Below are 72,089 nucleotides of genomic sequence, written 5' to 3' on the forward strand. Positions count from 1 at the left end.
AGACACGTACCGGTTTGTTTCACTCTAGATCTAATCTGGGCCGTTGAAGTGATCGGGCGGTCCATAGTTGCTGATACCCCTTGAACCTAGATCTTTTGCATAATAGACCCCGAGTGATATATAATTCAACCCGCAGTCCACTTGGTGGCTAACTGAGTCTGGGCGAGTTTTATAATGTAGCCCCAGCGCTTTCCTGTAATAGTGCGCATGATCCAGAAGATAGAGAAAATGAATAAATGATTATGGAAATAGATTTTTAGTATAAGAATAATTGCAGAAACTTGTTTAATCTCTAGAAAATACATATTCAGTTCAAATGAGTCCATTCCAATTTCTATAATTATATAATATTATTGTTTATCATATAGTACTTCTGTTTTGACATGAAAGTCACATTAAAATTTATATCCTATTTAATCTTGTACAAAACACATAGAATCTTTAGAAATTCATAACTTAAAATCTATAACTCCGATTTGATCCGTTCTAGTTGCGTTAGTCCCGTAGCGAAGCGTATATCATTATTATTTAGTTTGTACTTATGTGTGGTGTGATGATAATTTTATCTGTACCATGTTTGTTTGTATTGCTACGGCTAGCGCGAGGACACGTGTCATCTGAAAAGCAAGTTGGTACCTGGAATCTCAAGTGCCAGGCAAGTTGTGCCCTTGATTCACTTTTGTTACCCAATAATGTTCTTTATAATCATCTACCATGCATAGGTTAATTTTGATGGGACCCGATAGGTCACCCTAGATTGTTTATCTCATTACCTTGTTTACCCCTGAATCACTTGGGTAGTTTTGCTATTGCTTTACATGGTTTTGGGATAATCATTTATTATATCTATGTTCCAATTCTTTTGTTATTCTATTTATGTTCATGTCAAGATCATTAATGTTAATTGGAACATAGAGCTTAACTTGAGAACCACGTGCCACCACAAGGGTTTATGGACGCCCTTGGCTGATTAATTAGGAAAGCTAGTGGAAGACTACCTTACCCGAAAGGGGCAAGGGCAGTAGGGGAGTTGCATGCAAGGAGGTTCTCGGGTTGATTTAGCTGCGATGGCGGTCGGACGGGGGATTCTTGCAAGTGCTCTTCCCATAAACTCTAGCGGGTTTTCGGAAGCTAGTGGAACTTTGTAAAGGCCTCGTAGTGGATCCCTAGCCATTCACCTCGGTAGTGTCTAAGGGCCTAGCTAACCCTGGCGACATGGGATACACGACTTGTGGGTAAAGGGTACAACCTCTGCAGAGTGTAAAACTGGTATACTAGCCGAGCTCACGGTCATGAGCAGCTCAGGACTCTCTGATGATTAAATTATGGAACCTAAACTCAATTTGTCATTTGCATTTGCATGGGTTTATTATTAATTTTGTTCTCTATTATTTTATTATGGTTTGGTATTTACTTACACTTAGTAATTGCTAATAAAATTTTGACCAACTACTTAAAAGCAATGCTCAGCTTTAACCATTCTCTTTGATAAGCCTTACACTCCATGAGCTCCCACCTTTGGTGAGTTCATGTCACATTATTCCCCACAACTTGTTGAGCGATGATCATGTGTGAGCTCACCCTTGCTGTCTCACACACCCCCCCACAGGAGAAGAGCAGGTGGTTCAGGAGGAGCCACAAGGCGAGGAGTATGATCTGATCTAGGTGGCGTTTCTCAGTTGACATTGGCGCCGACGAACCTTAGTTCGTTTTATCTTTATTATTTTATTTTGTAATAAGTCTTCCGCTATGTAATAAATACTCTGATGTTTTATGACATTTATCTCTATACACTCTGTTATTATATATGTTGTCTTCTTGGCGCATGTATGAGATGCACCCGGCTTTGTTCCTTAAAACCGGGTGTTACAGAAGTGGTATCAGAGGAAATGTTGACTGTAGGACGAAACCTAGATAGAAATGGACAAACCCTCTTCTACTTACCTTACTCTGACTCATTCTATACTTATCTCATCTTGATCTTGTCTCACCTTTTGCTATTCTACTCTGATTAATCTTATCTTTTCTACTCTAAAACAAGATGGATTTCACACATTGGAATCCTACCATTATGATCTTCTTAAGAAATAGGGAACCTAAGACGAAACTTAAAACTATTTTCTTTATTTAAAAATGATTGGTTGATTGTGCTGATGATCAATGTCTGATTTGCTTCTTTGATTGATTGAAATAGTATAGACGGGCATCTTAGCATGTACCACCATAAGGTAATGTATTAGCTTTAGTGGATAACACACTAATCTACTTAGCTAATAAATCCCCCGCAGTAACATTTCTCGTAATTACTCGCCTTGTCTACAATTCTTCCTTTCTTACCCTATACTCCTAACCCAAATGTGCTACCCCTATACTGTTAGAAGAGAGCAGTATAGATTTGATCCTTGGTATGTCATGGTTAAGAAAGGCAAAGGTAGTATATACACTGTGCTAAGGGACCCGTAGAACTCACCAGTTCCAAAGGAGAAAGATTCGAAGTTGAGGTTGTAGTAACTACCACCATCAGACTAGCGACATTCTTAGTAGATGGGAAGTTTGTTGGTGTCGACATCCGTGTGGTTAGAGATTTTCTGATGTCTGTAGAAGAGTTAAAGGAACTTAAGAAGCAGTTAACGGAGTTACAAGAAGCTAGATACATTCGTTCGAATTCTTCACCTTGGGGAGCGCCAATTCTATTTGTGCAGAAGAACGATGGATCGCAAGGGATGTGCGTGGATTATAGGTCCCTTAACGATGTCACTGTGAAGAACAAGTGTCCATTACCCTGCATTGAGGATTTATTTAATCAGATGAGAGGTGCAAGGGTATTCTCGAAGATTGACCTCAGATCGGGTTACCATCAAATGAAGATTAGGCCATCGGATATTCCCAAAAAGGATTTCTCGACTCGATATGGATTATATGAGTTCATCGTTATGTCATTTGGACTAACTAATGCACCAACTACTTTATGGATCTGAAGAATAAGGTGTTTATGGAGTATTTGGACAGATTCGTCGTAGTATTCATCGACAATATTCTTATTTATTCCAAGAGTGATAGCGATCATGAAGAACATTTAAGGTTAGTGCTACAGAAGCTATGAGATAATCAACTCTACGCCAAGTTTAGCAAGTGCGAGTTTTGGATTGGCGAGGTGCCATTTCTTGGTCATATTATTTCTAACGGAGGAACATCAGTGGATCCTGCTAAAGTCAAGGGGATAGTGGCGTGAAGCATACCCACTACAGTTATTGAGATTCGGAGTTTCTTGGGATTAGCAGGATATTATCGGAGATTTATTGAAGGATTTTCTAAGATTGCTAAGCCTATGACTTCACTTTTGGAGAAAGGAAGAGAATTTAAGTGGGACGAGAAGTGTCAAGACAGCTTTGATCAATTGAAGAAAAGATTGATGTCGCCACCAGTATTGGTTATGCCCGACCTACAGAAAGGATTTGATATCTATTGTGATGCATGTGGCCAAGGCTTAGGATGTGTGCTTATGCAAGAAGGACATGTGATTGCCTATGCGTCTCGTCAGTTGCGGAAACATGAACTGAACTACCCCACTCATGATTTGGAGCTGGCTGCCGTGGTGCATGCACTTAAGATTTGGAGACACTACGTTATGGGAACTAAGTGCCAAGTATACACGGATCATAAGAGCTTGAAGTACATATTCACTCAGAAGGATCTCAACCTTAGGCAACGCCGTTGGTTGGAGCTCACGAAGGATTATGACTTGGAGATTCACTATCACCCACGCAAGGCAAATTTGGTTGCAAATGCCTTGAGTCAAAAGGAGCATGTCCATTCAGCTGTTGTTGCCCAGCTACCCGATGAGATTGTTGAGGATTTTAGAAGACTTAATCTGGGGATAGTTGCTCGCACTGAAGGAGTTACTATTGATGTAGAACCTACTTTGGAACAAGAAATCCACAAAGGACAAATTGGTGATGCTAAGATACAAGAGATCAAGGATCTTATTACTAAAGGTCGAGGTCTAGAATTCACGGAAGATGAACAAGGCACTGTATGGTTCAAGGACAGGATATGTGTTCCTGATATTGAAAGCCTTTGTGGGACTATTTTAAAGGAAGCCCATGACTTGGATTATTCTATTCATCCTGGTAGTACCAAGATGTATCAGGATTTGAAGCAGAAGTGCTGGTGGTATGGACTGAAGAGAGATGTGGCTATACATGTGGCTATGTGCGACGTGATGTCAAAGAGTTAAGGCTGAACACCAAAGGCCAGCTAGACTATTGCACCCACTTAAGATACCCGAGTGGAAGTGAGAAGAGATTGGTATGTATTTACTTACTAGTTTGCCTCGCACCCCGAAAGGATATGAGTCTATATGAGTGATTGTGGATAGATTGACCAAAGTGGCTCATTTCATTCCGGTCAAGACTACTTATAAGTGATCTCAACTAGCAGAGTTATATATGGCTCAGATTGTGTCTCTACACGGTGTACCGAAGAAGGTCGTTTCGGATAGAGGATCACAGTTTACCTCCAGATTTTGGAAAAGTTTTCATGAGAATATGGATACGAAGTTGAATTTTAGTTCGGCCTACCTCAGACTGATGAACAGACTGAAAGGACTAATCAAGTATTGGAATACATGTTGAGAGCTTGTACCCTTCAGCATGGTAGTAGTTGGGACAAGAGTCTACCTTATGCTGAGTTCTCATATGCTAGTTAACAAGCCAGTCTGAAAATGTCACTGTTCGAGACTCTGTATGGCGGGAAGTGCAGGACTCCTCTATATTGGGATCAGACTGGAGGAAGACAATTTTTTTGGATCTGGACTTATTCAAGAGACAGAAGAACAAGTCTAATAATCAAGGAGAACTTGAGGGTAGCTCAAACCAGGCAAAAGAGCTACGCTGATAACAGAAGAAGACCACTGGAGTTTGAGGGAGGTAATCATGTGTACCTCAAGGTGTCACCACTTCGTGGAATGAGGAGATTCAAAGTTATGGGCAAATTGTCCCCTCGCTTTATTGGACCATTCTAAGTTTTTAGGTGAGTTGGAGAGATGGCCTATCAACTCGAGCTACTGATAATCTGTCTGATGTGCATAATGTATTTCATGTGTCTCAATTTAAGAAGTGTCTCTGTGCCCCTAGGGAACAGTTACCAATGGAAGAGCTCAGTGTTCAGGGTGATTTGACTTACACGGAGTAGCCTATCAAGATTCTTGACACTTTCACTCGAGTTACAAGAAATAAGGTGATAAAGATGTGTAAAGTGCAATGGAGTCACCATGGAGAAGGTGAAGCAACATGGGAAAGAGAAGAAGAGCTTCGCATAGATTTTTCCCATCTTTTCCCTCGTTCTTCTTAAATCTCGAGGACGAGATTCTTTTTAAGGGGGGTAGGATTTGTAACACCCAACTTGTAACTTGTGCAGGATAACCTAAAAGGAGAAATGATATTCCTATGTATATACGTGTGTTACCCATATTTATCATTCCATGAGAACATCACATGAAGACAAATAAATAAATAACAAAAGTTACCCAAAAACAAATTATGCATCATGCTGGGATTTTCTTTTGTGTGCACATTGTGACAAGATAAAATAACAATGTGACAAGAAATATAGTGGAATTTAAAATCCAAAAGGAATTGTAAAATTTAGAAAAGAGAAGAAAATAAGAATTTTGTGGATAAAAATAAGTAAATAAAAATATATTATTCCTCCACTAGAAGCTTGAATTTGTATACTTGACTCAAATCTAAATTGGAAGTTCTAAACATAGTGTGAAACTCAGAAAAATAAATAATAATGAAAGGAGAATTTATCTTTACATTTAAATTATATTTGAGATCCTAAAAATTTAAACAGGGTTTTGAATTTGAAGTGGATATTTGAGACTTGAAATAGGAAACTTAAATTTAAATTGAATTTGGAGCACAAACTTGAAAGGAAATAGGAAAAGAAAATAGAAAAGCCTTGAAATGACTTTGGGCAGGCTTCACGCCATTTCGGCCCACCAAAAATCAAACACCCGCTGCGCACTACCTCACAGGCGGGCGAGACCGATGCGTCAAGCACATAAACACCGTTGGGCGCGCACGTTACTGTTGGCTGGGACCCGCGGGTCAGTCGCAGCCACGAGTTACCTTCCCTGTTTTCGCTGAGACCTACAGGTGGGTCCTAGTGGGCGCTCCTGTAGATCTTCTCCTCCGTGCCGCTTTTGTCGCGTTGACTGGCGCAACGAGCTGGCGATGGCGGAGGATCCACCCGTACGAGCTCTGCTGCTACCCCACAACGGCCTCACCGAAACGCGCGGAGTAGCGAGTCGGCCGATTCGTCAATCGCCCCTGGGATCTCGCCGGTCATTCCGCCACCGCCTTGGCTGTTGGATCGACCGAGTCCCTCGCCGCCAGACTATGCGAAATCTGCGGCTCAGTCTACAACAACCTGACCGATTCCCTCGCGACCTCGTCTATGCTTGCTTCGCCGAATCGCGTGCCGCCGCCTTGGATTGGGCGCTTGCCTCTCCCTACACATACATCCTCTCGGCCGTTGGTCAGTCGTCCGCGCTGGCCATGTTTCTTCTGCTCTTCTTCCCCCAAATCCGCACCGAGCTCAACAAACCGTGCGCTTCCTATGGAACCACTCCAATCCTCCTTGCCTACTTCTACCGAGCCTATCTATTGACCTCCCCAAGCGCTTCCCCTTTCCAAGTCATCGTATCTCCAGCCAAACACCGCGCGGGTACAGAGAGAGAGAGTGAGGCGGGAGCAGAAATTGTCCGCCAGAGCCGCTGTCGACTTCGCCTATCGGCCGGGCACTCGAGTTGAGTCCAGGGACTTCGCGGGGTGTCTGTGAGGATCGTGTGGCCGTCCGGGGAGGGGACGACCGCGGTAGTGTCCGGAATTTGACGTCGGATTTCGATCTCCGTCGCTCTTGGTGGACAGTGGGTGACACCACGTTAATTAAGGTAATGGAGCTTTCCCTATCTCCGTTGCGTTCGTCATAGCGGGTGGTTCTGTTGAATCGAGGGATGGGTCGCTGGGGGCTCCGACGGGCCGCATATGGCAATGGCGGCCACCGCGGTGGCGCACCCCGCCGCCGGTGGTTCATCGGGGGGGAGAGAGAATAGGCAGGATGTGCCGTGGGCCGTCCATCCGGTTATGGACGCTGGGGATTAGATTTGCGGATACCGCTTCAGAGTCGTGATCTAGGGCGTTCATCCAGTATTCAATGGACGGGATCATATCGACGATAACCTTCTGGCTATTAAAAATCTACTCCACAGGATCTGGATCATAGGGCCATGATTGAAACCCGCCTTCATTAAACCCTGACCACAGATCTCGGATCCAACGGCTGTAGACACGTACCGGTTTGTTTCACTCTAGATCTAATCTGGGCCATTGAAGTGATCGGGCGGTCCATAGTTGCTGATACCCCTTCAACCTAGATCTTTTGCATAATAGACCCCGAGTGATATATAATTCAACCCGCAGTCCACTTGGTGGCTAACTGAGTCTGGGCGAGTTTTATAATGTAGCCCCAGCGCTTTCTTGTAATAGTGCGCATGATCCAGAAGATAGAGAAAATGAATAAATGATTATGGAAATAGATTTTTAGTATAAGAATAATTGCAGAAACTTGTTTAATCTCTAGAAAATACATATTCAGTTCAAATGAGTCCATTCCAATTTCTATAATTATATAATATTATTGTTTATCATATAGTACTTCTGTTTTGACATGAAAGTCACATTAAAATTTATATCCTATTTAATCTTGTACAAAACACATAGAATCTTTAGAAATTCATAACTTAAAATCTATAACTCCGATTTGATCCGTTCTAGTTGCGTTAGTCCCGTAGCGAAGCGTATATCATTATTATTTAGTTTGTACTTATGTGTGGTGTGATGATAATTTTATCTGTACCATGTTTGTTTGTATTGCTACGGCTAGCGCGAGGACACGTGTCATCTGAAAAGCAAGTTGGTACCTGGAATCTCAAGTGCCAGGCAAGTTGTGCCCTTGATTCACTTTTGTTACCCAATAATGTTCTTTATAATCATCTACCATGCATAGGTTAATTTTGATGGGACCCGATAGGTCACCCTAGATTGTTTATCTCATTACCTTGTTTACCCCTGAATCACTTGGGTAGTTTTGCTATTGCTTTACATGGTTTTGGGATAATCATTTATTATATCTATGTTCCAATTCTTTTGTTATTCTATTTATGTTCATGTCAAGATCATTAATGTTAATTGGAACATAGAGCTTAACTTGAGAACCACGTGCCACCACAAGGGTTTATGGACGCCCTTGGCTGATTAATTAGGAAAGCTAGTGGAAGACTACCTTACCCGAAAGGGGCAAGGGCAGTAGGGGAGTTGCATGCAAGGAGGTTCTCGGGTTGATTTAGCTGCGATGGCGGTCGGACGGGGGATTCTTGCAAGTGCTCTTCCCATAAACTCTAGCGGGTTTTCAGAAGCTAGTGGAACTTTGTAAAGGCCTCGTAGTGGATCCCTAGCCATTCACCTCGGTAGTGTCTAAGGGCCTAGCTAACCCTGGCGACATGGGATACACGACTTGTGGGTAAAGGGTACAACCTCTGCAGAGTGTAAAACTGGTATACTAGCCGAGCTCACGGTCATGAGCAGCTCAGGACTCTCTGATGATTAAATTATGGAACCTAAACTCAATTTGTCATTTGCATTTGCATGGGTTTATTATTAATTTTGTTCTCTATTATTTTATTATGGTTTGGTATTTACTTACACTTAGTAATTGCTAATAAAATTTTGACCAACTACTTAAAAGCAATGCTCAGCTTTAACCATTCTCTTTGATAAGCCTTACACTCCATGAGCTCCCACCTTTGGTGAGTTCATGTCACATTATTCCCCACAACTTGTTGAGCGATGATCATGTGTGAGCTCACCCTTGCTGTCTCACACACCCCCCCACAGGAGAAGAGCAGGTGGTTCAGGAGGAGCCACAAGGCGAGGAGTATGATCTGATCTTGGTGGCGTTTCTCAGTTGACATTGGCGCCGACGATCCTTAGTTCGTTTTATCTTTATTATTTTATTTTGTAATAAGTCTTCCGCTATGTAATAAATACTCTGATGTTTTATGACATTTATCTCTATACACTCTGTTATTATATATGTTGTCTTCTTGGCGCATGTATGAGATGCACCCGGCTTTGTTCCTTAAAACCGGGTGTTACAGAGCCAATCCAATTTTTGCTACAAAAACAATGAAAATGAGTACTTTACTTCAATTGAGATGAAGTAAGCGCTCAAACCAAAAGAACATCAGCAAATGTAATACCCAGTTTCGGAATATAAAAGAGAGGAATAAATTTTGAGGTGTATGGTCCTTTTTCATGTGAATAATTTCCCAATAAAACATGCATCATATTGGACTTGTTGTTTGTGCATTTAATAATAGAAATATGACCATCTTAAAAAAACTTTTGGGTTTAAACCCTAAATTAGAACTTAGGGTTTGAAGATGGAAAAGAAAAGAGGAGAAAGAAAGGAAAACCCTATGTACAATGTGAAGAAAAATATACAAATAAATGTGCCTTTCCTTACCGACATCCTGGATTGGTACATTTAACTTAAGTCAAAAAAAAATTCACAACCAAATTGGGATTCAAATTTAAGATTTTAAAAAATGAAAAGAAAAGAAAACAAAAATATAAAAGAAAAATAAAATATAGAAAGGGAAAGAGAACAATACTACACAATACAAAATGGATATATATATATATATATATATATATATATCCTAACCATACTGGTATGTTTAATGCCTACCTTTCACTTGAGTGCAAAATTCACCACCATATTTGAATTCAAGTTGGAGATTTAAAAATAAAAGAGAAGGAAGCAGAAAAGAAAAAGAAAAAGAAAGAAAAAAGAAGAATAGCGCTTGGGTCGAAATAACCCCAGCTGGCCCAACTTCTTTCCTATTCCGCGCGGCCCAGGTGCCCACTGTGTCGACCGGCCTTCAGCCTCTGCACGCTGGTGTTCCACTGCCGTGTGGGGCCCACTTGTCAGGGCCTTCTTCCAACCGAAACCATGGTGGCTACCGCATCTCCCGGGTAGGCGCAACAGCACCTCCGCAATCCGGGCTCACCAACTGAATCCGCGGATTGGCGGGCACGACCTGACCGCGGGAATAAAATCAAGTGCCGCACCCTCTTGCCCTCGTACCTCGCCCCATCTCCATTGCTGTCGTGGGGAGGACTCGCGCTGAACGTCGCCACTACACTCTCTCCCCACTGCTAACGCTAGGAGTCACAGAAGGTTCACTAGGTGGTGTAGATCGCGTGTGTGGAAGATTTGGTGCTGGGAAGCCTCGGCGGCGCAGTAATTTCTCGCCGGAGCCAACCTCTCGCTGACTCGCGTGCTATCGTGGTCATGCTGCTCCAACGCCTACACCGCCGGTATGCGACCCCCCGATAACTCGACTAGCTGCTCCTCTACGTGTTGCGCCAATTGATTTTAGGTTTTGGGCTCCTAGGACCGAATGTGCGAGCTGCCGGCGATGGCGCCACCGCGCTTGCTACCAGCGCCGTCGCGCCTCGACTCGGGGAATGCTAGGGCTGCCGTGATCGTTGGATCGATTGCGGATGACCAGGATTAGATCGTCACCCTACTGTAGGTCTAAACGCCGTGGATCATTGATTCGTGAATCTAGGGCTCGGATTAGACTAGGGACACCCCCCTTCGGTGGGATCATCTCGGATCGTCCGATCGGGATCTCGTGGCATAGATTCAATCTCGACTGCTTTAAATCTGATCCGTTGTTTCCTGATCGTGTGGCTCCTGTTGATTGATACCATTTCGCCGAGCCTGCTTTGCAAATGGGCCCTCGGATTTTAATGGAATCAACCTGCAGTCCGGCGTTGGATGATTCTGAGTCTTAGGAACATTTGCGGGTTAGCCCCTGCATTTTTCAGATTTCATGCGCGCAGACGAGAGGTAGGGAAATTCATTTCAGAATTGATTTTTAATGTAAAAAGTAATTATTAAAACTTGTATAATCCCTAGAAAATTCATATGAAGTCCAAAACAATCCATTCAAATTTCTAGAATGTTATAACATTATTGTTTATCAATTATTGCCACTGTTTTGACATGAAAGTCACATTAAAATTTATATCCTATTTAATCTTGTACAAAACATATAGAATCTTTAGAAATTCATAACTTAAAATCTATAACTTCGATTTGATCCATTCAAGTTGAGTTAGTCTCGTATAATTATTCATCATGCAATAACAACATTTATTGTACCATGTCTCATTCTTTTATGATTAAATCCTTGTTTAACTTGTGTTGGTTAGTTTGGTTAAACTGCTTATCATTCTAATATACTAGAATGTGATCTATGGTCAATTTATAACTTAGATTAAAGTTGAGATAAGTATTTATAGAATAACCTCTCATATGATTTATATTAACCAATTTATAATATAGTTTAATATTTTAATCACACAGATCTTCTATAACTCATAACTCCTTAATCATAACCCCAATTTTAGTAGTTCTCGAACCCACAATCTCGCCACGACACGTAGAATATTATTATGCAGTTTGTACTTATGTTTGGTGTGATGTTAATTTTGTCTATACCATGTCTGCTTGTATTGCTAAGACTAGCAGTGCGGTCACGAGGATCTGAAGAATCACCCTGGTAACTGGAATCTCAAGTGCCAGGCAAGTTGTGCCCTTGATCACTTTTGTTTACCCAATAATGATTCTTTATTATCACTATTCAATGCATAGGTTTAATTTTGATGGGACCCAATAGGTCACCCTAGTCTGTTTATCCATTTTACCCTTGTTTACCCCTAATTCACTTGGGTAGTTCTGCTATTGCTTTATATGGTTTTGGGTTAGTATTTCCTTATATCCATGTTCCAATTATGTTGTTATTTCATTTATGTTCATGTCAAGATCATTATCTTTAATTGAAATATGGAGCTTAACTTGAGAAACACGTGCCACCACAAGAGTGGAATGGGACGCCCTTGGCTAACTAATTAGGAAAACTAGTGGAAGACTACCTTACCCGAAAGGGGCAAGGGCAGTAGAGGAGTTGCATGCAAGGAGGTTCTCGGGTTGATTTTGCTGCGATGGCGGTCAGACGAGGGATTCTTGCAAGTGCTCTTTCCATAAACTGTAGTGGGTTTTCGAAAGCTAGTGGAACTTTGTAAAGACCTCGTAGTGGATCCCTAGCCATTCACCTCGGTAGTGTCTAAGGACCTTGCAAACCCTGGCGACATGGGATACACGACTTTTGGGTACAGGGTACAACCTCTGCAGAGTGTAAAACTGGTATACTAGCCGAGCTCACGGTCATGAGCAGCTCAGGACTCTCACATTATTAATTTATGAAACTAAATTCAAATTGTCATATGCATTGTATGGGATTATTTATTAATTTTGTTCTATTATTTATTATGGTTTGGTATTTACTTACATTTAGTAATTGCTAATAAAATTTGACCAACTTATTAAAAGCAATGCTCAGCTTTAACCCCTATTGTCGATCAGCCTTACACATCACATGAACTCCCACCTTTGGTGAGTTCATGCCACATTATTCCTCACAACTTGTTGAGAGATGAACATGTGTGAGCTCACCCTTGCTGTCTCACACACCCCCCACAGGAGAAGAACAGGTGGTTCAAGAGGAGCCGCTTATCGTGGAGTTCGATTCAATCTAGGTGGCGTCTCCCAGTTGACTTTCTGGCGCCAAGGATGGATTTTAGATCCTTTTATATTTATCTTCTATACACTCTATTATTATATATGTTGTCTTCTTTGGCGCATGTATGAGATGCACCCGACTTTGTTCCTTAAAGCCTAGGTGTTACAACAAATTAGTGATCTCATGATTACAAAATGTTCCAAAGACTCACATCAGACTAGCAAAACGAACGGATCGCAAATTGGACACCAAAAAGTTCGAAACGGTCTTCAGTTCCCTAATGCAAAACTGAAGCAAACGAACTCTGATTGAGATGAAATTTACAAACACCTTGACAAATGTGTTTCCAAGGTATCCACAAATTTTGAGCTCAATCGGATTTGTAAATCAATCATAGATTTGAAAATATGGTCATAATTGGGGTTTTGTTGGGGTTTTTCTCAACCGAACTCAAAACGGGATCAACTCGAATCATGACCATGAACTGCACCGACTGGGAATAAGCAGTGATCCAAAGAGTTTATCTCTCCCACAAATCAATCCCCAATAGCACCCAAACAACAAGACCTCAAAGTTTTTTTCACAAATCCACAAGAGAGGAGATGGAAGAACACAAGAGCAAAGAGACTCAAAATTTCAGCAAGAATGAAAGCTGAGATTGAGAGCCAACCAAAGCCATGGGTAGAACCGGCCACCCATCCTCAGATTAATCGATGAAGATTACAAAACATAGATGCGAAGGTTCAAAGCATTGCGAATCTCTGGCTACAAAACTAGAGTACTCTAGGGAATATAAAACAACTAGTGCTAAAACCCTTAGTAAATGAGATGGCTGAAACAACGAGCCCTACCCTTCTATATATAGAGGGTTATTACTATTTCCTAAACTACCCCTATATACATGGAGCCTATCCACTTAGTTGTGCGGTGAAATGGACCAACTCCTGGGATTTTGATCTGACCGCCACACGCTCTACACGAAGTTGCTTTGCCTTGACATGCCCTTCGCGATGACGCCACGTGTCGCCTCTGGTTCCCGCCGGAACCGCCACCGCCGAGTTTTGAGGCCAAACCCGGTCAAAACCCACCCATTCATTGCGATAGATGGTTTTGAGTCTCAACCACCAAAAACCTCCGTGAGTAGCACCACATGCGCTTCCCCCACATCCTAGGCACGTGTCCCGCTAGTCCTCAACCACGCCGGTAACATGGCCTGCTCTACCATGTCCTCGTACAAGTGTGTGTCCTAGGTGTCAGCCACCACAGCAAGTCATCCAATGACCCTGGTCCCTCGGTCAAGTCCCAGTGCTCATCTGTCACCTCTCCCGGTCCATCGACACGAACCCACATGACCTTTACCTTCGTCCGTTGTCGACCACTATCCCTGTGCTCCACACCTGCACTATAATACCCAAATAATTGGATTTATAAAATGTATAAGAATTGGGAATTATAAAAGATTTATTTGATTACTTGTGTTGTCTTTTGAAAGGGAATTAGGCTTACACCCATTTCCTAATTGATTTTGGTGGTTGAATTGCCCAACACAAATATTTGGACTAACTAGTTTGCTCTAGTCCATAAGTTCTACAGGTGCCAAAGGTTCACAAAAGGCCAATAAAAAGACCAAGAAAAGGGTTCAACAAAGAGAGCAAGGGACAATCGAAGTGTGCCGTGGTCTGGCGCACCGGACAGTGTCCGGTGCACCACCGGACTGTGTCCGGTGCACCAGGGGACTTCAAGCTGAACTCAACACCTTCGGGAATTCTCAGAGGCGCTCCTCTATAATTCACCGGACTGACCGGTACCCCAAGGAAGAGCGGCTCTGAACTCGCCAGCTTCGGGAATCCGCTTCGCTATAATTCACCGGACATGTCCGGTGAGCCAGCAGAGCAATGGCTACTTCACGTGCAATGGTCGACTGCAACGCATTAAATGCGCGCCTGCGCGCGCAGAGGACAGAGCACGCGCGGGTGGCACACCGGACTGTCTACAGGACGTGTCTGGTGCGCCACCGGACAACCAGGCGGGCCCACAAGTCAGAGCTCCAACGGTCGGAACCCAACGGCCAGGTGACGTGGCTAGCGCACCGGACAGTGTCTGGTGGCGCACCGGACTATCCGGTGCACCATACGACAGCAGCCTCCACCAAACGGCTAGTTTGGTGGTTGGGGCTATAAATACCCCAACCACCCCCACATTCAAGTCATCCAAGTTTTCCACCTTCCAACTACTTACAAGAGCTAAGCATTCAATACAAGACACACCCAAGTGATCAAATCCTCTCCCAATTCCACACAAGGCTTTAGTGATTAGTGAGAGAGATTTGTTGTGTTCTTTTGAGCTCTTGCGCTTGGATTGCTTCTTTTTCTCATTCTTTCTTGCGATCATCTCATTTGTAATCAAGGCAAGAGACACCAATTGTGTGGTGGTCCTTGCGGGAAGATTGGTTCCCAATTGATTTGAGAAGAGAAGCTCACTAGGTCCGATGGACCGTTTGAGAGAGGGAAAGGGTTGAAAGAGACCCGGTCTTTGTGACCACCTCAATGGGGAGTAGGTTTGTGAGAACCGAACCTCGGTAAAACAAATCCGCGTGTCACACTCTTTATTCTCTTGCGATTTGTTTTGCACCCTTTCTCGGACTCGTTTATATTTCTAACGCTAACCCGGCTTGTAGTTGTGTTTAAGTTTATAAATTTCAGTTTCGCCCTATTCACCCCCCTCTAGGCGACTTTCAATTGGTATCAAAGCCCGGTGCTTCATTAGAGCCTAACCGCTAGAAGTAATGTTGGGAGATCACACCAAGAAAGAGATGGGGACCGGCGAGAAGCCCGTTACAAGCCACGGGAAGGCTTCATCGGAAGAGTCCCACAACAAAGGGAAGGGGAAGGCAAAGGAATCCCCTTCACACAAGTCGCATCGGAGTGGCGATAAGAAAAAGAAGATGAGGAAGGTAGTCTACTACGAGACCGACACTTCATCACCATCAACCTCCGGCTCCGATGCGCCGTCCGTCACTTCTAAGCGCCATGAGCGCAAGAAGTTTAGTAAGATCCCCCTACGCTACCCTCGCATTCCTAAACAAACACCTTTACTTTCCGTCCCATTAGGCAAACCACCAACGTTTGATGGTGAAGATTATGCTAGGTGGAATGATTTGATGCGATTTCATCTAACCTCACTCCACAAAAGTATATGGGATGTTGTTGAGTTTGGTGTATAGGTACCATCCGTAGGGGATGAAGATTATGATGAGGACGAAGTGGCCCAAATCGAGCACTTCAACTCCCAAGCCACAACTATACTCCTCGCCTCTCTAAGTAGAGAGGAGTACAACAAGGTGCAAGGATTAAAGAGCGCCAAGGAAGTTTGGGACGTGCTCAAAACCGTGCACGAGGGAGATGAGCTAACCAAGATCACCAAGCGAGAGACGATCGAGGGGGAGCTCGGTCGCTTCCGTCTTCGCCAAGGGGAGGAGCCACAAGACATGTACAACCGGCTAAAAACCTTGGTGAATCAAGTGCACAACCTCAGGAGCAAAAAATGGGATGACCACGAAATGGTTAAGGTTATTCTAAGATCACTTATTTTCCTTAACCCTACTCAAGTTCAATTAATTTGTGGCAATCCTAGATACACACTAATGACTCCCGAGGAAGTAATCGGGAATTTTGTGAGCTTTGAGTTCATGATCAAAGGCTCAAAGAAGATCAACGAGCTTGACGGCCCCTCCACGTCCGAAGCACAACCGGTCGCATTCAAGGCGACGGAAGAAAAGAAGGAGGAAAAGAAGGAGGAATCTACTTCAAGTCGAACACCCATCGACGCCTCCAAGCTCGACAACGAGGAGATGGCGCTCATCATCAAGAGCTTATGCCAAATCCTCAAGCAACAGAGGGGGAAAGATTACAAGCCCCGCTCCAAGAAAGTTTGCTACAAATGTGGTAAGCCCGGTCATTTTATTGCAAAATGTCCACTATCTAGTGACAGTGACAGGGGCGACGACAAGAAGGGGAGAAGAAAGGAGAAGAAGAGGTACTACAAGAAGAAGGGCGGAGATGCCCATGTTTGCCGGGAGTGGGACTCCGACGAGAGCTCCACCGACTCCTCCTTCGACGAGGACGCCACAAACATCGCCGTCACCAAGGGTCTTCTCTTCCCCAACGTCGGCCACAAGTGCCTCATGGCAAAGGACGGCAAAAGGAAGAAGGTAAAATCAAGATCCTCCACTAAATATGAGACCTCTAGTGATGAGGATAATGCTAACAATGAGGAGGATAACTTACGCATTCTTTTTGCCAACCTAAACATGCAACAAAAAGAAAAATTAAATGAATTGATTAGTGCTATTCATGAGAAGGATGATCTCTTGGACACCCAAGAGGACTTCCTTATTAAAGAAAATAAGAAGCATGTTAATGTTAAAAATGCTTACGCTCTAGAAGTAGAAAAATGTGAAAAACTATCTAGTGAGCTAAGCACTTGCCATGAAACTATTGACAACCTTAGAAATGAGAATGCAAATTTAATTGCTAAGGTTGATTTAAATGCTTGTGATGTTTCAATTCCCAATCTTAGAAATGATAATGATGATTTGCTTGCTAAGATTGAAGAATTAAACATTTCTCTTGCTAGCCTTAGGATTGAGAATGAAAAATTGCTTGCTAAGGCTAAAGAACTAGATATTTGCAATGTTACAATTTCCGATCTTAGAGATAAAAATGATATATTGCGTGCTAAGATTGTTGAACTTAATTCTTGCAAACCCTCTACATCTACCACTGAACATGTCACTATTTGCACTAGATGTAGAGATATTGTTGTTAATGCTATACATGATCACCTTTCCATGATTAAACAACAAAATGATCATATAGCTAAATTAGATGCTAAAATTGCCGAGCATGAACTAGAAAATGAAAAATTTAAGTTTGCTCGCAGTATGCTTTATAATGGGAGACGCCCTGGCATTAAGGATGGCATTGGCTTCCAACAGGGAGGCAATGTCAAAATTAATGCCCCTCCTAAGAAATTGTCCAACTTTGTTAACGGCAAGGCTCCCATGCCTCAGGATAACGAAGGTTACATTTTATACCATGCCGGTTATCCCGAGAGCAAAATTAGGAGAATTCATTCTAGGAAGTCTCACTCTGGCCCTAATCATGCTTTTATGTATAAGGGTGAGACATCTAGTTCTAGGCAATCAACCCGTGCTAAATTGCCTAAGAAGAAAACTCCTATTGCATCAAATGATCATGACATTTCATTTAAAACTTTTGATGCATCCTATGTTTTGACTAACAAATCCGGCAAGGTAGTTGCCAAATATGTTGGGGGCAAACACAAGGGATCAAAGACTTGTGTTTGGGTACCCAAAGTTCTTGTGTCTAATGCCAAAGGACCCAAAACCATTTGGGTACCTAAAGTCAAGAACTAAACTTGTTTTGTAGGTTTATGCATCAGGGGCTCAAGTTGGATCATCGATAGCGGGTGCACAAACCACATGACAGGGGAGAAGAAGATGTTCTCCTCCTACGAGAAAAACCAAGATCCCCAACGAGCTATTACATTCGGGGATAGAAATCAATGTTTGGTCAAAGGATTGGGTAAAATTTCTATATCTCCTGACCATTCTATTTCAAATGTTTTTCTTGTAGATTCTTTAGATTACAATTTGCTTTCCGTTTCTCAATTATGTCAAATGGGCTACAACTGTCTTTTTACTGATGTAGGTGTCACTGTCTTTAGAAGAAGTGATGATTCAATAGCATTTAAGGGAGTGTTAGAGGGTCAGCTATACTTGGTAGATTTTGATAGAGCTGAACTCGACACTTGCTTAATTACTAAGACTAACATGGGTTGGCTCTAGCATCGCCGACTAGCCCATGTTCGGATGAAGAATCTTCACAAGCTTCTAAAGGGAGAGCACATTTTAGGATTAACAAATGTTCATTTTGAGAAAGACATGATTTGTAGCGCATGCCAAGCAGGGAAGCAAGTTGGCACTCATCATCCACACAAGAACATCATGACGACTGACAGGCCACTGGAGCTCCTACACATGGACCTATTCGGCCTGATAGCTTATATAAGCATCGGCGGGAGTAAATACTGTCTAGTTATAGTGGATGATTATTCTCGCTTCACTTGGGTATTCTTTTTGCAGGAAAAATCTCATACCCAAGATACCTTAAAGGGATTCTTGAGACGGGCTCAAAACGAGTTCGACTTAAGGATCAAGAAAATTAGAAGCGACAACGGGACAGAGTTCAAGAACTCTCAAATTGAAGGCTTCCTTGAGGAGGAGGGCATCAAGCATGAGTTCTCTTCTCCCTACACCCCACAACAAAATGGTGTAGTGGAGAGGAAGAATAGAACTCTATTGGACATGGCAAGAACCATGCTTGATGAGTACAAGACTTCGGATCGGTTTTGGGCCGAGGCAGTCAACACCGCCTGCTACGCCATCAACCGGTTGTATCTACACCGAATCCTCAAGAAGACATCATACGAACTCCAAACCGGTAAAAAGCCCAATATTTCATATTTTAGAGTCTTTGGGAGCAAATGCTTTATTCTTGTTAAAAGAGGTAGAAAATCTAAATTTGCTCCTAAGACTGTAGAAGGCTTTTTACTAGGATATGATTCAAACACAAGGGCATATAGAGTCTTTAACAAGTCCTCTGGACAAGTTGAAGTTTCTTGTGACGTTGTGTTTGATGAGACTAACGGCTCTCAAGTAGAGCAAGTTGATCTTGATGAGATAGGTAATGAGGAGGCTTCGTGCATGCACTAAGGAACATGTCCATCGGGGATGTGTGTCCTAAGGAATCCGAAGATCCACCAAATGCACAAGATCAACCATCCTCCTCCATGCAAGCATCTCCACCAACTCAAAATGAGGATGAGGCTCAAGTTGATGAAGTAGAAGATCAAAGAGATGAGCCACCTCAAAATGACGGCAATGATCAAGGGGGAGATGCAAATGATCAAGACAAGGAGGATGAAGAACCAAGACCGCCACACCCAAGAGTCCACCAAGCAATCCAACGAGATCACCCCGTCGACACCATCCTCGGCGACATTCAAAAGGGGGTAACCACTAGATCTCATGTTGCACATTTTTGTGAGCATTACTCTTTTGTTTCCTCTATTGAGCCACATAGGGTAGAGGAAGCACTACAAGATTCAGATTGGGTGGTGGCGATGCAAGAGGAGCTCAACAATTTCACTAGGAATGAGGTATGGCATTTGGTTCCACGTCCTAATCAAAATGTTGTAGGAACCAAGTGGGTTTTCCGCAACAAGCAAGACGAGCATGGTGTGGTGACAAGGAACAAAGCCCGACTTGTGGCCAAGGGGTATTCACAAGTCGAAGGTTTGGACTTCGGTGAAACCTATGCACCCGTAGCTAGGCTTGAGTCAATTCGTATATTATTGGCCTATGCTACTTACCATGGCTTCAAGCTTTATCAAATGGACGTGAAGAGTGCCTTCCTCAACGGACCAATCAAGGAAGAGGTCTATGTTGAGCAACCTCCCGGCTTTGAAGAGAGTGAGTATCCTAACCATGTTTATAGGCTCTCTAAGGCGCTTTATGGGCTCAAGCAAGCCCCAAGAGCATGGTATGAATGCCTAATAGATTTCTTTATAGATAATGGCTTCAAAGTCGGAAAGGCCGATCCTACTTTATTTACTAAAACTCTTGAAAATGATTTGTTTGTATGCCAAATTTATGTCGATGATATCATATTTGGGTCTACTAACGAATCTACATGTGAAGAATTTAGTAGGATCATGACACAAAAATTCGAGATGTCTATGATGGGGGAGTTGAAGTATTTCTTAGGATTTCAAGTGAAGCAACTCCAAGAGGGCACCTTCATTAGCCAAACGAAGTATACTCAAGACATTTTAAACAAGTTTGGGATGAAGGATGCCAAGCCCATCAAGACACCCATGGGAACCAATGGGCATCTCGACCTTGACACGGAAGGTAAATCCGTAGATCAAAAGGTATACCGATCGATGATAGGCTCTTTACTCTATTTATGTGCATCTCGACCGGACATTATGCTTTCCGTATGCATGTGTGCAAGATTCCAAGCCGACCTTAAGGAAGCTCACCTTACGGCCGTAAAGCGAATCTTGAGATATTTAGCTTATACTCCTAAGTTTGGGCTTTGTTACCCTCGGGGATCCACATTTGATTTAATTGGTTATTCGGATGCCGATTGGGCGGGGTGTAAAATTAACAGAAAGAGCACATCGGGGACTTGCCAGTTCTTGGGAAGATCCTTGGTGTCTTGGGCTTCAAAGAAGCAAAATTCCGTAGCTCTTTCTACCACCAAAGCCGAGTATATTGCCGCAGGCCATTGTTGCGCGCAATTACTTTGGATGAGGCAAACCCTTAGGGACTATGGTTACAAATTAACCAAATTTCCTCTTCTATGTGATAATGAGAGTGCAATCCGCTTGGCGGATAATCCCGTTGAGCATAGACGCACTAAACACATAGCCATTCGGTATCATTTCTTAAGGGATCACCAACAAAAGGGAGATATCGAGATTGCATATATTAACACTAAAGATCAATTAGCCGATATCTTTACCAAGCCACTAGATGAACAAACTTTTAACAAACTTAGGCATGAGCTAAATATTCTTGATTCGAGGAACTTCTTTTGATGTCTTGCATACATAGCTCAATCTTATACCTTTGATCATGTCTCTTTTATATGCTATGACTAATGTGTTTTCAAGTGAATTTCAAACCAAGTCATAGGTGTATTGAAAGGGAATTGGAGTCTTCGGCGAAGACAAAGGCTTCCACTCCACTCCATAACTCATCCTTCGCCGTCGCTCCGAGCAACTCTCCGTTTTTGGTATAATCTTCACTCATATGTTATTTGCCAAAGGGGAGAAAGTAGTTTTTTAAAGGGCTCTAATGATTCCATTTTTGGCGATTTATGCCAAAGGGGGAGAGAGCATGAGCCCAAAGCAAAAGGACCGCACCACCACCAATTTCAAATTTTTAGTCTTTCAATTTGGTTTTAAAGAAGTATTTTCAAATTGGTATCTTATTTATGATATAATTTCAAATTGGTATACCCTCTTCAAAATTAACATCAAAACCTTCTTGAACACTAAGAGGAGGATTTCATTAAGGGGGAGTTTTGTCTAGTCAAAGGAAAAGCATTTGAAACAGGGGGAGAAAATCTCAAAATCTTGTAAATGCTTCTCAAAAAATCTTACTCATTTACCTTTGACTATTTGCAAAAGACTTTGAACCCTATCGTACTAAACCAAGGCTATAAACCACATGTACCCAATAGTGAACCCTATCGTACTAAACCACATGTACCCAGCTATAAATACACCCAGCTACCCTCTCCCTCTTCACACACTCAACATCCTTTGCCAAGGCAAACCCCACCCACTCAGTTACCCCGCTCTACCGGCTACACGCCTAGTGTCGCATAGCCTCCAATCCACCTTCCTGGTAAGTACCTCCACTCCACCACCAGTAATATCACAACACCACATGACACAGATTCTGCTCAAGACTCTACCCATCCATATATCACCATTCTGACCACTATACTAAATATTTGTCGATATACTTGCTGGTTTGTATGTTTGCTTGCTCATGCTGCATAGTTATCGGAGCGTTCATGCCGTATCGTGAAGGCAATTTTTGCAAGTCTACGCCAAATGATGGAGCCAGAAGCCAGTTCCACGAGCTCTCACCCTTTCACCGGTTAAAGCACGACAAGCTCACTGGATCCCTGTGATGCATAAATTACCTATATTTTTCAAACACAACCCTCATCCTGTTATTTTATACATTATATGATTTTGCTGCTAAGATACATGTTAATATGGCCACCCAGCCTTAGAACTTTGCCGCAATTCATATTTATACTCCTTGACATCTTGATAAGGTGTGAGTTTTTCAAAAGAAAATGTTTTTCAAAATGGGTATGATGAAGGGTTATCACCCTTATCACCTTTGAGCGGGATGATCAAGGACTCCCTGGTTTGGGAGGGCCTTAAGGTGATAGCTCACCCGGATTTGGAAGGCAAACCGAATGCGAACCATGTACGTGCCAGGATCAGAAACTCACATACACTGTGATTACATAATTGGACATCATCACACATTGCTCAAATTAAATAGTGGAAAAGTACTTTATTACAACAAGATGTCTAAGACATCCACTAAGTCTATACCATAGTCATTAACATCAAAGTGCGGAAATACGAAACCTAGAAGATAAGGCCTTCACAGGCAGCTGATTGGGGGTTTGCCACTAAGATAAACTAGAACTCATCATAGTCCTAAAACTTCTCAAAATCCTCCATGTTGCTAGCATTTCGTCCTGAGCACTGAGTAAAGTGGGGACAACTTGGGGTGGGATGGTTTGTAAAGCAAGAGTGAGTACACATCAACGTACTCAGCAAATGTCCCGTTTGGCTAAAGTGGACTAGCTGTATGTGGATATAAGGTTAAGCAGTTGCTTTTAGTTGGTCAAGTATTTATTACTATAAGTAGAGCCAAGCTTTAGTAATAAACCCAGTTATTACCCAAAAGCACTCCCTCCAAGAGGAAATACTAGAGATAATAATTATACCATCATCATTAATCATCATCATAAAAGTAACCAAAGTTCTTCTAATCAAAGAGGATCCCAAGGCCGCTCTTAACCATGAGCATGGCTAATATACCGGTTTCTAACACTCTGCAGAGGTCACACACTTTACCCACAAGCCGTGATTCCCATTCTGCCTGGAAAGAGACAGTATCACTATGTAACCTTTACAAAGATTTCCCAGAGGTCATAGCTGCCCGTTAGGTTTCTCCGGTTTGATAAACACAACACGTCTCCCCAAAGGAAGAGAGACTAACAAAACCAAATCAAGAACCTCTGCAACTAGCCTCAGTAACTGTGCCCGAACCCCATTGACGGCCCTACGGTGATGCCAACTACTCCTCTAGTTCCTCTAATTAATCAGCTAAGGGCGTCCCATTCCACCCTCGTGGTTACACTATTATCCCGGGTTGTCACTCCCCAAACAGGTCCTTACGGAGAGGTACTCAGGAAAATAGCCTGAGTCCCCTAAAGTATCACAAGATCATCATCGGGATAACATCATCATATCATAAATATTCACATCATGTTCATTGATTAAAGTAAAGCAATAGCATGAAGCGAACCATAATAACCCAAAAGGTAAACAAGGATAAGATAAATACAGACTAGCCAATCCTTAGGTTTCAATAATGTAATGCGGGACGGTGAATTATAAGTAAATAGGACATAATGGGTCAGAGGACACTTGCCTTCACCAGGTTGTTGCTCAGGAAGATCTTCGGCAACACCCTCAGGAACCATGGGTTGCTTGTTGTCTAAATAAAGCGATCATACATTCAATACATTTGTGTTGGGGACTTGTTCTCAAATGCTATGAGTTAAGAACAAGGCAACACAGAAAATGTTAAACATTAAGATCCTTCGTCCTTCGAAGCATTATTTCCCGTAGGATATAACGATCTCCGGACGAAGGTCATGAAGGATTAACCTTCATCACTACAATATACATTAGTAAAAGACGAAGCATATGAAACATAAGAGATAGCGTGAATAATCATATAACATTATTCATTTAACTTTATTAACTCATCATAAAGGTATAGAAACAATATCGAATTATAAATGTACCTTCGGCTTGGAAGGAGATGAAAATACAAGTGTGACGCAAAAGCGAATGCCAAGTCAGCGTGAACAGTACGGGAGTACTGTTCATCTATTTATAGACGCGGGACGCAGCCCACGTAAAATTACATCCATGTCCATTACATTTCTTAACGGTTTATGGAAATCTATTGAGGACCCCGAAGTCTTTTCATCTTTAAGTCGGTTCCCCCTTGTGCCATCACGCCGAAGCTTCCCTGCGTGCAGCTTCGGCTGCCCTCGACCTTCGTCTGGCTCAGCCTTCGTCCTGGTCGTGCTCCATATCCATAATTCTGAATCCGAAAATACCTGTTCATATAATTCACTTGGAAAACATTATCAAATCATGTTTTTGAGGACCTTCGGAGGACGAAGGCCCCCAACAATTTGGAAAAGTACAAATGAACAACACACCAAACATGTACAATCAAGTGAACACAAGTTTGATAAGACACTATGAACATAAAGGGTAGACTTAAATGTTAGGGATTAATTCATTTAGAGATCAGTCATTCCCTAGATATTATGGACTATATAGTTTAGTGCCACTAATTTTAGGGAGACACAAAATTATACGAGGGATCAATTCATACACAACATTTTATTAATCTCACAAAATTAAACATCTAAGTACCATTAGCATTTCCTTTTTATTTATTTTATTAAACAAATGTATTATTATTTAAACTTAACCTTTAGTCTAGGCATAAAATTAAAGTGCACAAACTGTGGGTGATCATAATTTATTTGGGCAGAGAATATTTCTATGAATATTTTGCAATTTGAACCACAAAATGTGGAGTTCATATGAAAAAGATATGAAATAAACAAGTTCTGAAGTTTGAAATATGAAACTAAGCCCAATTCTGTGATTTCTTAAAAAGCCAGGGGTCTGATTATAAGCGTTCAGGGGTCTGCGCGCTAAAACACAAGACGACGGGTTGATTCTCGGAAACCTGAGGGTCTCTTAAGCAAAACCGCCACACGAAGGGGTATCAGGTAATCTTGACTGCACGATCACAAGCGAACGTCTGAGATCAAAACCATGGGCGAGCGTGCGGGCGCGACTGATAGGTGGGGTAGGGTAGGGCTAAGGCACTGGCGCACGGGCCCACGGGTCAACGGGGTGTTGAGAGCACGGGGCCCGCTGGCCGCTAGATCGTCGATCAACGGTTCTGGCTCGACGGCCCATACAAAACGTTTTCCATACATCCGGGCCATCTGATGAGGGCTAGACGGTTAGGATCGGCGCTAGGGACTTTGTCCTCTCCGGCCGGCTAGGGGCGACGCCATACGCACCCACGACGGTGAGGCTGCCAGCGACGAAGTGGACTGGGCTTCTAGGGGCGCTAGGGGTGGTCTGGGTAACCAGGGAGGTTAGGGAGGACCCGGCAAACACTATGGCGGGGTCGGGGTAGCAGGAACGGGGGTGAGGCAACCGGACGGTGGAGGGGGAGTCCTCGGCGGACCGGGGGCACTCCGGCGAGCAATCACGGGCGAGAAAGTGCAAGGCAGGGGAAAATAAGGGTAGGGTTAGGACGGTTACCTTGAGTGAAGACTCAGGGGCTCACAAACGGTGTCTGGGGCACGGCGAGGACGCGGGTTGTTGACGACGGCTCTCCGGCTGCGCAAGAAATGCTCCGGTGAGCGCGAACCAGGCGAATCAAAGGGGGAGAGGGCGAACCAAGGGGCGTTCCAAGTGGCGGGTGATAAGGCGGAGCTTACCGGGGCAACGAACATGGCAGGGGGGCTCGACAGCGACCGTAGAACGACGGCGGAACCACGGTGAGCGGCAAAACTTCCTGGGCGCGTGCGTAGGGTGAGAGAGCACGAGAGTGCTCGGCTAAGGGCGTAAATGAGCAGGGGGAGTGGGCGAGCGAGGTGCAGGCTCAAAAGGGGTCGAGGGCCTGCGGAGGTGGCCGGGAAATGTGCGGACGTGGGCGCGTCCATGGCGGGAGTGCGTGGGCGGGAGGTTAGGGATGAGGGGACTGACAGGTGGGGTCTGCCGGGCAGTGATAGAGAACGCGCGCGAACGGGTGGACATAACTGACGAAAGGGGTCCACCAGGCAGTGAGAGAGAACGCGCGCGTGCGCGAGGGGATCGGCACCGACAGGCCGGCCCCACAGAGCAGCGAAAGAGAGAGGGAGAGGGAGAGGGGAGGGGCACGCGTGGGATAGGCTGACAGGCGGGGGCCGCTTGTTAGGGCAGCTAGTCGCGTGGGCGCGGGCGCGCGTTCGGGCTGGGCTGGCTTGGGCTGAAATGGTTTTTCCTTTTTCTCTGAAATTTCTAATGCTTTTCTATTTTATTTTCCCTAGGGTTTTCAATTAAAATTCAAACCAAGTTTCAAATTCAAACTAATTCAAACATGCGCAACAATTCAAAGAATATTTGAAGCTCAACATGATGCAACATTTCATGACTCATATTGTTTTGACAAAATAAATAATTAATCCACTCCTAATTAACTCAATTCTAGCTAAAAGAAAAAGAGAGAGATACAAGAGTAACACCTGAATTTGGTAGATAATTAGAAACAAATTTTATACCCCCAAATTCAGGGTGTTATAGACCTATCCCCCTTAAAAAGAATATTGCCCTCGAGATTTAGGGTTGGTTAGCAAAGAGTTTAGGATACTTGGCTCTCAGGTCATCTTCTCTTTCCCATGTTGCTTCTTCTTCTGAGTGATGGCCCCATTTGACTTTGCACATCCGGATAGTGCTTCTCCGAGTGACCCGATTTGCTATCTCCAGAATTTGAGTTGGCTTCTCAATATATGTCAGGTCTTCTTGAACTTCAAGGTCCTCTATTGGCAACTACTCTTCTAGTACTCTCTAGCATTTCTTTAGCTGAGACACATGGAACACATCATGCACGGCTGATAGATTTTCTGGTAAGCTGAGTTGATATGCCACTTCTCCACGTCTTGCTTGAATCTGGTATGGCCCGATGTATTGAGGTGCTAGCTTTCCTTTGACTCCAAACCTTTTGATTCCTCTGATTGGTGACACTTTCAGGTAGACATAATCTCCCACTTCAAAGCTCAATTCTCTTCTTCGGGTGTCAGCATAGCATCACTGTCTGGACTGCGCTGTCTTCAGATTCTCTCAAACCATTTTGATGTTCTCTTCAGCCTCAAGCAAAATATCTGGACCGAACACCTGCCTTTCACTGGGTTGGTCCTAGTGCAACGGAGTTCTGCAATTCCTCCCATAGAGTGCTTGGAATGTTGACATCTTCAGACTGTCCTGATAGCTGTTGTTGTAGAAGAATTCTGCATATGGTAGCCTCTTGTCCCAACCTAACTTGTCTTGCAAAGCATAAGCTCTCAACATATCTTCAAGAATCTGGTTGGTTCTCTCTGTCTGACCATCTGTTTGCGGGTGACAAGCTGAACTAAACTTCAAATGTGTACCCAAAGCTTCATGCAACTGCTGCCAAAAATGAGAAGTGAACTGGGTGCCTCTGTCTGATACTATCTTCTTTGGGACGCCATGCAAGCACACAATTCGAGACGTGTATAAGTCTGCCAACACTGCGCTGCTATAGGTGGTCTTGACTGGTATGAAATGGACCGCCTTTGTTAAATGGTCCACTACTACCCAGATGGAGTCATAACCAGCACGAGTGCGGGGCAGACCAACTATAAAACCCATCCCAATCTCATCCCATTTCCACTGAGGAATCTGCAACGGCTGCAACAAACCTGCGGGTTTCTGAGAGCACCTAGAGGGGGGGGGGTGAATAGGTGATCCTGTAAAACTAAACACTAAATAGCCACAAAACTTAGTTATAGAGATGTTAGTGCGACTAAGTAGTTTTGAGGCGAGTTCTTGTGGACAAAATAATCACAGAGAAAACAATCACAAGAGACACACGATTTTATCCCGTGGTTTGGCCTAGTAACACTTGCCTACTTCCACGTTGTGGAGTCCCAATGGACGAGGGTTGCACTCAACCCCTTTCAAGTGATCCGATGATCAACTTGAATACCATGACTTTCTTCCTTATAGTCTTTCTCTCGTTTGTGAGGGATCTCCACAAGTTGGAGCCTCTCGCCCTTACAATAAAGATCATAAAGAAGGCACAAGAGTAGGATTGGGAGAGAAACACACACAAGACACAAATCCGCAGCACATACACGCACACAAACCGATACTTGAGCTTGAAACGTAGCACAGAGAGTTCACAACTCGAACGAAGCTCAAATCACTAACACAATCGATCAAATGTGCGGAGACGGAGTGTGGGAGTCTTAGAATGCTTAGTGAATGCTTAGGTGACTCCTCCATGCGCCTAGGGGTCCCTTTTATAGCCCCAAGGCAGCTAGGAGCCGTTGGAGTCAAACTTGGAAGTCCATCCTTGCCTTCTGTCGAGTGGCGCACCAGACAGTCTGGTGCGCCACCGGACAGCTACTGTAGCATGTCCAGTGCGCGATTGCCTTCCAAATCGGGCACAGTCGATCGTTGCAGCTCCGGGCCCGTTGGCGCATCGGACACTGTCCGGTGCCCCCTGCCGACCGTTGGAGCTGCCACGCATCACCCGCAGATTTCCCGGCCGACCGTTGGCTCACCGGACAGTCCGGTGCACCACCGGACAGTTCGTTGAATTATTGCCACGTTGCCTTTTCCATTTCTCGAGAGCGACGAGTTCGTCGCGAATGACTCACCAGACAGTCTAGTGCACCACCGGACAGTCCAGTGAATTATAGCCGTACACCGTCGTCAACTCTCGTGAGCGGCCTTTTCATCGGAGACCAGCCTGGCGCACCGGACAGTCCGGTGTGCCAGTCCGAGCTAAAGTTTGGCTGCTCACAGCCAAGTCTTTGCAATCCGATTCCTCTTTTTTGGCACTGTTTCTAGCACTTAGACAAACAATGTTAGTTCACAAAGACAATGTACTAAGTCTAGAAACGTACCTTTTACTTTGATTTGCACCTTTCACATATTTAGTGTTGGTGACTTGTTCTCAAGTGCTAAGAGTTAAGAACAAGGCAACATAGAAAATGTTAATCGTTAAAGTCCTTCGTCCTCCGAAGCATTATTTCCCTTAGGATATAATGGTTTACGGACGAAGGTTATGAAGGACGAACCTTCATAAATTCATTAAACAATGACGAAGGAGAAAGTGTAAAGAATATAAAAGACGATATGAACGATTATTTATTATTATCAAGCTTAAACGGAAATATTATTGAATTACAAGTGTACCTTTAGCCGAGAGGGGATGACAATACAAGCGTGACGCAAAAAGTGAATGCCAAGTCAGCGTGAACAGTACGGGGATACTGTTCACCTATTTATAGGCACGGGACACAGCCCTTACAAAATTACATTCATGCCCTTTACATTTGATAATAATTCTATAGTAGTCTATCGAGGTCTGAATAGCCTTTTCATCTTTAAGTCGGTTCCACTCTTTGCTGTCACGCCGAAGCTTTCCTGCTCGCACCTTCGGCTCTGTATCAACCTTCGTATTATTCCGGTCTACAGCAATGCCGACTTTAGTCCGAGGATACCTGTTCACACATTGTACTCCAGAAATACTGTTAAATCCTGTTTTTGAGGACCTTCGGATGCCGAAGGTCCCCAACAGTAGCCCCTCGCAATATTAATTTGTTTATAATAACGAATTCAGATTGCGACCTGGACGAAGGCTTTACGCCGAAGGTCCGAAAAAACACCTTCCCTTTGCTAGAATAGCAACATTCACTGACAAGCGGGGTCTTTGAATTTTCAACGCACCGAGCGTATAAATACGGCCATACCGCAAACTCATTTAGCACGCTTTCTGGCCAACCACTCCCGCTCACTCAATTTTTAGCTCTTGTGCACTGTGATTTGCTAAGCTTTTAGCTTTGAAGCTTCGGATTTGAAAACAGTTTTTTAGTGTTTCCGAAGATGTCCGAGGATAAGAAGACTGCTGCTGAGACGAAGCTGAGCCTCGACGAAGAGAAAAATTTGGGGTTTCTTATAGCGATGTCAAAGACCAATACGGAAAAGATTACCAAGGAGATTCTGGAAGGTTTGTCCGAAGATACTGGTGACAGCGACAGTTATGATGTGGACAGTGGTGGCGAGGACTCCGAAGATCGTCCATGGCGACCAAGCCATTCAGTTTATGGTAAATCAACTATCAAAGAGAATCATCTTGTCAACATGAGAGGGAGGTATTTCCGGGATTTGTCCATTGTGAGGGCCGACGAAGGGGAAAAAACTTGCCCACACCCTGAAGAAAATGAGGTCGTAGTGTACCGAAGCTTTTTGAAAGCTGGACTGCGATTTCCTTTGAGCAGCTTCGTTGTGGAGGTACTGAAAATATTCGAAGTCTATCTCCATCAACTTACCCCCGAGGCAATTATAAAGCTGAATATCTTCGTGTGGGCCGTGAGAAGCCAAGGTCTGAAGCCTGACGCAAAAAGCTTCTGCAATATACATGAATTATCATATGAAACAAAACCTTGGGGTAAGGAACAGTATCACAACAATTTTGGCTGCTACAGTTTTGTTTCTCGGTCCGGATCAAGCTGCCCCGTGCCAACCTTTCGGAAGAGATGGCCCGGAGACTGGATGACAGAATGGTTCTATGTGAAGAATGATCTGACAATACGAGAAGATATCAAGGGTATAATCATGCGCCCTATTTGGCAAAGCTTCGGCCTTCGGAGGCCGAAGGTTGAAATGAATGAAGCTGCCGAAGAATGCCAGAGGGCCTTCGGCGCAGTCTGTTCTTTTGTTGGGACAAGAGACTTAGTACAAGAGCATATTGCCTTCAGGGTATGGCCGCTCGCGGAGAATTGGGAAATGCCACAAGAAACCGTGAAAGAAGCCGACGAAGGTGGACTTCTCAGGTTGAAGTACACTTTTAAATTTGGAGACAAATTCGTTGAGCCAGATGATGACTGGCTAAAAAGTATTGAAAATTTAAGTGATGAACTGCTTGGGGCTTATTCGAAGGCCGAAGACACTGCAATGTCAGCAGCCTTCGGAGGCCGAAAGAAGAAGAGGCTGAATCGGGTATTCGATGCAATCGGGTTTGTCTACCCTGACTATTGCTATCCCGTTCGAAGGCAAAAGAGAAAAAACACAACCTCTGCTAAAGAAGAAGCTGTAGCTGCTCCTAGCGAGCCAGAACCGAAAAGGAAGAAGATAAAGGTTCTTACGCATCGGCCGCGTTATATTGAACCAGCTTCGGTGCCTGAGTTTGCCGGAGAAACTCCTTCGGCCACCGAAGCTGAACAACCAACTGAGCCTACTGTGCTGCCAGAAGTCGCAGAAACGGCCGAAGTGCCAAAAAAGACCAAATTGGAGCAATCAAAGATTTTGTTACCAGAAACGAAAGAGAAGGCCGAAGCGCCATCCACAGAAAAAATGGAAAAGGTAAAGGAAGCAACTGAGGGCTCCAAAACATCAGAAGTTTTGAGTCCTGCAGCAATCATTGGGACAGCAAAAAATGAAAAAGTGCCAGCCGTCACTCCGAAAAGAAAGAGAATGGCTAATGTGCTAGATGTACTGGAAACGATCAAGTCTTCAAGCACACCTCCGAAGAAGGCTGCTGTCACTCCTGAAACAACAGTTGAAACTTCTGTTTCTAAAGCTCCAGAGCAAGAGACTGAAGCCGAAGCTGGGCCCTCCAAAGTTCGTGATTATATTGTTCGTCATGCTTCGGGGAAAAAACTATCAGAAAAAGAAGAACAAGAGGCCCAGCACTATGCCCAAAAACTGAAATATCCAAAGGGGGCATTAATATTCAATGGCAGTGGAGAAGATGACTTCTTGTATTGTCTCCCCGACGGCAAGGAAATTTCTGTCTGTCGGGAGATGAGCAGGAGCTTCGGATTCCCAACTTTAGAAGACGGACTTTCGGTGCTGTCGAAGAACGATCTGGCTGACAGCCTAGCTTACAATAGCTTAAAGGTGCGACAAATGAAATTCTTGTATTTTTTGTTGAGTTCAAAATTTTTCGTTTGTTTAAACCTATTGACACAGACATATTCCTCTTTGCAGGGCCTGATACTCAGCAATGCCCTCATGGCACAGAAAAATGCTGAGGACGAAGGATGTACTATAGCCCTGAGCAACCTTCGTTCCGAAGTAATTGAACTAAGGAACGAAGGTCTCGAAAAAGATAAAATATTATACTCATTGATAAATAAAATAAAGGAAGACGAAGCTGCTTTTAAAAGTCAAGCTGAAGTTCAGAAACGCGAAATTGAAGACCTTCGGAAACAACTGGCCAGAGCCAAGGAAGAACGCATACTTGAAGAAACAAAGCGTGAACTCAGCGATCAATGGGCAGATCACTTAGAAGTGACTGTTGAAGAGCTTCGTTCGTCCAAAAAGAGATGCTACAACAAATCTATAGATTGTGTTAAGAAATTAAAGGCTAGCTTCGCCAAGGTTGGCGCGTTCTCAAGTGAGGAAAACTTTTCGAGAGGCAATCCCGAAGGTGTTATCGAATGGATTGGCCATGAAGCTGAAGCCTTCGAAGAAATTTTAAATAGCCGAGGAGATATATGTGCCTTCTCTGGCGCCAGAGGGATTGCCACCATCTTAGGGAAGAAGGGCTGCGAACATGTAAAAATTTTAGCACAGTCCGAAGCTGCCTTGTCCTTTGAAGATACAAGAGATCCTTCGGCCGAAGCTAGCATAATTGGTGGAAAGTTTTTTACCGATATCTGGGATAATGGTGGCCGAGAAATGGCCGGAGAAATTATTCGAAGAAGTGAAAAGGGCATTCACGATGCTAGAGAAGTAGCTGAGGCTGCTGAAAAGAGCGCAGGGGCCGAAGGTCAATTAGGTATTAAATAATAGTTTTTATCGTGTTGTAATCTTAGGCTTTAAAATTTGTTTGCGATTTGTAATAGCAATGTAGCTGTGTCCTGTCCTTCCTCAGATCCTACTGAAGTATCTCCGGGTGCACGGCCTAGGGGTGACGATGAGATTAAAAAGATGGCTGAAGCTATTATGGATGAAGTTGTCGATCGACTGTTGAACGAAGCTGCAGAAGTGGTACTTAGGGAAGACTAAATGCTATTGTAAAAACATTTTAAATGTAACATGTGTAATATCTTGTAATCCTGTATGTAATATATTTGTTTTATTTTTCTTTATGGTTCAATTCTTTGCGATGCATGAAACTTTACATACGTACCGTTTTTGAGTCTGGCGAAAAAACACCTTCCCTTCTTTTCATGCTTCGTGAAGAATTGCCATTTATCACAACAATATCCGAAGTATCCTGAAAAGTGTTGAAGCTTCGTAGAAACATTCTTCAAGGCTATACTTCAGAGATCAATATTATTTCTCCTTGTGACTTGGCATGATTTGCCCCTTTTTCAAAGCGTTTTCCCGAAGATTGATATCATATCTCTTTCTTATGCCACATGCAGTATGATGTATGATGCTTATGTTATGCAAAAGATGATGTGATGATGTTATGCTATGTAAGGTGATACTCCGAAGGTACACGCATATCTGCGCGATAAAACACATAATCTTTTTGTGAATCAGCGTTGACTTTTCGCTATAAGCCTCCCTTAGGAGCTTCTTCGCCTTTTACTTCAGCGGAATCAGCGTTGACTTTTCGCTGTAAGCTCTGCATTCCCTTAGGAACGTCTTTGGAGCTTCTTCGCCTTTTACTTAGGCGGTATCAGCGTTGACTTTTCGCTGTATGCTCTGCATTCCTTTTGGAACGACTTTGGAGCAGAAAACTTACACTGCGCTCCCTTCGGAACGACTTTTTGTGACTTCGTCAAACTTACTCTGCGTTCCTTGGAACGACTTTTCGTTGTTTCGAAGAATTTTTTCGATAATTCGAAGGTCCTCTTTGTTATGACAAATCCTTAAACTTCAATAACTGAAGCCTGTGAAGAAAATATATTTTCCTTGTGGGAACTATTTTCATGAAATCTAAACAATGTCCTTTATTACACAAAAATTAAAACTGAATGAAAAAGATTACTATCAAGGTAGGATATTTGTCAATAGATGTGCTTTGATTCTGGCACAGTGCTGTTGACCGTGCGAGCTTCGGACTGTTCTCTGAAGTCCCTTTGATGCGGATCATATTGGCTCCCTTCTGGCTGCTGGCCTTGTTGCAACGGAGGTGGAGGCGGAGGCTGTTGCCAGGAAGCTTGAGGCTGACTCGCCGAAGCAACAGAGACTGCAGGATGGTTGCCCACATATTCTGGGATGTAGGGCGAATGATACAAAGCTGTATGCATGACCTGCTTCGGCTGGGCTTGTTGTGCTGCTGCTTCAGCTATTTCTTTTTGCTTCTGAATAGTAACATGGCACATCCTGGTAGTATGGCCTTTGTTCTCACCGCGGAATAAGCAAAAGATTCTTCTCGGTTGATCGCCAAATCTTCCTCCGAAGCCCCTGGCACCTCTGCCTCTTGGAGCTGGTGGTCGGAAAGAGCTTTGCTGTTGCCCCGAAGCCTGTGAGGAGTATTGTGGCCTTTGCTGTTGACTCCCTTTATCATCATTTTGAGTAGAATTGTGAATTGACCTGACATGCCTCGGGTAAAACCTTCCTCCGAAGCCCCTGGTCATCTCAGAAAACCTAAAAGCCTCCTCCCTTCTTTGACGAAAATCATTGTCAGCTCGAATGTATTCGTCCATCTTCTGGAGTAGCTTTTCCAGCGTTTGTGGTGGCTTCCTGGCAAAATACTGTGCTGACGGCCCTGGCCGAAGCCCCTTGATCATAGCCTCAATGACAATCTCATTGGGCACTGTTGGCGCCTGTGCCCTTAATCGTAGAAACCTTCGGACATATGCCTGAAGGTACTCTTCATGGTCCTGGGTACACTGGAAGAGAGCCTGAGCAGTGACCGGCTTCGTCTGAAACCCTTGAAAGCTAGTTATCAGCATATCCTTCAATTTCTGCCAAGAAGTGATTGTCCCTGGCCGAAGAGAAGAGTACCAAGTCTGAGCAACGCTTCTGACGGCCATGACAAAGGATTTTGCCATAACTGCCGTATTGCCACCGTACGAAGATATAGTTGCTTCATAGCTCATTAGGAATTGCTTAGGGTCTGAGTGACCGTCATATATGGGAAGCTGGGGTGGCTTGTAGGTCTGTGGCCAAGGTGTAGCCTGCAATTCTGTTGAGAGAGGAGAAGCATCATCAAAAGCAAAGTTTCCATGATGGAAATCGTCATACCAGTCATCCTCATTACGGAAGTCTTCCTGGTGAAGCTCTCTGCGTGGAGGCCTTCGGTTTTGATCATCTTGAACAAGATGACGAACCTCTTCGGAAGCTTCGTCTATTTGTCTCTGAAGATCAGCTAGACGGGCCATTTTCTCCTTCTTGCGTTGAACCTGCTGCTGAAGGATTTCCAGATTTTGAATTTCCTGATCCAGATCATCCTCCGGAGGTGTTGGACTGACAGCCTTCCTCTTCTAGCTTCGTGCCTCTCTAAGAGAAAGGATGTCTTGATTGGGGTCCAGCGGCTGCAGCGTGCCAGCCCCTGCTGCTGAAGCCTTCTTCGGCGGCATGACGAAGGTAATGCTTGCCGAAGGTGTTGACAAGCTCAAGAAATGGAAGTGAGTTCACCGGAGGTGGGCGCCAATGTTGGTGACTTGTTCTCAAGTGCTAAGAGTTAAGAACAAGGCAACATAGAAAATGTTAATCGTTAAAGTCCTTCGTCCTCCGAAGCATTATTTCCCTTAGGATATAATGGTTTACGGACGAAGGTTATGAAGGACGAACCTTCATAAATTCATTAAACAATGACGAAGGAGAAAGTGTAAAGAATATAAAAGACGATATGAACGATTATTTATTATTATCAAGCTTAAACGGAAATATTATTGAATTACAAGTGTACCTTTAGCCGAGAGGGGATGACAATACAAGCGTGACGCAAAAAGTGAATGCCAAGTCAGCGTGAACAGTACGGGGATACTGTTCACCTATTTATAGGCACGGGACACAGCCCTTACAAAATTACATTCATGCCCTTTACATTTGATAATAATTCTATAGTAGTCTATCGAGGTCTGAATAGCCTTTTCATCTTTAAGTCGGTTCCACTCTTTGCTGTCACGCCGAAGCTTTCCTGCTCGCACCTTCGGCTCTGTATCAACCTTCGTATTATTCCGGTCTACAGCAATGCCGACTTTAGTCCGAGGATACCTGTTCACACATTGTACTCCAGAAATACTGTTAAATCCTGTTTTTGAGGACCTTCGGATGCCGAAGGTCCCCAACATTTAGCACATTAGTACTCAAATAATATGTTGGGCATCTAATCACCAAATTACTTATAGAAATTGCCCAAGGGCACATTCCCCTTTCAATCTCCCCCTTTTTGGTGTTTTATGCCAACACATAAAAAAGCAACAAAATAAGTGCAATATCGATTCAAATTGAAGACCAAATTTTTTTGCTTATGATTTGGCATATTTGGATCACTTTTTTCCACTTGGTTTGTTTTTGCAAATCAAATTATTTTTTCTATCTCTAAGTCAAACACACTTGTTTGGGCACATATAGAGTTATTCCAAGAGTAAAATTGATCAAGGGCCAAAAACTCCCCCCTTTTTCCCATAATCAAAATTCTCCCCCATAAGAGACCAAATTTTGCAATAAGAGTATTTTGGACAAATCAAAAAATTCTAACTCTATTATTTTCAAAAATCACAAGTGGTTGGCTGATCCATTTGCTTTGGCCTTAATTTCTCCCCCTTTGGCATTAAGCACCAAAAACGGGATCATTGTTGGCCCTTTATCCCCATTGCCTCACCAAAAATGAAATTCAGAGCAAAAGGCAACTAGAGCATAAGAATGAACTTGGAATGAGTTATACTAATATCGGAGTGCAGTGGAAGTCTTTGCATCGTCCAAGTCCACATTTCCCTTTCAATGCACCTTTTAGACTACATCAAGTATACTCAAACAACCAGGTTAATCTCAAAAGGTCAAGTTGTAGCACATCTCCCCCTTAATATGTGCATCACTTGCGTATGGACTTGTGAGATCCGGGGATCACGAGTACAACTTGAGCACCACAAATATACAACGAATAATGTAAATGTGTAAAGTTACATGATCAAGGGCATAGAACACATGTATGCTATAGATCAATCCAAGTTATGTGAATCTAAGACATTTAGCTCACTACGCAACCTGAAAAATGTTTTCTCATCCAACGGCTTGGTGAAGATATCGGCTAGCTGGTTCTCAGTGCTAATATGAAAATATCGATATCTCCCTTTTGCTGGTGATCCCTCAGGAAGTGATGCCGGATGTCTATGTGCTTAGTGCGGCTGTGTTCAACAGGATTATCCGCCAAGCGGATTGCACTCTCATTGTCACATAGGAGTGGGACTTTGCTCAGATTGTAGCCAAAGTCCCGGAGGGTTTGCCTCATCCAAAGTAGTTGCGCGCAACACTGTCCTGTGGCAACATACTCGGCCTCAGCGGTGGATAGGGCAACGGATGTTTGTTTCTTGGAACTCCAGGACACCAGGGATCTTCCTAGAAATTGGCACGTCCCTGATGTACTCTTCCTATCAACCTTGCACCCGACATAATCGGAGTCTGAGTATCCAATCAAGTCAAAGATAGAACCCTTTGGATACCAGATTCCGAAGCAAGATGTAGCAACTAAATACCTTAGAATTCGTTTAACGGCCACAAGGTGACATTCCTTGGGGTCAGATTGATATCTAGCACACATGCATACACTTAGCATAATGTCCGGTCTACTAGCACATAAATAAAGCAATGAACCTATCATGGACCAGTATGCCTTTTGATCAACGAGCTTACCTCCTTTGTTGAGGTCAACATGTCCGTTAGTTCCCATCGGTGTCTTTGCGGGCTTAGCGTCCTTCATCCCAAAACTCTTGAGAAGATCTTGTGTGTACTTCGTTTGGGAGATGAAGATGCCGTCTTGGAGTTGCTTCACTTGGAACCCAAGGAAGTAGGTCAACTCGGCCATCATCGACATCTCGAACTTTTGTGTCATCACCCTGCTAAACTCCTCACAAGACTTTTGATTAGTAGAACCAAATATTATGTCATCGACATAAATTTGGCACACAAAGAGATCTCCATCACAAGTCTTAGTAAAAAGAGTGGGATCAGCTTTCCCAACCTTGAAAGCATTAGCAATTAAGAAATCTCTAAGGCATTCATACCATGCTCTTGGGGCTTGCTTAAGTCCATAGAGCGCCTTAGATAGTTTATATACGTGGTCAGGATACCTGTCATCCTCAAAGCCAGGGGGTTGTTCCACGTATACCTCCTCCTTGATTGGCCCGTTGAGGAAAGCGCTCTTCACATCCATTTGGAACAACCTAAAAGAGTGGTGAGCAGCATAGGCTAACAATATTCGAATTGACTCTAGCCTAGCCACAAGAGCAAAAGTCTCCCCAAAATCCAAACCTGCGATTTGGGCATAACCTTTTGCCCCAAGTCGAGCCTTGTTTCTTGTCACCACTCCGTGCTAGTCTTGCTTGTTGCGGAACACACACTTGGTGCCCACAACGTTTTGCTTTGGACGTGGCACCAGGCTCCAAACTTCATTTCTTTTGAAGTTGTTGAGCTCTTCCTGCATGGCCAACACCCAATCAGGATCCTGCAAGGCCTCTTCTACCCTGAAAGGCTCAATAGAAGATACAAACGAGTAATGCTCACAAAAATTAGCTAAACGTGAGCGAGTCGTTACTCCCTTGCTGATATCACCTAGAATTTGATCGACGGGGTGATTTCTTTGGATCGTCGCTCGGACTTGAGTTGGAGGGACCCGTGGGGCTTCTTCCTCCATAACTTGTTCTTCTCGTGCTCCCCCTTGATCACGCTCCTCTTCTTGAGGTACCTGTCCATCATCTTGAGTTGGGGGATGCACCAGTGTCGAGGAAGAAGGCTGATCTTGTTCCTATAGTTCCTGTGGTCGCACATCACCTATCACCATTGTGTGCATTGCGGCCGTTAGAACTTCATCTTCATCTATATCATCAAGATCAACTTGCTCTTTTGGAGAGCCATCAGTCTCATCAAATACAACGTCGCTAGAGACTTCAACTAGTCTTGATGATTTGTTGAAGACCCTATACGCCTTTGTATTTGATTCATACCCTAGTAAAAACCCTTCTACTGCCTTGGGAACAAATTTAGAATGTCTACATTTCTTCACCAAAATGTAACATTTGCTCCCAAATACACGAAAGTAGGAGACATTGGGTTTGTTACCGGTAAGGAGTTCGTAGGAGGTCTTCTTGAGAAGGCGATGCAAATAGAGCCGGTTTATGGCGTGCCAAGCTGTGTTCACAGCTTCCGACCAAAACCGCTCGGGCGTATTGAACTCTCCAAGCATTGTTCTCGCCATGTTGATAAGCGTCTTGTTCTTCCTCTCTACCACACCGTTTTGCTGTGGTGTGTAGGGAGCGAAGAACTCGTGCTTGAAGCCTTCCTCCTCAAGGTACTCCTCAACTTGCAGATTCTTGAACTCAGACCTGTTGTCGCTCCTTATCTTTTTCACCTTTAGCTCAAATTCGTTTTGGGCCCTCCTTAGAAAGCGCTTTAGGGTCCCTTCGGTTTCTAATTTATCCTGCAAAAAGAACACCCAAGTGAAGCGGGAAAAATCATCAACAATCACAAGACCATACTTACTTCCCCCGATGCTAAGGTAGGCAACGAGTCCGAAGAGGTCCATGTGAAGAAGCTCCAGTGGTCTTGATGTTGTCATCACATTCTTGCTATGATGAGTGCTTCCCACCTGTTTCCCTGCCTGACATGCTGCACAAGGTATATCTTTCTTGAAACAAACATTGGTTAGTCCTAACACATGTTCTCCCTTTAGAAGTTTATGAAGGTTCTTCATCCCAACATGTGCTAGACGGCGATGCCACAACTAGCCCATACTAGTCTTAGCTATTAAGCATGCATCTAGATCGGCCTCCTCTTTCGAAAAATCAACTAAGTAGAGTTTGCCGTCTAATACACCCTTAAAAGCTAATGAACCATCACTCCTTCTAAAGACATATACATCAACGTTTGTAAAAAGACAATTGTAACCCATGTGACACAATTGACTTACAGACAGAAGGTTGTAACCAAGCGACTCTACTAGAAATACATTCGATATGGAGTGCTCGTTGGTGATGGCTATCTTGCCCAAGCCTTTGACCTTGCCTTGGTTCCCATCTCCAAAGATGATCATATCCTGGGAATCCTTGTTCTTGACGTAGGAGGTGAACATGTTCTTCTCCCCCGTCATGTGGTTTGTGCATCCGCTGTCGATAATCTAGCTTGAGCCTCCGGATGCATAAACCTGCAAGGAATTTAAGCTTGGGTTTTAGGTACCCAACTCTTGTTGGGTCCTGCAAGGTTAGTCACAATAACTTTTGGAACCCAAATACAAGTTTTGTCTCCCTTGCATTTGGATCCCAATTTTCTAGCTACTACTTTTGTATATTTGCATGTAAGTACAAAAGAAGTATTGAAAGCATGATAAATGGTAGAGGGTTTATTGCACATTTTTCTAGGAGCATGAGACATAGCATGATTTTTCCTAGGCCTACTTCTACCATAATCATGAGTGGAGCTAGAGGCAAACATAGCATTTGAATCATAATAAGCAGCATGAACATAACTCTTATTATAATTGAAACGACTAGCAATTTTCCTATCATAAATAAAAGCATGGTTCCTTTGAGGACTACTAACCATAGGGGCCTTCCTTTTCTCCTTGTTGAGAGCGGGAGCCTTTTGGCTTGTTAAGTTTTTGGTTTCCTTTCGAAAACCAAGTCCATCCTTGATTGAGGGGTGTCTACTAATAGTGTAGGCATCCCTAGCAAACTTTAATTTATCAAAATCACTTTTGCAAGTCTTCAGTTGAGCATTAAGACTTGCCACCTCATCATTCAATTTAGTAATAGCAATAATATGTTCATCACAGACACCAACATCAAAATCCTTGCATCTATTACAAATAACAACATGCTCTACACATGAACTAGTTTCATTTGCTTTCTCTAGCTTAGCATTTAATTTATCATTTAAACTTTTTTAAACTAGAGATAGATTCATGGCAAGCAAATAACTCAGAAGATAGCATTTCATTTCTCTTAGTTTCTAAAGCAATGGATTTTTGCACACTAACAACTTTGTCATGTTCCTCATACAATATGTCCTCTTGCTTTTCTAGCAATCTATCTTTTTCATTTAGAGCATCAATTAATTCATTAATTTTCTCTACTTTGGCTCTATCTAAACCTTTAAATAAACTAGAGTAATCTACTTCATCATCGGATGATTCTTCATCACTAGACGAAGTGTACTTGGGTGTGTCCCGAACACGTACCTTTTTCTCCTTGCATTGGCGTTCGTTGGGGAAGAGTGAGGATTTGTTGAAGGCTGAGGCAGCAAGTCCTTCATCGTCAGAGTCGGAAGAGGAGCAGTCCGAGTCCCATTCCTTTCCAAGGTGTGCCTCGCCCTTTGCCTTCCTGTAGTTCTTCTTTTTTTTCCTTCTTCCCGCTCTTTTCTTGTCCCTGGTCACTATCATTATCGGGACAATTTGCAATAAAGTGACCAGTCTTACCGCATTTAAAGCAGGAGCGCTTTCCCCTTATTTTGTTCTTGTTGGGGTACTCCTTGCGTTCTTTAAGCGCGGTCTTGAAGCGCTTGATGATAAGCGCCATCTCATCCTCGTTGAGGCCAGCAGCCTCCACTTGTGCCACCTTGCTTGGAAGCGCCTCCCTGCTACTGGTTGCCTTAAGAGCAACAGGTTGAGGCTCGTAGACGGGTAGTGGACCGTTTAGAGCATCATCCACGTATCGAGCCTCCTTCACCATCATGCGCCCGCTCACAAATTTTCCAAGAATCTCCTCGGGCGTCATCTTGGTGTACCTGGGATTCTCACGAATAAGATTGACAAGATGGGGATCAATTACAGTAAATGACCTTAGCATGAGTCGGACGACATCATGATCCGTCCATCTTGTGCTTCCATAGCTTTGGATCTTGTTGACTAGGGTCTTGAGCCTGTTGTAAGTCTGAGTTGGCTCTTCTCCCCTGATCATGGCGAATCTTCCCAACTCGCCTTCCACCAGTTCCATTTTGGTGATCATTGTAGCATCATTTCCCTCATGTGAGATCTTGAGGGTGTCCCAGATTTGCTTGGCGTTGTCCAAGCCGCTAACCTTGTTGTATTCATCCCTGCACAGAGATGCTAGCAAAACAGTGGTAGCTTGTGCATTTTTATGAATTTGCTCATTTATGAAAACGAGATTGTCAGTATTATCAAAATGCATTCCGTTTTCAACAATCTCCCAGATACTAGGATGCAGAGAAAATAAATGGCTACGCATTTTATGACTATAGAAAGAGTATTCTTCTCCATCAAAGTGTGGAGGTTTCCCAAGTGTAATTGATAGCAAATGAGCATTCGAATTAAATGGAATATAGGAATAATCAAATGAATAGTTTTGATTAACCGTTTTCTTCTTTGAGGAGTTGTCGTCGTTGTGTGGTGAAGAAGACGAGGCATCACTGTCGTAGTAGATGATCTTCTTGATGTGCCTCTTCTTCTTCTTCCCCTCTCTCTTCTTTTGACTCGAGCCTGAGTCAGTAGGCTTGTCTTCTCTTGGCTCGTTGAAGACGGACTCCTTTTCCTTGTCGTTGACCACCATCCCCTTTCCCTTAGGATCCATCTCTTCGGGTGGTTAGTCCCTTAAATGAAGAGTACTGCTCCGATACCAATTGAGAGCACCTAGAGGGGGGACGGTGAATAGGTGATCCTATAAAATTAAACACTAAATAGCCACAAAACTTAGTTATAGAGATGTTAGTGCGACTAAGTAGTTTTGAGGCGAGTTCTTGTGGACAAAATAATCACAGAGAAAACAATCACAAGAGACACGCGATTTTATCCCGTGGTTCGGCCAAGTAACACTTGCCTACTTCCACGTTGTGGCATCCCAATGGACGAGGGTTGCACTCAACCCCTTTCAAGTGATCCGATGATCAACTTGAATACCACGGCTTTCTTCCTTATAGTCTTTCTCCCGTTTGCGAGGGATCTCCACAAGTTGGAGCCTCTCGCCCTTACAATAAAGATCACAAAGAAGGCATAAGAGTAAGGTTGGGAGAGCAACACACACAAGACAAAATCTGCAGCACACACATGCACACAAGCCGAGACTTGAGCTCGAAACGTAGCACAGAGAGTTCACAACTCGAACGGAGCTCAAATCACTAACACAATCGATCAAATGCGCGGAGACGGAGTGTGGAAGTCTTAGAATGCTTAGTGAATGCTTAGGTGACTCCTCCATGCGCCTAGGGGGTCCCTTTTATAGCCCCAAGGCAGCTAGGAGCCGTTGGACGCAAACTTGGAAATCGAGCATAGTCGACCGTTGCAGCTCCGGGCCCGTTGGCCTACCGGACACTGTCCGATGCACACCGGACAGTCCGGTACCCCCTGTCGACCGCTGGAGCTGCCAAGCGTCACCCGCAGATTTCGCAGCCTGCCATTGGCACTGGCGACCGTTGGCTCACTGGACAGTCCGGTGCACTACCGGACAGTCCGGTGAATTATTGCCACGTCACCTTTTCCGTTTCCCGAGAGCAACAAGTTCGCCGCGGATGACTCATCGGACAGTCCGGTGCACCACCGGACAGTCCGGTGAATTATAGTCGTACACCGTCGTCAACTCCCGAGAGCGGCATTTTCATCGGAAACTAGCCTGGCGCACCGGACACTGTCCGATGCACCACTGGACAGTCTGGTGTGCCAGTCCGAGCTGAAGTTTGGCTGCTCATATCCAAGTCTTTGCAATCCGATTCCTCTCTTTTCGGCACTGTTTCTAGCACTTAGACAAACAATGTTAGTTCACAAAGACAATGTACTAAGTCTAGAAATGTACCTTTTACTTTGATTTGCACCTTTCACACATTTAGCACATTAGTACTGAAATAATGTGTTGGGCATCTAATCACCAAAATACTTATAGAAATTGTCCAAGGGCACATTCCCCTTTCAGTTTTTGATTCTCTATCTTGATCCTCTGACAACTATCGCATCTGGCAACATACTCTGATATCTCCCTTTTCATACCATACCACCAGAATCTTTTCTTCAATTCTTGGTACATCTTCTCGCTACCAGGGTGTATAGAATATGTTGTCTCATGAGCTTCCTTGAGAATCAGTTCCTGGATCGATTTGACGTTAGGAACACACAGCCTATCCTTGAATCATACCACTCCTTCTACGACTTCACGAAAATCTGGACCTTTCCCATCTATCATCAGCTGCCGGATCTCGTTGATCTTCGCATCGTCTTTCTGACCTTTGTTGATGTCTTGCTCTAGAGTGGGTTCCAGCTCGACTGTCACTCCTTGAGTGTTATTCAGAAATCCGAGACTTAGCCTGTTGAATTCCTTTTCTAGCTCGTATGGCATCGGGCGAGCGGCCAACATATTAACTTGACTCTTTCTGCTCAAAGCATCTGCTACTAGGACTGGACGAAATGCTCGTGGCTCGCTGGCTCGCTCGGTTCATGGTCGGCTCGGCTCGGATTGGCTCGTTTGAATTTTTCACGAGCTGAGCTGACATCTTAGCTTGGTTCGTTAACGAGCCAGCTCGCGAGCTAAACGAGCTACCATAATCCAGCAAAACGAAACTATATGCATATCATTTACAGAATAATTGAAGAACATGTTATATATATATGTGAGGTGTCTATGGCCTATGAATTAAACTAATGATTAATGAACTATGTCTATGTGTTAATTTGGTCTATGCAAATATAATTATCGGTTAAACTGATGAACATGTATGTGAATTGCGAATTAATGAGTGATGAATTGTGCTAATTTGGTGTTACATCGATGTGGTTTGTGAAACTATGAGTATAATTACTATTTTCTATTATTAAATTAGTTTGAAATTAACTAAAAAATAATTATTATGTACAAATTATTTTTTTCTGCTCTGGCTCGCGAGCTAAACGAGCCAGCTCGAGCTCGTAAACAAGTCGAGCCGAGCTGATTCTGTGGCTCGTTACCTTAACGAGCCGAGCCGAGCTGGCTCATTATCCACCCCTATCTGCAACCAAGTTTGCTTTGCCGGGATGATAATGTATTTCTAGCTCATAATCTTTGATCAACTCTAGCTGTGGCAGAACCTCCAAGTTATTGGGCCCACATGCACCCGTCCTTGTCCCAAAGACCTTAGACGGCCATGCATGTGCACCAGATAACTCAACAGGATCTGTCCGATTGCCCCAAGGACATCGGATAAACCACTTTCAACCAGAACCGCGGGATTAAGTAACACAAATCACACACACCAATATTGTTGCAGCGGAAATCTTACTACCAAATTTTACAGGTTACAAAAATTTTACATTAGTTTATCAGAGTGATTACAAAAGTATAAGTTTGAAATATATGCTAGCTCAAGGGATCATCCTCAATAAGAAGTATAGAAGGGTTACTTAGACTTATAAGAATGCCGAGCCCACCGGCACTTAACACCATCAACAACAGCACAAAGTTAGAACCTGAAAAACAACAGGGAATAAAACCCTGAGTATGGAATTACTCAGCAAGTCTTACCCGACTAAAGAAAAGACTCTCAAGGGTATGCTGGCTTAAGGGAGTCAAGGTAAGGCTTCTCAATAATCAAGGACTCTGTTTTGCAGAAATGCTTACTAAAAGTGGATCCTTAAAATCCAGTTTTATTTGTCAAGTTAAGTAGAATTACCTGTAACTAGAGTTCTTTCTACCCTAGTTCAATCACTGGTCCTGTACTAGCCAATTTCTTAACAAAAACCCATCATCTTTAGTGGAATGCTACGTGTAGGGCAGTGACCAAGTCTTCATAACCGCGAAGGTACGGTGATCCGAATCGATTATACTCAGCTGAGGATCTCCAATCACACGACATATGTAGCACTTAACCCTTGCATATGTCAACCCGCCACCGGGGTTCTTAAGACCAGATCAGGTTCACGCAAACCGAGAGCACAGCTACACCACCGTCCAGCCTCTTGCCACGGAGGGTACACGCTACTCTCGCCACCGCTCCACGCCCATTTTGTGTTATCTTATTCTGGCCTTAGTCTGCCCGAGGCAAGGCTTACCCATGACGAGGCATGTGACCAGTTAAAGGGTACTCGATCATCAAGCCTACATCGAGACGGTCCTTAATCGACTCAGACGGAGACACTACACCGAGACTCTCTTCTCGTGCAAGTCACCCGCCCGGTCTCAGCTTAATCTTTTTAACCCAAAACTTGGTACCTGGCAGAGGTACATCTTTTCCGATGTTGAATCCATCATGGCCATGATGGATTCACCATCAAGTTTTATTTTCGAAAACAACCCTCCCACTTTGCCAAACATCTTTTGTAAAACAAATCCTTTTGTTTTTCTAAGCAATACTAAGCATAGTAAAACCTTTTCGTAAAAACAGGGTTTTAAGGAGGGTAATCAAGATCAAGGAAGGTAATGCAGGAATTGTTTAATCAATCAACTCCTATCACCTAATGCATCAATCAAGTGAGAAAGATTTTAAAAACATCAAGGGAAGTGGCAAATGCACCGGGGCTTGCCTTCGTTCACAGGTGAGTCAGGTTCGGATCCACAAATATCGAAGTAGAAGCAGTTGCCTGCTTGAGAATCCGAAGGTGGTGGTGTCCTGTCTTCGGTGACTTCTATTTCTTCTTCACGTTCTAATCATAACCATACATAGGTATAAGAATGGATGCCATGGGATGCTCATGAGGATGCAAAGATAATATAAACTTATTATCTATGTCTTGAATACAACTTTCCTTCACGGAACTCCGAGAACTTAGGGTTTCCGGAGTCGGTAAAGGAGTTCATAGGGCAGGGGGGTGGTTTTGGGTTCTAGTTATTAAACATGGTCCAAATCAATTCAAACTCTACCCAAGGCTTCTAAATATTGTTTTAAGTTCCCATAAAAAGTTTGAGCATTTTTGGACTTACCAATTATTTTCTAAAAAACCAGAACTAATACTTTTAACTACTTTAAATGCCCTAAAATTTCTTATTTCCACTAAAAATCACAAAACTATTTTTATTAAATTCTAGGGAAAATAACAAGCCTAGGAAAATTGGTTTCACAGTTTTACCATTTTTCTACATTTTTTTATAATTGTTTTGGCTCTGGAAATAAAAGAAAAAGAAAAGCCTATGAATAGTACTGGGCTGATTTCAGCCCAGTGGCCCAACTCAGAGGGAGAAAGCGCCCTCGCGCACCCACGCCCTGGCGGTTTTGCAGAACGGCCCTCGCGCTATTGAATAACCTGAAGAACTCCAAACCCTATTTAGAATAGTCGCTGACACTTCACAGAAACGCCCCCGACTTTCTATTCCTTCACACATGGGAAACTCAAGACTTTTTAGATAAGAATTTCCCAGGCTTTTTAGCCTCTTGTAAACTGTAAAGCCTGTATAACTGTGTAATACAGAAGTGACCCCCACATCACCCCTGCCTTGTACCAGAAATAAGGAAATAAAAGTATTCCGCGTTTCCTTTTCCATTACTTACCCTAGGACTTTTAATCTCGGGACAAGATTCTTTTATGGGGGGAAGGATGTAACACCCCTGGTGTTACTATAACTAAAACTTGAGCATGGCATCATAAGCATTGGCATTGCATATGTTTGATACACCTAGAGTGCATTCACTAGGCAAAAATTTCAAACAAGTTGTGTTGTTTTAATGTTTTGCAAATAGGACCCTAGATAGGAAGCTTTACCCTAAATAGGGATTAAAGGGGTAAAACCTAACCCAAATTGAGAAAACCTAAAGGCTTTAGGGAAATAGTTGTAAAATATCCCCAAAAATAAAGTTGAATCACATTTATACCCCTGGGATACCAGAAACCCTAATTGGAACCCTGGAAAACCCTAAAACCAAACCCTAGGGGCTTATGTGCAAAATTAGTCCACTTTTGGGCTAAAGTGCAAAAACCAAGTCAAATAAGTATTTTAAGTCATTTGGTTCACAAATATGTGGACTTGAAAGCCAAACCCTAAGTTTTGGACTCATTTGCAAAAAGGACCCCAATTTTGATTCCTATGCTAAGTCTGAAATCAGGGTTTATCCCTTCGTTGTTTTTAGGTGAGGAAGTAGCAGATTTCTGCTGCTTCTGTGCCAAGGTGGTTCCTAAAGAAGAAAAGCAAGACTGAAGTGCGGGAGGACTTGGTCCTCCACATAGGATCTTTTGCTTATAACTTATCGGGAGGAATCTGTGCCTCCCTTGGTTTGTATAATATTACTACTCAGCACTCGCCTTTTTAGTTCTGGTCTGTAATAAAACAACTTGAGCTTTTTTTAAAAATAAATGTAAGTTATGTAATCGGTTCCGCATTTCTTTATCTCCGATGTTCTGTAATGTCTGCAAGACGGGTAAAACGTTCCTGGTGAGGTAAGGAAAGATACCGAACTTGTCAAGTGACTTAGGAACATCTACAGGGTGTCTGATGTCTGTTAGACAAGGACAACTGTAGGTGGGCCTAATTACTTGGGAGGTTCTGTCACACTAGCCATCTTTGCTGCCTCATGTTTAACTCTGACTAAGTGAATGTGTACTTGAGACTATTGTGATCTGTGTAGATATCACACTTCTGCCCATATAAATAGTGTCTCTAGGTCTTCAGTGCATGAACCACTGCTGCTAACTCCAGATCATGAGTGGGGTAATTATTCTCATGAACCTTTAGCTGGCAGGACGAGTATGACACTACTTTCCCTTCCTGCATCAATACACGTCCCAGTCCAGTGTATGAAGCTTCGCAATGCACTGAGAATGGCTTGTGAACATCTAGCAGAATCAATACCGGTGATGTTGTCAACTTCTGCTTCAATGTCTCAAATGATTCTTGGCACGCTGGGGTCCACCTGAACATAGCCTTCTTTGCCAGCAAGGATGTCATTGGCCTGGCAATCTTGGAGAAACCCTCGATGAAACGCCGATAGTAACTGGCCATTCCAATGAAACTCTTGATTCCTCGGACATCTTTTGGTGCTTTCCAGTCCAAAATCGCTGCTACTTTCTTTGGATCCACAACTAGTCTGTCTTGGTTTATAATATGACCCAAGAACAGGACTTCGCTGATCTAGAACTCGCACTTGCTAAGCTTGACATACAGCTGACAATCTCGTAGCCTCTGCAGTACCTTCCTCAAATACTCTTCATGCTCTTGCTCATTCTGGGAATATACAAGGATATCATCAATGAACACCACTACAGACTGGTCAAGGTAGTCCATGAACACACTGTTCATCAGGTACATGAAGTAAGCTGGCGCATTCGTCAAACCAAATGACATGACCGTGAACTCATATAGTCCATACTTGGTGATGAATGCTGTCTTCGGTACACTACTAGAGATATGCTTTTTTAAGACACACATTTTAAGACAGATATCAGTGCATTTTATAGAAGCGTCTTTTATCATATGGTGATGAGTAAGGTAAGACGGTTTGTTGTAGATCCGTCTTTAATAAAGAAATGATTTGAGACAATTACATCGTAATAAATGTCTTATATTGATTTAAGATGGATTGTTATTGAAAACCATCTCAAATGAATATACCTTTTGAGTCATTATGAATGCAAGAATTGTCTTAGATTTTGGTTAGTATATTAGACACTTCTATACATGAAACCATCTCAATTAAAGATATTGTTAGAGTCGTCTAGACTATAAGGATTGGCTTAAATATTAGTGAGTATACTAGACACTTTTAAATATGAAGCCATCTTGGTATGATATTTGTGAAAAAACATAGTAAATAGTGAATTCGGCTTAGTTTGATAATATATATGACATAAAATGTAAAATGGACCCACATGCGACCCGATCATTAATGTGTCACACAACAAAGCCAAATCATCATTTTACTTTAATTCATATCATTTACGTACCAAGAGGTTTAGAAAGATATACCCATCCTATGTTGATTATATCAATACTTTTACATTTAAATTGCCAAACTGCAAAAACTTGGCCGCTTCATAAATTTAGACTCAAAAAAGGAATCGCAACATTAAAATGATTCCTTCTAATCTTTTTTTATTAAAAGAGCACCCAATTTGCAAGCACCATAGGGTTTCACGAGAACACAGACGTTTTTTCTCTTTAACACATGCCTCCGGCCTTTGCACACCAAATCCTGTGTCTAGACACACCCTCGTTCCATGAAAAATTTGCAAGCACCATAGGGTTTCACGAGAATACAAATTTTGAACATAGAAGTTGATGTCGTAGTTCGATCCGAGTGCCCTTCCTTCTGATTCAAACATTCGAGTGTAGACAGTTGGTAAAATTTATTTGTTTCTAGGAGCGTCTAACAAATTGAACACGACCCCAATATTGTTGTCAGTCTCAGCTTGATCCGAACCATTTTTTTATCTTCAAAATCCTAGTTTCTGAAACTGTATTTATATGTATATTTGCATTCGCATTTTCGAGAATGAAATGAAATTAAGTGAGAAAATCCCATTTTTTCTTTATTCTCCACCGCTTTTCTTTCTTCTTATCCAATCAGATATTTTATTTTTGCTTCTCGAAGCTGCAACTTCTAGGCCGTTCTCATCCCATTGTTCCTTGTCTACTCGTGGGCGGCAGCCAACACTGGGCGCTCAGCTCCCTGCCCCTCCCATGGCGGCTCCCCCTTACGTACATCTCCTCCGTCCCATGCCGAGCTCCCTCCCTGCTCCATCACCTTCCCCAGCTCCGACATCTGTCGCACCCAGGCCATGGCTCTCTGGTGCTCGCTGGTTGTTCTGCTTCACATCTATCCCACCGCCATGGAGCTCGCCGGACTGCGTCCAGTTTTCCCCTGCGTCGGTCACCTTCCACGCTCAGCGCCCAGGCTTCCTCCTCGACGTTCTTCCCTGCCCTAGCTGCGTCCGCCCAGCCACCGGCCGACCTCACTGGTGAAGTTCTGGTGCTCGTGTTGCTCCTTCACAACAACCTAGAAGAGTGGCGGTGGCGATGCTCAGGCCGGCTACGCACCCAATCCCGGCGGCGACAACACTACAACCTAGAAGGGTGGCGGCAGCATAGTTGCTGTGGACGACCACCATCGAGACGCTGATGGCAGATTTCGTCGGCACGACTAGCAACGCGGTGCATGCTCAGGTGACTGGCATCCTTATGCCCTTTTGATTTCCCCTTGCACTCTCGATTGCTTAGCGGTATTACTACTTGCGGATCTAGGAATTACTAAAGCATTAGGCAAGTTTGATTTATAAAATTTTCTCCTATAGGTCGAGACGAAGATGGCACCATAAATTGAGTTTGATTTATAGAATTTCACAAATCCACCTTTCTACGGATATCTTCATACATATCAAATGAAACTGGTTAAATTCTAAAAATGCATAACGTGTGCGCTCTAGGATCATTCCAGGAGCTGTCTATCTATCTATATATTCAGAAAGTCACTAAAACAATAAGGGTTACTGAAATGAATAATAACATGAATGATTCAACTATATTTAAAAATTGTAAACCTAACAATGAGAATCGAGAAATATAAGATTCAAGAACATTCAAAAACTGAATTTTTTTGACAAATCAAATATAGAAATTGCAGTTCAGAAATGCTACTGCACATTTTTTTCTACTATAGTTTAGAAACTGCACCATTTGCTATTGCATTTCCATTCTACTTCTATAGAAGTTGTATACTCGTGTGCAAGCTATCGATTTGAATGTTTGAATCCAAATTAGTGAAATAAAGCGGTCAACAGATGGAATTCACATTAAATAGAAATAGAAAATGTCACTAAAAAGGAAAACTTGAATCTTACCCAAGAGATGTATTGATAAATCTCTTAGTGTCACCCAACAGACAGGTGCTCCATGATAGGTGCCCAGCCGGTCAAGCAGTAAAATGCATAGAACACTTATGGCAATGTTATTGCCATTATGCTAGACACAAAGGTATATCTTAGCTAAATAAATCAAAACAAATGCTACAACAACTTAAATTCCTATGACTAAGTTTGATGGATGCAGGGCACTAAAGTTAGAATTGGGGATGTTCTAGAACCAATAATGCTCAAGAGTTCAGCTTCACAAATAAAAGAGGGGTAGCATTCAAGACACTGTCAGCATGAACTATGATTACATCATAAGCGATGCTGAAGTTGGTGACATATTGTCATATTCTACTTTGAATGTGCGTATATGATTAGTTACTAGTTGAAGTAAGTTCGTGTTCATGCTGTGGCATCTGGTTTGTATTCAAGTTATCCCTACAATCATGTTTCTTCTGCAATCAAAATTATTTCATTTGATTAAGCATTTTGATTATGTTGATTTTGTATTACTATGATCATGTAATGGATATTGTCAGTTTATTTTGTTGCCTTCTTTCATAAATTGATTCACCTGTTTGCAATTAAATTATATATGATATTATGTTTCATACATTAATTTTTCGTTGTACTATTGTGTGTTACCAGAGGAATGATCTCAACATTAAAATTGATTTCTTGCATGCACTACACACCACCACCACCACTTGTCGACCTTGCTCCTCTCCAAGCTCGCCTTCTGGTCTGTCTGCTACACCTCTCACTCCTCCTCGCCTTCCTCCTCTCCCTAATGATCTGTCTATCTTGGTTTCCTTGGAAATGGATTTTTGTCATGTCTATCTTCAGTATTTTGTTTGTGTTACACTATATGACCTGTTCATAGATTATTGTTCCTGTTTTCTAAACTTGGTCTTATGACTAATAGTTTTTAATGAGTGGTTCTAACTGGACTGCTTCCAAATGTAGTCATTGGCTAAGCCAAAATTTGTATTTCATAAAGTAACTAAGATCAGTGTTTGTCTGGATCCTGACAAGGTTGTAGCTTTTCCCATAATTGATCAAACCATATCCTAGGATTAAGGATGTGCAACAGAACCCTTTTGTTGTCGATGATATCAATGATCTTCAGTTTTTTTCACATCCATAAATATATACCAAGCCTTTTTGCCACATTTGCAAGCCACACTATCGCTATGAACAGAAAAACTATTATGTTAGATCCATCTTCTATCCGCATATCATAACCATAACGGGTCCTTCAAAATTTAGATGTGACCTTAATGCTTTGATATTTGATTGGTAAGGGTCTACAGGATCTTATGACCATATTACGTCACAACGCAATCGGATACTTACCCTGATACTTTGTATTTCTGGTTGGAGGTAGCATTGATATTGTCAACTGTAGTTGTGTGTCATCTATGCCCCCTTATTCTTAAGACTCACTATATTTGTGCACCAATACTCTTTCTTAGGCTGAATTTTTTTCACAATATTTGAATTTGTTAATTTAGACATATCACTGTGTGGTAGCGTTTGCTCCTTAATTCTATTTCTAAAACATCTGCTTATTGGTGTCCATGTGCTGGTTCATATGCAATGATGTTCTTTGTTTGTGATGGTCTTTGTTTGTGATGGAATCTTATGATTTTGCTAAAATATGCATTGTTTAAGTGGTACTTCCAAACAGTGGCCACTAACACCATAGGTGCCACTCTCCCAGCTTGCCCTTAATTGCCCACATCAAACAATTTGGATTCCAATTAGTGCTTCTAGTTCAGTTGGGCAGTTATTTGGCTTAACATATGTTTTTTGGCACGAATTCAATCATGTTCTAACTGTTTAGTTCAGTGTAAATGGAGGTGGTTATACTTACTGATAGGATAAGCTGGCTGATTTGGTTTGTTCAAAATTTGTATGTTTTTTGTTCAATGGACGAATGGTATGTTCTGTTTTTTGTGACTATAATATTTTGATTTACATGTTGAAAAGAACATGCTGCTTTTTGCTGCAATTTCTTTCCATGCTCATGGAATATATTTTGATATGATGTAAATTGTTCACAAGGAGCTGTAAAAATTATGGCAGACTATCTTATCCGCACAAGGCACCAAATCACAAAATTCTATGCCCTCAAGTCCCAGCTACAAGGTGTATCTCTTCGTATACAGGTAACTACACAACACAACTTGAAGAATTGTATTTATTTTGAGACACTCAGTTGGGTAATTTTGTGCAATTTATAATGACATCGATGACTATTGACTTAGTTGACTCAACTTAGTTGACTCTAAATCTTCTATAGCGAGCTTCACTGTACTGTATTTTTTATGTTACTAATATCCATAAGAGCTCTCTTTAAAATCTTGTATTGGCGGTGTGCAATTTTTCAGACTCTGAAATCAACACAGGCGATGGGTGAAGCCATGAAGTGTGTGACGAAAGCCATGTGGCAGATGACTAGACAGATGAATCTTCTTGCCTTGTAGAAGATAATGCGAGAGTTTGAGATGCAAAACGAGAAGATGGAGATGGTTAGTGAACTGATGAACGATGCCTTCGATGATGCCTTGGAGGGTGACGAGGAGGAAAAGATGGAATAGAACTCAAATTTTGGTGACCGCACAAGTGTGGAGACTTGAATTCATATATATTTAGTTAGGCTCAATGTTAACGCAAACAATCGATGATCAAGTTTTTCAATTAGTATTTTAGTCTGGATTTAAAGTACACTTATGTATGAGTTATTTGATAATGCTTATTTATTATAAATTGAATGATACTTATTTATATTATATTAATTACAATGTTATTAAATATATGTGTATGTATATTTCTCTTTTAAATTATTATATTGCAGTATCTAAAAATGATTATAAATTGGAGAATGGACTGTCATATAAGTCATTTCGTTTAAATTTTAATAAGACGGTTTTTAAAACGTCTAATATCAGTATCCTAAATAAGATGGTTTTCCTATTGCAAGCCTCTATTATTATAGGATATACTAGACAGTTTAATAAATACTTTGTGACTTATAATGTTTGTATTCTCGACGATTCTTTAGAAAAGTGTCTTAAACAAAAACCTAATTCAAGACGGTTTACCGAATAAAATGACTTAAACAACTACCTTTATGAGTCGGTTATAAATTTAAAAATGTCTTATGTAATATCTTTTAAGACGGTTTACAACCATCTTAAATGTGGGACATCTTTTGCGACTCCATCAAAATTGGACACTTCATAAGCGTCTTAATAACTAAAAATTAACCGTCTCATATAGCATGATTTGTAGTAGTGGTATATCCGAGGGTCGGATTCTGAGCTGATGGTAACTTGACCTCAGATCTATCTTTGAGAACACACTGACTCCTCTCAGCTGTTCGAATAGGTCTTCAATTCTTGGTAGAGGGTACTTGTTCTTGACAATGACTTCATTCAAGGATCTGTAATCAATGCACATCCTTTTTGTACCATCCTTCTTCTCCACAAGTAGCACTAGGGCTGCCCAAGGTGAGGTACTTGGTCTGATGTAGCCTTTCTCCAACAACTCATCAATTTGTTTCTTGAGTTCCACCAATTCTGGTCCGAACGCTCGATAGGCTCTCCTGGAAATTGGGGCGGTGCCTGAGATAAGCTCTATGACAAATTCAACTTTCCTTTCGGGTGGCATGCCTGGTAACTCTTTAGGGAACACGTCGGGGAATTCTGACACAATTCTAATATCCTCAATCATGTTGGCCTCCATGTCATCTACTGACAAATAGTGACAGGCTCCTTCTTCTTGTTCAGGAAAATACAACTCAGTTACCACTTCCTTTCCGGATGGGGACACCAACTTAAATGTTCTCTTGTCACAACTGACAGTGGCTCTGTTCTTGTATAGCCAATTCATCCCTAGGATGACATCTAACCCTTGAGTACCCATTACTACTAGGTTAGCGGGGAAGTCTATCCACCTTATTTCTATCCTTAGATTCAGACAAATCCTATCAGACTGAACTTTTCCCCCAACTGAATTAACTCTTAAAGGTGGAAAAATTGATTCTATGGGGATGTTATGTGCTTCTACCTATGATGTAGAAACAAAATAATGTGTAGCACTAGTATCAAACAATACTTTTGCTGGATAGGATTCGACTGGAAACATATCTACTGCCACGACCTAAGCATCCTAGATTGATTCGGCCTCCAACTGGTTCACCTGTCCACAGTTGTAAGCCTGACCACGACCTCTTGGTGCTTGTTGTGGTGCTCCTTGTTGTTGGAGGCCTTCGTCTTTCGAAGGTCCACAAAAACACGACTAACATGCTTTCCAAGTATAATATACTGTCACAGGAACCTTCGACTTTGAGATGAAGGTGTGCACGACATAAGGGGCGCGATCTGGGAGAAGGATGAATCAATTCCGAAGCTACGAATGAAGAAGCTTCAGCTTAGCGCAAGGGAGGTGATGGAGAATGGAACCGACATAAAGGGGAATATACTACCAAGTCCTCGACTGAGCGCTCATTAGTCAGTATTAAGTGTCAAGGACACAGATGTAATTTTACCTAGGCTGCGTCCTGTGCCTATAAATAGATGAACAGTAACACCGTACTGTTCACGCTGACTATTATTCACTCGCACGTCGCACTTGGATTCTTACCTTCTGTCAAGCCGAAGGTACAAATGTAATTCAATATCGTTAATGTTTGTTCATGATTATTCGATAAGAATATATAGATAATCTAATGATCTGAAATGGTTATTCGTGTTCTTTATATGTAACTTATGCTCTTGCTTTCCATTACGTATTGAGATGATGAAGGTGTGACCTTCGTCCGGAGATCATTATATTCTGAGGGATATAATGCTTCGAAAGACGAAGGCCTTTAACGATTAACATTTGTGTTGCCTTGTTCTTAATTCATAGCATTTGAGAACAAGTCCTCAACATTGGCGCCCACCTCCGATGAACTCATTCGACCACCTTCGACAAGGTGTGACCTTCGTCATGCCACCGAAGAAATCTTCAGCGCTAGGGGCTGCATTGCAGCCACTGGATGTCAACCAAGAAACACTACGCGAAGCTAGAAGCCAAAAGAGGAAGGCTACAAGTCCAACGCCTCAGGAGGAGGAGTTGGACCAAGAAATCAGGGACCTCGAAGCAATCCATCAGCAGGTCCAGAGGAAGAAGGAGAAGATGCTTCGTCTTGCTGATCTTCAAAAGAAGATCGATGAGGCCGCTGAGGAAATGTGTCATCTCACCCAAGATGACCAGGACCGAAGACCTCAACGCAGAGAGCTTCGTCAGGACAATTCCTACGATGATGACGAATGGTATGATGATTTCCATCACGGAAATTTTGCTTTTGATGATGCTTCTCCTTTGTTAGTAGAACTGCAGGCTACCCTATGCCCCCCATCGTACAAGCCACCTCAGCTCCCTATGTATGATGGGCATTCAGACCCAAAGAGTTTCTAATGAGCTACGAAGCAACCATATCTTCATATGGGGGCAACACTGCAGTCATGGCGAAATCTTTTGTCATGGCAGTCAAGAATGTCGCACAAACTTGGTACTCCTCTCTTCAGCTAGGAACAATCACATCATGGCAGAAGTTGAAGGATATGCTGATCACTAGTTTCCAAGGATTTCAGACGAAGTCGGTCACTACTCAGTTCCAATGCACGTAGGACCACGAGGAATACCTTCAGGCGTATGTCCGGAGGTTCTTGCGTCTGTGAGCTCAAGCACCCACAGTGCCCAATGAAATTGTCATTGAGGCCATGATCAAAGGGTTTCCGCTAGGACCTACGGCTCAATACTTTGCCAGGAAACCCCCTTAGACCCTGGAGAAGCTTCTTCAGAAGATGGATGAGTACATCCGGGCTAATAATGATTTCTGCCAGAGAAGGGAAGAAGCTTATAGGTTTTCTGAGATGACTAGGGGCTTCGGAGGAAGAATCCACCCTAGGCATGTCAAATCAATCCATAGCTATAGTCAGAGTGATGACAGAGGAAGCCAGCTTCAAAGGCCACAACATAGCTCACAATCCTCAGGACAACAACAAAGCTCTTTCAGGCCACCAGCCCCAAGGGGCAGAGGTGGCAGGGGCTTCGAAGGAAGGTATGAGGATCAGCCCAGAAAGCTCTATTGCTTATTCTGTGGTGAAGACAAGGGTCACCCTACAAGAACATGCCAGGTCACCATTTAGAAGCAAAAGGAGATTGCCGAAGCAGAGGCGCGGCAGAATCAGCCGAAGCAGGTCTTACATACTGCTTCATGCTACTCTCCCTATATACCAGAATACGTGGGTAATCAGCCTGCAACTTCTGTTGCTTCGGCAAGTCATTCACAAGCTTCCTGGCCCTAGCTCCCATTACCACCACCATTGCCACCTACTCACACCCGAAGCCAGCAGCCAGAAGGGCACCAGCACGCCCAACAGCAGCGCGACTTCAGGGAGGAGTCCGAGGCACGTACAGTCAATAGCACTGTACTAGAATTGAAGCATATATACTGAGGAATATCCTACTTTTTTATGTACCTTTATATTTTATGCCATTTCATTTTTGTATGAGAAACAAGTAATGAAGAACTTAATTTCAATTTCTTGTGATAATTATGTCTGCATCAGAGTAAAATATATCTTCCTCATGGACTTCTGAAGCTCGAAAGACGTTTCTAAGTAAGCGGAGTAAATTCCGAAGCTCAAAATTTATTCCTAAAGGAATGCAGAGCCAAAAACTATGATCCAAAGCTGCAAAAGTCGTTCCTAAAGGAGCGCAGCGTAAGTTTTCTGCTCAAAAGTCGTTCCTAAGGGAATGAAGAGCCAAAAATTATGGTCCGAAGCTGCAAAAGTCGTTCCTAAGGGAGCGCAACATAAGTTTTCTGCTCAAAAGTCGTTCCTAAAGGAATGTAGAGCCAAATACCACCAAAATATAAGGTGAAGAAGCTCAAAAGTCATTCCTAAGGGGATGCAGATCTTAAATGCCACCGAAATAGAAGGTGAATAAGCTCAAAAGTCGTTCCTGAGGGGATGCAGAGCTTAAAGACTCAAAAGACGTTCCTAAGGGAATGCAAAGTCTTGTGTATTCCAGTGTGGGCGCGTGTGTGTGTCTTCGGCATCGTCATCATTTTGCATCATATCATCATATCATTCTGCATAACATTACATCATACATCATATCGCATCAACGGCACAAAAAGTGGATACGAAGCAAATCTTCGGCAATACTTTATAAAATGGAAATGTGCTGAGGCATGAAGTAAACTTCGGGAAATACAATTTTATCAGATTTCCCTTAGAAGGGGCTTCTATCTTTACGAAGCATGAAAAGAAGGGAAGGTGTTTTTTCGCCGAAGGCTCAAAAACGGTATGTGCGTAAATTTCATGCATAGTAAAGAAATATATTACAGTAAATTACATGTCTCATTAATTGTTCCATACAACAAATATTACAAAGTATTATTACAATAAAGTCTATTCTTCCCTAAGAATTTTTTCTGCGTCTTCGTTCAATAACTTGTCGACAACTTTGTCGATAATAGAGTTAGCAATGCTTATTGCATCTAGTGCTTCCTTCATGTCTGGATCAGCCAGGGGGTTGTACGGCTCCGGCAGCGGCGAAAGTTCAGCTGTAGTAGGTAAACTATTAGTTCGAAGCCACAAAGTAAGTACCGAAGCTAAAATTCAAAAATAATACCTATGCGCCTTTCACACTCAGCAGCTTCTTCAGCTCGCTTAGCTTCTTCTCGGGCGTCATGGGTGTCTTTTTCATTCTTCTCTATAATTTCGTTGGCCAATTCTTGGCCACCGTGCACCCATACATCAGAATAAAACTTTCCGCCCACCAAAGTCGCTTCGGCTGAAGGGTCTTTTGTGTTGTCTATGGAGAAAGCGGCTTCGGCCTGAGCTATAGCTTTGACGTGATCGCATCCAGCCTTCTCTAGAATAGCTGTGATTCCCCGAGCCCCAGAGAAAGCACAAATATCCCCACGATCGCTCAGAATTTCCTCGAAAGCTTCGGCTTCCCCGCTTATCCATTCAATAACGCCCTCAAGGTCGCCTTAGATAAAATTTTCTTCAGATGAATAAGCACCCACTTTGGAAAAGCTAGATTTTAACTTCTTCACGCAATCCAAGTATTTTTCAAAACATCTTTCCTTAGATTCGCAAAGCTCCTCAATATTTTTCTCTAGTTTGGTCTTCCACCATTCACTTATCTCTTGGCTAGCCTTTGCGACCGCACAATTTTCATTGGCTTCGGCAAGTTTTTGCCGAAGGCCTTCAATCTCGCTTTATGAGCTTCAGCCTAGGCGTTGTGTTTCATCTCATCTTCCTTCACTTTATTCACAAATGAAATCAAAATTTTGTCTTTCTCCAGGGCTTCGTTTCTCAGCTGAATTACCTCTGATCGAAGGTTGCCAAGAGCTATTGTGCAGCTTTGATCTTCAATTTTTTTTGAGCCCTCAGGGCATTGCTCAGAATTAAGCCCTGTGAAAAAGAAGGATAAATGTTTAACATGCGAATAAAAACTTTATTCCCAAATTCATAAACTTTAAGTTTATAATTTCTGTACCTTTAGGCTGTTGTATGCAAGGCTGTCCGTGAGGTCATCCTTTGACATGGCGGAGAGGCCAACTTCGAGCTTTGGAAATCCCATACTTTTAGCCATCTCCCGGTAGACAGATATCTCTTTGTTGTCTGGGAGACAGTACAAGAAATCATCTTCGTCTGTACCATTGAACACCAAGGCCCCTTTTGGGTGTTTCAGTTTTTGGGCATAATGGTTGGCCTCTGCAATCTCCCCTTTAGATAACTTCTTTCCCAAAGCATGATGAATAATAAAATCAAGATTCATGGATAAAGCTTCGGGATCAGTAGATTTAGCTTCTTCGGTTATTTCTTTCTCAGTTGCAGCGGGCTCCACCTCAACAGACGCTAAAGGCATAGCTTCGGCTTCAGCTTTGGCTTCAACTTTGACTTCAGTTTCAGCTTCAGCCGTAGCAGCTTCGGCTTCAGCCTCAGCCGTAGCAGCTTCATCAATCTTCTTTGCGGGAGTAGGAGTTAATATTCTTGTGGTTTCTATAACAGCTTCTAGCACGCTGGCCATTCTCCTCCTCTTGGGAGTTGTTGTAGGAGCCTTTGTCACCTTCGGTAATTCTGCCTCTACCGGTGGACTCAGAATTTTTGGCATTATCACTGTCTTTGCTTTCGGTTGGCCCGACTATAGGCATCTTCGGCACTACAATCGATCCTTCAGTGCTTCGGGTGGCGGGAGCAGCTTCTTTTGCTTCGGCAGCGGAGGAGGTCCCTTCACCAAATTCAGGCACTACGGCCGTTTCAATATATCAAGGCCGGTGGGTTAAAACCTTTATTTTCTTGCCCTTCGGCACAGCAGTGGTGGCCGAAGCGGCAATTTTCCTCTTTTTTCCTTGCCTTCTCAAGGGGTAGCAGTAATCAGGATATATGAAGCCAATTGCATCAAAAACCCTGTTCAATCTTTTCTTGCCCCGACCCCCGAAGGCTGAGGACAAGGCATCATCTTCGGTCCTGGTATATGTCCCAAGCAACTTGTCGCTAGTAGCCTCAATGCATTTCAACCAGTCATCATTTAGTTTGTCGAACTTCTCTATGTATCTGAAGGTATATTTTAATCGAACTAATCCACCTTCGCTGGATTCAGCAGTGGTCTCCTTCGGCATCTCCCAACTATCCACAAGTGGCCACACCCTATAGGCTATGTGCTCTTGGATTATATCTCTTGTGCCAATGAAAGCACAAACATTGCTAAAAGCCTTCTGACACGCTTCAACATCACTTTCAATAGCCACCTTCGGCCTTCGAAGGCCGAAGGGAGACCAGATGGGGCACTGGATAATTTCCTTAATATCCTCCCTTTCAATTAGAATATTCTTAACATAAAACCATTCCTCCATCCAGGCTCCGGGCCACCTCTTCCGAAATATTGGAACTGGGTAGCTTGCATTGGGACGAGCAATAAATCCATAACAACCAAAGTTGTTGTGATACTGTTCTTTGCCAGTAGCCTTCGTCTCGTACAATAGCTCGTGCATATTGCAGAAGCACTTTGCGCTCGGCTCCAACCCTTGGCTTCTTACAACCCAAATAAACATCCCCATCCTAATTACAGCTTCAGGAGTAATCTGATGAAGAAAGATCTGTAATATCTTCAGCACTTCAACCACAAATTTTCTCAACGGGAAACGAAGGCATGCCTTCAAAAAGCTTCGGTAAACAACAACTTCATTTTCCTCAGGAGCAGGGGCGGTGCTGTCTCCTCCAACCCTCACAATAGACATGTCGCGAAAGTATCTTCCTCTCATGGTGTCAATATGACTTTGTTTAATGGTCAATTTTCTGAAGATGGTATGTCTTGGCCGCTAGGGCCGGTCCTCAGAATCTTCATCTCCACTTTCCACATCATAATCATCGCTGTCGTCGGAATCTTCAGACAAATCCACCATTATTTCCTTTGTGTTTGTCTTTGCCATAGATTCGTAAAACCCAGCGATAAAAGGATCTGCAACTTTCTTCTCCTCATATAGCTTCTCTTCCTCAGTCATCTTCTTCCCCTCAGTCATCTTCTTCTCCTCAGACATAGAGCAAGCACTTGTCTTTAAACCGAAGCTCGAAAATCAGGCGAGGGCTGTTAAGCAAGAGTTAAAAATTTGAGAAAATAACGCAAACAGCAGAAATAGCATACCAAATGTTGCCGCCGTGGGTTCCTATTTATACGCCTAGCGCTTTGCAACTTGGCGGGCCCCATTTGTCATTGACTTTCGCAATTCTAGCAAAGGGAAGGTGTTTTTCGGACCTTCGGCTTAATGCCTTCGTTCAAGTCGCAGTCTGAATTAGTTGTTACAAGAACAAATTAATACTGCGAGGGGATACTGTTGGGGGCCTTCGTCTTCCGAAGGTCCTCAAAAACACGACTAACATGCTTTACAAGTATAATATACTGTCACAGGAACCATCGACTTTGAGATGAAGGTGTGCACGACATAAGGGGCGCGATCTGGGAGAAGGATGAATCAATTCCGAAGCTACGAATGAAGAAGCTTTGGCTTAGAGCAAAGGCGGTGATGGAGAATGGAACCGACCTAAAGGGTAATATACTACCAAGTCCTCGACTGAGTGCTCTTTAGTCAGTATTAAGTGTCAAGGACACGAATGTAATTTTACCCAGGCTGCGTCATGTGCCTATAAATAGATGAACAATAACATTGTACTGTTCACGATGACTATTATTCACTCGCACGTCGCACTTGGATTCTTACCTTCTGTCAAGCCGAAGGTACAAATGTAATTCAATATCGTTAATGTTCGTTCATGATTATTCGATAAGAATATATAGATAATCTAATGATCTGAAATGGTTATTCGTGTTCTTTATATGTAACTTATGCTCTTGCTTTCTATTACATATTGAGATGATGAAGGTATGACCTTCATGACCTTCGTCCGGAGATCATTATTTTCTGAGGGATATAATGCTTCGAAAGACAAAGGCCTTTAACCATTAACATTTGTGTTTCCTTGTTCTTAATTCATAGCATTTGAGAACAAGTCCTTAACACTTATCTTGCTAAGGTATTGACTGCTGGCGACTACTGAGTTGCCTTCTTTGGACAGTGCTTCACCCAGTGGTTTTGTTCTCCACAATAGAAGCATGTGCGGCCTCCTACTTGCGCTGGAGCTGCTTGGTTGTTCTGGTTGGTTGCTAGGGCAAGAAGACGAGCTGCTTGGTTGTTCTGACGCTGATAGTGACTTCCTCCCTGCTGGTTGTTCTGATGGTACCGCTGATGCTGCTGCTACTGCGGAAACTGCCTCTGGTACTGTTGCTGGTGCTGACGTTGATGCTGGTGTTGGTGACCTTGCTTGAATTGCTGGGGTGGGTTGCCTGAGTAGCAGGGGCGACTGCTACTCCCAGCCTGAGATCCACCAATTTTGTGTTTCCTGTCCTCCGTCTCCCGATGCTTCCTTTCAGTCATTGTTGGGAGCCTTCGGCTTCCGAAGGTCCTCAAAAACATGATTTAACAATGTTTCTAGAGTATGATACATGAACAGGTACCTTCGGACTTAGGTCAAAACCACAGTATGAAGAAGCACAAAGAATACGAAGGATGGCGCAGAACCAAAGCTGTTTGCAGGAGAGCTTCGGTGTGATAGCAGAAAAGGAAACCGACTTAAAGGAGAAAAGGCTATTTAGACCCCGATGGATTACTATAGAGTTATTAGCGAATGTAAAGGGTATGGGTGTAATTTTACATGGGCTGCATCCCGTGCCTATAAATAGATGAACAGTGCTCCTGTACTGTTCACGCGGACTTGGCATTTGCTTTTGCGTCACGCTTGTACTTTTGCTTTCTTTCGAGCCGAAGGTACACTTGTAATTTAATGTTATTTCTATTTTCCATGTTAATAAAATAGAAATGTGATAATAATAATATATAAATGTTCGTGATATCTTTCGTATTTCATGTGTTTCACATTTTCACTATCATATGCCGTAATGGTGAAGGTATGTCCTTCATGACCTTCGTCCGAAGATCATTATATCCTGAGGGAAATAATGCTCAAAAGGGCGAAGGACATTAATCATTTAACCCCCTTTTTGTGTTGCCTTGTTCTTAATTCATAGCATTTGAGAACAAGTCCCCAACATTGGTGCCCACCTCCGGTGAAGCCTTTTTGACCACCTTCGGCAAGCATTGACCTTCGTCATGCCGCCAAAGAAAGCTTTAGCAACAGGGTCTGCTGCTCTGTAGCCGCTGGACCCAAACCAGGAGACCCTTTCTCTTCGGGAAGCCCGAAGCCAGAAGAGGAAGGCCACCAGTCCAATGCCTCAGGAGGACGATTTGGACCAAGAAATCAGGAACATGGAGATGCTGCATCAACAAGTGCAAAGGAAGAAAGAAAAGATGGCCCGGCTAGCTGACCTACAAAGGCAGATAGACGAAGCCTCTGAAGAAGTTCGTCATCTTACGCAAGATGAGCAGAACCGGAGGCCCCAGTATAGAGAGCTTCACCAAGAGGGCTTTGTCAACGAAGATGATTGGTATGAGGATTTCCATCATGGAAATTTCGCTTTTGATGATGCTTCTCCTCTGTCAGCAGAACTGCAGGCTACACCTTGGCCCCCGTCTTATAAACCACCCCAGGTCCCAATGTATGACAGACACTCAGATACGAAGCAATTTCTGATGAGCTACGAAGCAACCATATCTTCATATGGTGGCAATACTGCAGTCATGGCGAAATCCTTCGTCATGGCAGTCAAAAATGTTGCACAGACCTGGTACTCTTCTCTTCGGCCAGGAACAATCACATCGTGGCAAAAGCTGAAGGACATGCTCATCACTAGCTTTCAAGGGTTTCAGACGAAGCCGGTCACTGCTCAAGCTTTGTTCCAGTGCACTCAGGATCATGAAGAATACTGAAAGTCACCTAGAGGGGGGGTGAATAGGGCCAATCTGAAATTTACAAACTTAATCACAACTACAAGCCGGGTTAGCGTTAGAAATATAAACAAGTCCGAGAGAGGGGTGCAAAACAAATCGCAAGCGAATAAAGAGTGTGACACGCGGATTTGTTTTACCGAGGTTCGGTTCTCGCAAACCTACTCCCCGTTGAGGTGGTCACAAAGACCGGGTCTCTTTCAACCCTTTCCCTCTCTCAAACGGTCCCTCAGACCGAGTGAACTTCTCCTTCTCAATCAAACGGGAACAAACTTCCCCGCAAGGACCACCACACAATTGGTGTCTCTTGCCTTTGCTACAATTGAGTTGTTCGCAAGAAAGAATGAAAGAAAGAAGCAATCCAAGCGCAAGAGCTCAAAAGAACACAACAAATCTCTCACTAATCACTAAAGCCTTGTGTGGAATTGGGAGATGATTTGATCACTTGGGTGTGTCTTGTATTGAATGCTTAGCTCTTGTAAGTAGTTGGAAAGTGGAAAACTTGGATGACTTGAATGTGGGGGTGGTTGGGGTATTTATAGCCCCAACCACCAAACTAGCCGTTTGGTGGAGGCTGCTGTCGCATGGCGCACCGGACAGTCCGGTGCGCCACCGGACACTATCCGGTGCGCCAGCCACGTCACCTGGTCGTTGGGTTCTGACCGTTGGAGCTCTGACTTGTGGGCCCGCCTGGTTGTCCGATGGCGCACCTAACAAGTCCTGTAGACTGTCTGGTGTGCCACCCGCGCGTGCTCTGTCCTCTGCGCGCGCAGGCGCGCATTTAATGTGTTGCAGTCGACCGTTGCGCGCGAAGTAGCCGTTGCTCCGCTGGCTCACCGGACAGTCTGGTGTGCACCGGACATGTCCGGTGAATTATAGCGGAGCGGATTCCCGAAGCTGGCGAGTTCAGAGCCGCTCTTCCTTGGAGCACCGGACACTGTCCGGTGGTGCACCGGACAGTCCGGTGAATTATAGCGGAGCGCCTCTGAGAATTCCCGAAGGTGTTGAGTTCATCTTGGAGTTTCCTGGTGCACCGGACACTGTCCGGTGGCACACCGGACAGTCCGGTGCGCCAGACCAGGGCACACTTCGGTTATCCCTTTGCTCTCTTTGTTGAACCCTTTTCTTAGTCTTTTTATTGGCTTATTGTGAACCTTTGGCACCTGTAGAACTTAGAGACTAGAGCAAACTATTTAGTCCAATTATTTGTGTTGGGCAATTCAACCACCAAAATCATTTAGGAAATAGGTGTAAGCCTAATTCCCTTTCAATCTCCCCCTTTTTGGTGATTGATGCCAACACAAACCAAAGCAAGTATGGAAGTGCATAATTGAACTAGTTTGCATAATGTAAGTGCAAAGGTTACTTAGAGTTGAGCCAATATAAGTTCTTATAAGATATGCATGGATTGTTTCTTTCTTATTTAACATTTTGGACCACTCTTGCACCACATGTTTTGTTTTTGCAAATGTTTTGGAAATTCTTTTCAAAGTCTTTTGCAAATAGTCAAAGATAAATGAATCAGATTCTTTGAGAAGCATTTACAAGATTTTGAGATTTTCTCCCCCTGTTTCAAATGCTTTTCCTTTGACTAGACAAAACTCCCCCTTAATGAAATTCTCCTCTTAGTGTTCAAGAGGGTTTTGATGTTAATTTTGAAGAGGGTATACCAATTTGAAATTATATCACAAATAAGATACCAATTTGAAAATGCTTCTTAAAAAACAAATTGAAAGACTAAAATTTTTGAAATTGGTGGTGGTGCGGTCCTTTTGCTTTGGGCTCATGCTCTCTCCCCCTTTGGCATAAATCGCCAAAAACGAAATCATTAGAGCCCTTTAAAGAATACTTTCTCCCCTTTGGCAAATAACATATGAATGAAGATTATACCAAAGACGGAGAGATGCCCGGAGCGACGGCGAAGGATGAGTTATGGAGTGGAGTGGAAGCCTTTGTCTTCGCCGAAGACTCCAATTCCCTTTCAATACACCTATGACTTGGTTTGAAATTCACTTGAAAACACATTAGTCATAGCATATAAAAGAGACATGATCAAAGGTATATAATTGAGCTATGTATGCAAGACATCAAAAGAAATTCCTAGAATCAAGAATATTTAGCTCATGCCTAAGTTTGTTAAAAGTTTGTTCATCTAGTGGCTTTGTAAAGATATCGGCTAATTGATCTTTAGTGTTAATGTATGCAATCTCGATATCTCCCTTTTGTTGGTGATCCCTTAGAAAATGATACCGAATGGCTATGTGTTTAGTGCGGCTATGCTCAACGGGATTATCCGCCATGCGGATTGCACTCTCATTATCACATAGAAGAGGAACTTTGGTTAATTTGTAACCGTAGTCCCTATGGGTTTGCCTCATCCAAAGTAGTTGCGCGCAACAATGTCCTGCGGCAATATACTCGGCTTCGGCGGTAGAAAGAGCGACAGAATTTTGCTTCTTTGAAGCCCAAGACACCAAGGATCTTCCCAAGAACTGGCAAGTCCCCGATGTGCTCTTTCTATTAATTTTACACCCCGCCCAATCGGCATCCGAATAACCAATTAAATCAAATGTGGATCCCCTAGGATACCAAAGCCCAAACTTAGGAGTATAAGCTAAATATCTCAAGATTCGTTTTACGGCCGTAAGGTGAGCTTCCTTAGGGTCGGCTTGGAATCTTGCACACATGCATACGGAAAGCATAATATCCGGTCGAGATGCACATAAGTAGAGTAATGAACCTATCATCGACCGGTATACCTTCTGATCTACGGATTTACCTTCCGTGTCGAGGTCGAGATGCCCATTGGTTCCCATGGGTGTCTTGATGGGCTTGGCATCCTTCATCCCAAACTTGTTTAGAATGTCTTGAGTATACTTCGTTTGACTAATGAAGGTGCCCTCTTGGAGTTGCTTCACTTGAAATCCCAAGAAGTACTTCAACTCCCCCATCATCGACATCTCGAATTTCTGTGTCATGATCCTACTAAATTCCTCACATGTAGATTCGTTAGTAGACCCAAATATGATATCATCAACATAGATTTGGCATACAAACAAATCATTTTCAAGAGTTTTAGTAAATAAAGTAGGATCGGCCTTTCCGACTTTGAAGCCATTATCTATAAGGAAATATCTTAGGCATTCATACCATGCTCTTGGGGCTTGCTTGAGCCCATAAAGCGCCTTAGAGAGCTTATAAACATGGTTAGGATACTCACTGTCTTCAAAGCCGGGAGGTTGCTCAACATAGTGAAAGGGAAATGTGCCCTTGGGCCATTTCTAAGTGTTTTGGTGATTTAGTGTCCAACACAAGTGCCTAAGTGTCAAATGGTGGACAAAATACAAATCAAGTATAAAGGTATGTTTCTCAGACTTAGTACATTGTTTTAGTGACTAATGTATTGTGTCTAAGTGCTGAAAACAGGAGAAATCGAATTGGAGAAGAGATGGCCTGGTTCAACCAAAGCCAGCTCTGTCTGGGTGCACCGGACTGTCCGGTGGTGCACCGGACAGTGTCCGGTGTGCCAGGCTGGCTCAGGCGAACTTGCCGCTCTCGGGAATAAGTTAACGGCGTACGGCTATAATTCACCGGACTGTCCGGTGTGCACCGGACTGTCCGGTGAACCAACGGTCGGCCGGGCCAACGGTCGGCTGCGCGATCCGCGTGAGACACGTAGCCGAGCCAACGGTCGGGAGGGGGCACCAGACAGTGTCCGGTGCGCCAATGGCTCCAAGCCTGCCAACTGTCGGCTTCGCCAAATAAGGAAGGAAATCCGCACCGGACAATGTCCGGTGGTGCACCGGACTGTCCGGTGCGCCAGGCGACAGAAGGCAAGAATTACCTTCCTGGATTGCTCTCAACGGCTCCTAGCTGCCTTGGGACTATAAAAGGGACCCCTAGGCGCATGGAGGAGACAACCAAGCATTCCTTGAGCACTCTTGATCACTCACACTCCATTCTTGCGCACTTGTTTGACATTCTAGTGATTTGAGCTCCGTTCTAGTGTGCTAGTCTTTTGAGCTTAAGTCTGGGTCTTGTGTGTGCGTATTTGCTGTGATCTTTGTGTCTTATGTAAGTTGCTAATCCCTCCCTTACCCCGTGCTTCTTTGTGAACATCTTTGTAAGGGCGAGAGACTCCAAGTTGTGGAGATTCCTCGCGAACGGGATATAGAAAAGAAAAGCAAACACCGCGGTATTCAAGTAGGTCTTTGGACCGCTTGAGAGGGGTTGATTGCAACCCTCGTCCGTTGGGACGCCACAACGTGGAAGTAGGCAAGTGTTGTACTTGGCCGAACCATGGGATAAACCACTGTGTCTACCTGTGTTGATTCTGTTGTGGTTATTGTGTTTCGCTAAGACTCTTATCTAGCCACTTGGCAATACTGTGCTAACACTTAACCAAGTTTTTGTGGCATTAAGTTCAAGTTTTACAGGATCACCTATTCACCCCCTCTAGGTGCTCTCAATTGGTATCAGAGCCGTTCTCTTCTAGAAAGGGACTAACCGCCCGAAGAGATGGATCCTAAGGGGAAGGGAATCGTGATCAATGATAAGGAGAAGGAGTCCTTCGTCAACAAGCCGAAGGATGACAAGCCTGCCGACTCGGGCATGGGCCACAAACGAAAGGATGGGAAGAAGAAGAAGACAAGGCGCATCAAGGAGATCGTCTACTACGACGACAGCGACGAGTCCACTTCTTCCCAAAAGGACAATGACGACAACGACTACGAGAGAAGGAAACCGGTTAATTCGAACTTTTCTTTTGACTACTCTCGTATTCCGCAAAGTACAAATGCTCATTTGCTCTCCATTCCACTTGGCAAACCTCCTCACTTTGATGGAGAGGACTACGGATTTTGGAGCCACAAAATGCGTAGTCACCTGTTCTCTCTCCATCCGAGCATATGGGAGATTATGGAGAGTGGAATGAAATTTGATAGCTCGGATAGTCCTATGTTTATCAATGAACAGATTCATAGAAATGCACAAGCTACTACTGTGTTGTTAGCCTCTTTGTGCAGGGACGAGTATCATAAGGTGAGCGGCTTGGACAATGCCAAGCAGATCTGGGACACCCTCAGGATCTCACATGAGGGGAACGACGTCACCTTACTCACCAAAATGGAGTTGGTGGAGGGCGAGCTTGGAAGATTCGCAATGATCAGGGGAGAGGAGCCAACCCAAACATACAACCGGCTCAAGACCCTCATCAACAAGATAAGGAGCTACGAAAGCACACGATGGACGGACCACGACGTCGTTCGTTTAATGCTAAGGTCCTTTACTGTACTTGATCCACATTTGGTGAACAATATCCGTGAAAATCCTAGGTACACCAAGATGTCGCCCGAAGAAGTTCTTGGGAAATTTGTAAGCGGACGAATGATGATCAAGGAGGCGAGATATGTCGATGACGCGTTGAACGGTCCAATCCATGAGCCTCAACCCATTGCTCTCAAGGCAACGAGGAGCAAGGAGGCGCTACCTAGCAAGGTGGCGCAAGTTGAGGTGGCCGGGCTCAATGATGAAGAAATGGCCCTCATCATCAAGTGCTTCAAGACGACACTAAAGGGTCGCAAGGGGCAGCCAAGCAAGACCAAGACAAAGGGGAAGCGCTCATGCTTCAAATGTGGTAAGGTTGGTCATTTTATTGCTAATTGCCCCGACAATGATAGTGACCAGGAACAAGGGAACAAGAGGGAGAAGAAGAAGAACTATAAGAAGGCAAAAGGCGAGGCACATCTTGGCAAGGAGTGGGACTCGGATTGTTCGTCGTCCGACTCCGACAACGAAGGACTCGCCGCCACTGCCTTCAACATGTCATCCCTCTTCCCCAACGAGCATCACACTTGCCTCATGGCAAGGGAAAAGAAGGTAAGCGCTCGTAACACTAGTACTTATGCTTCTTCAAGTGAGGATGAGTCTAGTGACGATGATGAAATAGATTATTCATGTTTATTCAAGGGTCTAGATAGAACCAAGGTGGATAAAATAAATGAATTGATTGATGCTTTGAATGATAAGAATAGACTGCTAGAAAAGCAAGAGGATCTTTTATATGATGAACATGATAAGTTTGTAGAAGCTCAAAAATCCCTTGCTTTAGAAATAAAGAGGAATGAAATGCTTTCTTGTGAATTGTCTACATGCCATGACTCTATTTCTAGTTTAAAAAGCATAAACGATGACTTGAATGTTAAGTTAGAAATAGCTAATAAATCAACATCTTGTGTAGAACATGTTGTTGTTTGCACTAGGTGTAAAGATTTTAATGTTGATGCTTGTAGTGAACACCTAGTTTCAATTTCTAAATTGAATGATGAAGTGGCCAGTCT

Source organism: Zea mays, chromosome 7 (assembly GCF_902167145.1).
Source record: "Zea mays cultivar B73 chromosome 7, Zm-B73-REFERENCE-NAM-5.0, whole genome shotgun sequence".
NCBI classification, from domain to species: Eukaryota; Viridiplantae; Streptophyta; class Magnoliopsida; order Poales; family Poaceae; genus Zea; species Zea mays.